The sequence below is a fragment of the Trichomycterus rosablanca genome, chromosome 19 (genome assembly GCF_030014385.1).
Source record: "Trichomycterus rosablanca isolate fTriRos1 chromosome 19, fTriRos1.hap1, whole genome shotgun sequence".
NCBI lineage: Eukaryota > Metazoa > Chordata > Actinopteri > Siluriformes > Trichomycteridae > Trichomycterus > Trichomycterus rosablanca.
Genome location: NC_086006.1, coordinates 24,438,564 through 24,510,652, shown reverse-complemented (window position 1 = coordinate 24,510,652; position 72,089 = coordinate 24,438,564). Strand labels below are relative to the sequence as shown.

Below are 72,089 nucleotides of genomic sequence, written 5' to 3'. Positions count from 1 at the left end.
TACTGAGAAGATAATCGTATAAGAAAATCTGAAATAAGTGTTTTTAGAAAGGGGCTAATTGACCTAAAATCACCCCCGACTGTCCTTTAGTGTTAGTTGTCCTATGGAATTAGACTTCATTAGACTTTGCAGTGTGTCCAGTATTTCCATCTTGTGTTTTGTGTGAGTTTAATGTCAGCAGAAACTGTTTCACTCCCCTTTTTCAAATAGAGAAACATAATGGCTTTGCAAAACAGCGTGTGCTTACTTACTTGGACTGTAGTATAGAAATTTAGAAACAAAGTTGTCAGCTACAGTCAAACCAACTGTTCTGCTTTGCTTCTACAAACACATGACTGACCCAGCAGTGTAGGTCACATGAATGATCATGTTTAGTTGTAGGCATGTGATTGGCTGCAACTCATGCTGTGGATCACATGACTGGCCTTGGGGGCTTAACCTTAGAGCAGGAGAGGCTGGTTGTGTTAAAACAGAGAACTTTTATCCTGAATATTACTTCACATTTACGTACAAACAGATGCTTTTTTTATCCAAAGTGAATTAGAATTGCCACAGTAATTTAAGCAGCTTGTTTAAAGGTCCAACAGCAGCAAGTGGGCACTTTTACAGTTACACTTTTGGCATTAAGCAAACATTTTGTTCTGAAACGAACTTGCTCAGGCACCTGACAGTTGCAACTTGGCGGTGGTGGGGCTTGAATTGGAGCGTGACCTCCCAATTACTAGTCTAGCACCTTAACCACTGAGCTACAACATAATTTACAACATGGTTTTTCATAGAAGGTATTAAGTTTGCCTCAGGTATTATTTGGAATGGAACGGCTGTCAGTTGTTGTAACCACCACTTCTGCGTCTGTTTCCATGATTCATGATTCAAGTGCACATGTTTTTTTTTCTGGTTCCCTTCTCTAAAGTTCCACAATCAGTCCACAACAGCTGATGTGAAAAGCTTGGAATTACACAAAGTGGAATGTTTATTTATCATTTTACATTATGATATGTTGAGGGGGGCATTTTTATGAATATTGGACGTATTCCCTCAATAAAATAGTGATTACAGCCTTGGCTCAACGTATTTGTGCACAAAAAATGTCCTGTCACACATAAATGCTACTATAGTTCCTGCAGCTCCACCATGTGGAGAAAATTGGGCATGTATTTAAAAGGATTTTGGGTGAAAACTAAAATGGTAAACGGAGACATCGAAATGTATACGTATATACACCGATCAGCCATAACATTAAAACCACCTCCTTGTCTCTACACTCAGTGTCCATTTTATCAGCTCTACTTACCATTTAGAAGCACTTTGTAGTTCTACAATTACTGACTGTAGTCCATCTGTTTCTCTGCATACTTTGTTAACCCCCTTTCACCCTGTTCTTCAATGGTCAGGACCCCCACAGGACCACTACAGAGCAGGTATTATTTAGGTGGTGGATCATTCTCAGCACTGCAGTGACACTCAGTAATTGTAGAACTACAACGTGCTTCTATATGGTAAGTGGAGCTGATAAAATGGACAGTGAGTGTAGAAAAAAGGAGGTGGTTTTAATGTTATGGCTGATCGGTGTATGTACAAATACAGATACATATACACTATACCTGACCATAAATTTGTTGGCTGTCCCGTTCCAAATCCATAAATAATATGAGCTTGAAACAGCTGAACTCAGTATAAACTGTACGTACACATACTATTGCATATGCACGTTTGATTTTCTGCTGAACTTCAACCTTTAAAATAAAGCTTTCTGTGATCTGTTCTATTTACATGCAGCCAGGAGTTACGGGAGACGCCGAGGTAAACTTTACTTCCTGTGCACCGCTCATGCTACTGCACTAAAGTATTGTGACATTTGCAGAACAAGGGCTTCTGCTCATTCAGCTTCATTTAATTCATCATTGATTTTCGTTAAAATGACGTCACATAACAGCTTGTTTTGCATGACATGGAGTCAAGGTGCTGACCACTGAGTAAGTGATTAATCTGCTGTTCTTTATTTGCTCCTGCAGGACGCTCCTCACTCTTTCCTATTGATGACGGTCTCCTCGATGATGGGCACGGTAACCAGGGTGTCCTAGGTTCAGGATACCCGCATCAGAACGGCGACCGCATAGAGAGGTTCTCTCGCAAAGTGTTTGTGGGTGGCCTACCACCGGATATAGATGAAGGTAGGATGATGATGGATGAATTCTTAAGTATTCTAATCAAAGATTTAATTAATAGTTGTAATTTATGCAGACTTCAGAAATCACACACATTTTAAAGTGTTGGTCAGTTTAATTTAGGCTAATTCAACTATTGTGAAGCTGAGTAATGGGCAGGAGCTGCTATGATACAAGCTATTTTCTAAAAACAAAAAAAGCTGCTATGAATAAGCCAGAGAAAACTGGACCAGTGACTTTCCTCAGACTGCATTATTTTCCTAATAAATTCTGCTTCTGTTGGTTTATTCTGCTACATTGCGCTGCTGAATTTCTTAGAAATTCAGAATACAAGCTGTAATTCATATAAATTTTTTCTGCTATTTTCCATGTAAAGAATACATCATTTTTAAATACTAAAGCTACTTTTGTTACTGTCTCCTCTATACTAATTACAAATCATTTTGAAGCTGCCAAAAATGTGTATAATAAATTTAATATGTATTCTTATTCGTCTTCTTCTTTTTATTTTTATGTTATTGCACAGTCAGCATCTAACAGTTGACATGTATATTTTTCTTTACCTTCTTCTTTTTAGATGAGATCACATCCAGTTTCCGGCGCTTTGGTCATCTGGTGGTTGATTGGCCACACAAGGCAGAGAGCAAATCCTACTTTCCTCCTAAAGGTATTCAAAACTATAATTTAAACAGGCTGCTGTTTTAATTGATGTATTAATTATTATAAAAAATAAGTTATGTAAGTTATGTAGCCTGTGTTGATTTATATTTAAACAAATGTACTTTTGTGATAGGCTCACAAATACAGCAATCTGGAAAATAATAAAATACTTAATATACAGCCACCATAAAATGCAAAGAAAAATCAGCATTGTACATTTTCCAGATCCACTTGTTACAGTAGACGCAACTAATGAATACAGTAGTTTATATGAACAGGTAAAAACAAAACAGATTGGCGAAACCAGCATAAATATAAAAGCAAAACACAAAAGGAAACGTTGCTCTGACTTTATGTTAGAAAATGCACACTAGTATTCAGTAATTATGCTGCAAACTGGCTACATCCACGTATGCATATAGCTGTCACAATGGCATTAATTAATTGCCATAATAATTCAGAACCTCATTTCATCATTTTAGACTTTGTCATAACACAGCTGCTTATATTTATTTTTCTTTCCATCTCTAAGGTTATGCTTTCCTGCTGTTCCAAGACGAGAGCTCAGTGCAGGCTCTGATCGAAGCCTGTCTGGAGGAGGACGGCAAACTTTATTTGTGTGTCTCCAGCCCCACCATCAAAGACAAACCAGTGAGTTCACTGAACATCCACGTTTAGTAACACACACACACACACACACATACACTTAACAGTGTTTACTTTACTTTGAGAAATGGTCACCTCGACTCGTGGACACTGTACAGCATTGCTCAAAATAATTAGGTTATGAAAGTGATTTCCCCACAAACAGACCAAGCTGGTCTTGAGGGACTTACTGTTGGTTCATGAGGATGAAGAGGACTGCATTTACAGAAACCTGAGGTGAGCAGTTACGTAGCAGGATGTGTAACGGCTTATTATCCTGGAATATGGAAGCATTGTCAAGATGCACAACAGATTTCACCACCGTCTGTTTTACCACCGCTTCATCCTGGTCAGGGTTGCGGTGCGTCTGATTTATTCGATGATAGGCAAGACAGGTCTTTAGTCCATCACAGAGCAGACACAAACTCAGGGCAATTTTAGTAGCTCTAATTAGCCTGACTGCATGTCTTTGGACTTGTGGGAGGAAACTGGAGTACCCGGAGAAAACCAGAAAACATGCAAACACCATACAGAAAGGACCCTGGCTGCCTGGCCAGGGAATCAAACCCAGGCCCTTCTTGCTGTGAGGCAATTCCAATGTAACTTCAGATTTACATTAACATTTTTGGCATTTAGCAGACGCCTTTTTCCAAAGCGACGTACATTATAGTTACAGTATACAGTCTGAGCAATTGAGGGTTGAGGGCCTTGCTTACGGGCCCAACAACAGCAACCTGGCAGTGGTGGGGCTTGAACCAGTGACCCTCTGATTACTAGTCATGTACCTTAACCACTAGGCTACAGGTTGTTCAGATCAGCTGATGTTTGGTTATTTTTCAGGTTCAGATTCGCCCGTGGAACCTGGGCGACAGTGATTTCGTGATGGATGGCTCGCAGCCTCTCGACCCCCGCAAGACCATTTTTGTAGGGGGAGTGCCTCGACCTCTGAGAGCAGGTATCAGTTTATATCCAACGTGCTCATACACAGATGTCTACATACTTTTTTCAAACAGTTACACATGGCTAACGTGTGTTTTGTTTTCTAGTGGAGTTGGCTATGATCATGGATCGTCTGTACGGTGGCGTATGTTACGCTGGGATCGATACTGACCCTGAGCTGAAATACCCTAAAGGGGCGGGTCGAGTGGCTTTCTCCAATCAGCAGAGCTACATCGCTGCCATCAGCGCCCGATTTGTTCAGCTGCAGCACGGAGACATTGACAAACGGGTACAGTTCCATCTCTGTGTGTCTATCTGTCTATGTTTATAAAAAGAGGAATAAAGCTGGATGTAAATCTTAAATATTGTTGCACAGATCTTGAAAAAATTATTAATAATTTGTTTAAAAATCTACAAGGCTCTGACCTTATTTGGATTTTCAGAAATCATGTTTTAAAAAGCTACACCTGCCAACCAGGCCTCTTACTCCTATTCCTCTTACTAGTGACTAATGTTTACTTTTTTAAGGCTTCATAATAGTTCAGCGTTTGTTTCTTTGCAAACATGTGCTGGCATCAGATGAATTCCGTCTGAAGGTGACAGTTTGGGTTTTCTTTCTCACCTCGGCTGAAAAGAAATGTTCTATAATGGGTGCAGCCTATTTTTGTGAATGCTTCCTTTATACCCAACCAAGAGAAGCACCAGCTGTTATTTATGTACCTGTTTGTCTGTGGAAAGTTTCAAAACAGGTGTTTCAAATCATTCCGGTCTGAAATTGCCCCGTCTGACTATTTTTATATACTGTTTATGCATTTGTCCCTTTTTTCTCCCAATCGAGTCATATCCAATTACCCTGGTTATATCTCTCCTCCACTACTGCAGACACTGGCCCTGACTGAAGAGGGCTGTGCCTAACACGCATATCCTTCGACAGGTGTGCAGTTGCCAATCACTTCTTTTTACCCGGATATCAGTATCGTGTAGGTAGAGTCACTCACTGAACTCTATTATCCCTCATACCTGTGCAGGTGCCATCAACCAGCCAGCAGAGGCCGTAAATGCAGCAGTGATGAGGAATCCCATTGGTCCTCCTACCCAGCAGACATTAGCCAATCATATTGGCCAATAGCAGAGCTGAGATCCAAACTCATGAGCTTGAGATCTCAGGAATTTCAGGCATCAAATTAGGTTCAACTTTACCTCAGTACCAAAATAATCACAAATTCCTACAGACACGTTCCAAATTCTTGTGAAAAGCCTTCCAAGAAGAGTAGAGGCGGTTCTAGCCATAAGGGAAGTGGGGGAAGCAAATCTATTTTCAATTGGAATGTACAACAAGCTCATGGTCAGGTGTCCAGACACTTTTGGCTGAATCATGTCTCATCAGTACATTGTCACGTCTCTAACATCACATTAGTGTTTAGGGGAAAGTGACTCTCCTGTTTAATCGACTAGCTAATATTAGTTCATGCTAAAATAAAAATGTATCTGATGCAGGTGGAGGTGAAACCATACGTGCTTGATGACCAGCTCTGTGATGAGTGCCAGGGGGCACGCTGCGGCAGCAAGTTCGCGCCCTTCTTCTGCGCCAACGTCACATGCTTACAGTACTACTGCGAGTTCTGCTGGGCGAACATCCACTCGCGCGCAGGCCGTGAGTTCCACAAGCCTCTGGTCAAGGAAGGAGCCGACCGGCCACGACAGATCCACTTCCGCTGGAACTGAACGGCACGGAGGCCTGCTTTGGAAGTGAGCTATCAGTATAAAGCACCTAACAGTATATAGAGATCTATTAATATATTTATGTTCTGTAGCAGCTGGAAACACTACACGGCTCGTTTCCTTTCACCAAATCACTTCTGCTTCCACATCTCAGGCTTTTTGTGGTGCTGTCGTGTTTTTTAGGGTTTATTTTCAGATTATTTTTATATGTCAGATTTAATGAGTTGATAAGAGAATGTTAGTATGAAGGGCCAGCTGTCTGCCTGTCCGCCTGTTCGTCTCTGCTGCTGCTAAACGCTACCTTGTGGGCAAAGTGCGCAATTATCTCTGGTAAAAGACTTGATAGTGGACCTATATGTGCCCGAATTGCTGGTTTTCCTGCTTTAAAACACTTGATTCAGCTGATTGAGTGTAGTGGTGTGTTACAGCAGGAAAATTACCCAACCCTGCTGGACTGTCTGCTATAGACCTTTAACCAAAGGTAGCAAAATGACAGGAGGCATGAAAATAATCCATAACAATTATTCCCTTTATTATATTTATGATTTTAAAGGGGATAATTGTTGAGCAATGAAATTAACACAATGTTAATCAGCCAAGACATGTTTGGTGTCCCTTTTTTCTAAAGGGTAATGAGTAATGGAGTCTATTTTACCCAAAATTATTGCTGTAAATGAACCTGCTCACAAACGTATCAATCAGCATTAAAATCTGAAATAATGGCACACAGATGTGGTTGTGTTTTAGGATTTTAGTAAGCATGACCTATTGTTATCTCCAGATTATCGTCACAGTGTAGCTGAGGATCTTTTTTTCTCAAATGTATTCAAAATATATTGCTCAGAATACATTTACATTTTCGGCATTTAGCAGACGCTTTTATCCAAAGCGACTTACAGTACACAGTTTAAGCAACTAAGGGTTAAGAGCCTTGCTCAAGGGCCCAACAGTGGCAACCTGGCAGTGGTGGGGTTTGAACCAGCGAATATCTGCTTACTAGTCTAGTACCTTAACCACTAGGCTACAACTGCCAATATTACTGTTCTTAAAGCTAATTAACAAATATTTGGGCATAAATTTGTTAAAATAACAAAGTCTGAGCAACATTTGTTTCGTAGCTCCGTTACTGAACTAAGGATGTGCACCAAACATGCCTCAGCTGATCAGCTACATTTCCAGACAGTGGAAAATTGTTTTCCATGAAATTATATATATACTTCAAAATTACTCCTTAAAAATGTAAGAAAGAAGGATCCTAAAATTAGGTAGCAATACTTTTGCTCTCTGATGTCGACCTGCTTAAAGACTAATACCTCAAATTTGTTGCAAATTAATCACAAGCTATATTAAACTCATTGCTGCTATAATTAAATCACTAGATGTAATAGTGCGATAACGAACTAAATGAATCGTTACAAATTACAATCGAAATGCTTTGTGGTGTGTATCATCACAGTGCGGAGAAAGAGATGTGAAGTTCTGTGTTCGTGTGTGTTGTTGCATGCAGTAGGGTTATAGACACACTCAGACACACACACACACACACACACACACAAACAAAATATGTTTTAATAATTGGCAGTACATTACCTAGCATAAAAAACAAAAAAGTAATATCCGAAACAATAAGCATTAAATATGTCATTAGAAATGTGTTCAAACTAAAAACCTTTGCATGCATTAATGTGGTGAACATTATTAGTTTAATATTAGCATTAGCATTAGAAGCTGTGTACTTCATGTGCTTGTGTGTCTCGTGTCTGTGTAGTGTGTATTCTCCAGCATTTAACTTTAGATTCCATTTAGATAGAGAGACGTCTTAACATTTTGTTTCCTCCTTCGAAGCCTGCTAAGAGATGCAAGCTAAAAACAATGAAATATAAAGCAAGAAAATCCAAATGCTAGTGGTTTATAGAAACTCCTTAGCTGAATTAATACTAATGTTAATCGTCACTGGGAAAACGTTGTACTTCATGTAATTGGGGAAATTGACTGCTTTATGTGAAGAGTGACTACAAAAAAGATAGGCTAGTAAAGCATGTAGCATTCTAGCACTGTACATAATACACACACAACAAACCCTAACTAAACAATCCAAACTCCAGCTAGATAAGGAGTAGAAAATGTTGCTAATTTTATACTTTATTTAAAACCTATTTATATTTAACTAAGTATTTATATAAAACAAAGCCTAGCTAAACAATACCTGTAGCTAGGTAGTGGACATAATGTTGCTAACTGTACAATTTACTTACAAAATGTTTTGATTGTCACAACAGTCGTTTCAAAGCAGCACTGTGCATAAAAAGCACAACAAAGCCTAGCTAAACGCTACCTAGCAATGTACAAAATCAACAAAGCTTAGCACAGGGATGCTAAACAACATGACCGTGAGTTATGTGGAGCAAATACAATAACTGATTTCATACTTAATTTCATAAAATAATGATTTAAATGTTAAATGTGTAAGCCAATATAATAAAGCTGTTAGTTCTCAGTGTTAAACGTAGTCTATTGCAGTGTTTGGGTGCAAGATCTCATCATAATCAAAACTAGTACTGAGTGAAATCTAGAAAAATAATACAAATCACTGATGTCCTTTTCAGTAGTTCTGCAGCTGTGCAAGTGTGTGAAGATTTAGTTCTATATCATTAAAATTAACATTTGCAGTGATTTACTTTCATCACATGACCGCTGGATTCAAAAGAATCAGTGGGTGTAGATTATATATTATAGATATCAGTAAAAATGGACCTAAAAGCAGGAGAGTTTTAAACATGTAACCCATTTACCTTTATTTTTACCTTAAACACTTTGCGGTGATAGTTCTCTTTGTCATGACGTTGTGTCATGAGTGTGTTTACGTGTACACTAATACTAATAGTCACATCTAATATAAATTTAAATCAAGATTTAAGCTGTTAGGGGATTCTTAACATTTGAATCATTTTTCAGTGTATGTACACTGATAATCGACTACCTTTGTATGTCAGCTTTGCATGACAGACATCCATGTGTGCACTCTTCATTAAGAACACCTCATAAATAAATACTGAACATTAAAAATAAAACAATCTGACTTAGTAGCAGCTTATAACCTTGAGTCAAAAAAATGAATACTGTATTGTGTTGACTGAGCACTGCATAGTACTATACTGATTATAATAGTATGACAGTTAGTATACTACCAGCAGTGATGTAACTATGGATCATACTTATAAGAAAAGCAGCATAAATCTGTTGTAAGTGGCTTTACAGATAAAATATTCTACCACTTCGCATATTAAAAATGTAATTAAACTAAAGTAGATTTACTAGTTGAACTGATGCTTCTAAGAACTAAGTACTGGGTAACAACAAGAGCTGAAGTTTCCAGTTATCAGATTACAAAAGTGCATGGAAACCAGTTTCTAACCAAAATCTGATATTTTGCAGTGATCCAGTTATTTGTGCATGTAAACACTGATTGTAGTGAGGTGTGAATGTAGACAGTGTTAGGGACAATCTCTTTGAAAGCAATGGCTGTTGTGACGTTAAGCCAGAGTTTTGGTACTGTAATCATTATACATTTGCATTTGTTTGCATTTGTCATCTGACCTACCTTTACCGGTTAGCTTGGTAGAGACTAATTGGTTTGCTTGCTAGCCTCTGTGTCTGTGTAACTGTAACATAAGTGAAATTTTCAGTGCCCTGTCGTGCTGTCCTGGGTATTGTTGATTCAATCATTTACATCTGCTGTTAACTTGTTGATTATGATTTATTTTTATCTAACTATTTATTAATAATATTAATAATCACATGCACTGTTGTAATCAACGCCCATAAAAGATGTTATTTGACTAAATTAGCCCATTTTACACTTGAATCCTGGGATCCCCAAAATCTTTACATTGTATTTCTACACATGAATGAAATGTTTTAGAGATCTGAGTTTGTTTACCAGCCTGTCTTCTGTCTAATACCATCATATTTTTTGGAGTGATTTGTGCTAGCAAACAAGTGCATACAAGAATGCATTATTGATTTAAAGCTGCAGTATGTAACCTGTCACTGAACATAAACACTGGCTTTAAAGTGTCAGTACATGAAGTACATCACCTTTGACTCACCCTGGAAACCTGAAATATAAAATCTAAATATATAAAATCAGGGTTTTTTTTATGTGTCACTGAATCATACCCAGTAATGTAATGTAATGTGTTGACTTCTGTTTGCACATGAGCCACCGCTCTGAATTTTATTAGGTCTTAATGTGGTAAACTGCCACATTAAACTTCCTGGGATTGCTAGTTGGGACTTGTGTTTATAGTTTACTTTTGAGTAAATTCCCAGGTAAACATACATATGTTAAAGGGGCTGTTAATATTCTGCTGTAAATTCTCCTTTTGTTAAGTTTTATATTTGTCTCACAGATTTTTTATTCTTTATAACTTTATTATAGCAAATTATTTAATAAACGTATTTAATACAGTAGTGGAACATAAATGTACTTACAATAACTTGAATGTGAATGATGGGTAAATGCTAAAAAACATGGTTGTCCTCCCCAGTGAGTGATAACAGTAGGGCAAAAGTAAAACCTGTTAATAACATCTGTATTAATCCCTTTAACACTGTTATAGCTGGAGTTTGTGCTCGGTACTGTGTCCTTTCTCTCTCTGTAAAACACTGTTGCTTTGTAAACTGATTGTTTCTGTCTTTTGTATGAAGTCATATTTATTTCTATTTTTGTAGATTGGATTGTATTTTTCTATTTTTTCATTTCCCCAGTTATTTATAATCCAGCAGGGTGGTGGTGGAAAGATCTTAGAGAGCGAAATCAAACCACACGAGCAGTTCTGTGTACAGTGATAACAGAGTAATATATAGTTGCTTTGAAAGTTTGAACATAATGAATTAATATATTACATGAATGCTGTTTTATTTAATATGTTTTTTTTTATTGTTATTTTACATATGAAAAACACTTGAGCCTCTCTTTCCCCATTCACAGAAACTTGAACACACTTTAAAAAGCTAACTAACCTCGGATCTGTGTCGTGTCGTGCAATACTGTTTCTAACGTTTGTATAAGAGAATAGTGAGAATTACAGTGTATACCTTTTTAATGCAGATTTATTTTTGTCATTGCCTATTTTGCAGATTTTCGATTCACTTTGTCATTTTTTTTACAGTCAGAAAAGATGAACCCCGTTTTTTCATTGTGACTATTTTTAAACCCAAATCTCTTTGTACTGATGTAAATGATTGTAGTTTATTTTGATAGCGTTTCGCTAAAAAACTAACAAAAAAAAAAGTAAAACAAAAAGAAAAAAAGTAAAATTTTTCATGGATTTATGTTTAATTTCATTTTCTTTTATTCATTTGTATTTCACTTTAATAGTGGTGAAAAATCTTGGAATAATTTTATCATATGTCATAAATATTATTTTGTATTTTTATGTGGAAATATCTAATATAAATCTCTAATTTTATTATGCTAATTGCTAAGATGTTATTCATTTAAATTATTTTTCAAGCTAAGATCTTTGTAATATTGTTAATGTTACTAGTTTCTTAATCAGAGTTTGTGTACAGATTTGCTCGAGTGATTTCTGAAGTGTTTGGACTGTAATTATTACTAAATGGGTCTTTGATATGCAAAAAATTATGTTGATTTTTTTTTTTAATTTGTTTTTTGTATTTAAATGGGGTGTTAATTAAAATATTCAGTTCCTATTTCAGCTTAAATAAAGAGCATTTCTGTTTAAAAAACATCTGGGACTTTCAGTGTTTTTATTTTTTATTTCAGCGTTTGGTAATTGAGCTTTTAGAGTTAAATCAGTATTCAGATGGTTAATTCAGAATATAGAGAAAGAATCCAATATTTAAGCAATTCAGTGTTTAGAGAGTTAAATCACTAGAGAGTTCATTTGGTATTTCATTATTTTAGTATCTTATTCAATAATTTTATTAATTTAGTATTCAGTTAGTTAAATCAGTAGAGTTAATTTGGTATTTAGTTCATTCAGTATTTAAAGGGTTATTCAATATTTTGTTAATTCAGTATTTGAAGGGTTAAGGGGGTTGATTCAATATTTTGTTTATTCAGTTTTTAGTTTAGTACTTAATTCAGTGTTTGATTTAGTGTTTTGTCAATTTGGTATTTATACTTTCATTTTAGTATTTAATGGGTTAATTTAGTATTTTCTTGATTCAGTATTTAAATGGTTAATTTAGTTTTAAAAGCATGACTTTTTACAGGTTTTATTTAGTAATTTGTTCATTCACTATTTAAAACGTTAATTTAGTATTTCAAGGGTTAATTCAGTATTTATAGGATTAACTTTGTATTTTGTTCATTCAGTATTTAAAGGATTAGTTTTGTATTTACAGGGTTAATTCTGTATTTAAAGATTTAATTTAGTGTTAAAGGGGTTAATTAGTATTTAGTTAATTTAGTGTTTAAATGATTCATTTAATATTTAAAGCATTACGTTAGTATTTAGGTTTACTTAAGTATTCAGTAATTTGTTAATTCACTATTTAAAGCATTAATTTAGTATTTCGAGGGTTATTTCAGTATTTATAGTTTTAATTTAATGTTTTGTTAATTCACTATTTAAATCGTTAATTTAATATTTCGAGGGTTATTTCAGTATTAAAAGTTTTAATTTAATGTTTTGTTAATTCAGTATTTAAATGGTTTATTTAGTATTTAAAGTGATAGATGATTTTGTAGGCGGGCTTTGAGAAGAGGTTTCTGATTGTTTAGACATGACTGCTCATCACCTACCTGCTCTTCCTGAATAAACACCTAAATCAAAACTGAAACTAAGAGAGGAAATGAACAGGTAGTGCTCACCTGTTCATTAAATAAAACCTGGTGAGTAAGTAACAGTTAAAATTTAAATATAAGAGATATAAAAGATAAATATGTTAATGAAATGTAACATTACATGCTAACCTGTCGTTTGAAAAGGGGTGTTTTAACGATGAATCATAAAGTAAAATGATGTGGAGTAAAATGATGTGGACTAGTATGCCACAACAGTCTTGGTATCATTGAAACGATTGTTTTTTGTTTAAAAACACACATTTGAGATCTCATGTAGATGTAATTCATGTCAGATTTTATTTCTGATGTTGGGATCACAAATTCTTGTTGTTATTGCATTTTACAAACTGTCCCAACTTATTCAGGAAATTAGTTAAACAGACTAACTAATACCTTGTTGTAAGTGTATTTAACATGAACAAATGTTGCAGATGAGTGATTGAAAATAGACAGAATGAATGAAGACTCAGAGGAGGATGTGATTACTGAAGTGACTTTATCTCCAACCTACAAACATAAGAACAGAGATAGATTGCCAAAACCTGAACGTTTTAACAGAGCAGAAGGGTAAGTGCAGGTGTTTATACAGATTCAGGCTCTCTTATATATACTGTAGTTTAAATGTTATTTTGTGTTCAAGAATTATTATTATATTTACTTCCATCCAGTGCTGATGTGGTCATGCAGCAGACCAGAGCTGGCTCACCTGTCCCCAGCAGTGTGTCCATGAAGAGTGACTGGTCCATGAACCACCCAATACAATTTAAGAAAGATACTGCCCCTGATCAGTGGTATGTAATAACAATCCTTCTCTTTTTGTATCTTACCGGCTGTGTTTCTGAACCTTGTGCTCTTCACTTTCACACACTAATTATTGTTTCGCATTATACATTATCCAAAAGTATGTGAACAGCTGACCATGAGGTCAGAACATCCCATTACAAAACCAATAACATACAGTGACTATGACATTCTTCACTATTCTGGGAAGGCTAACTACAAAATTCTGTAGTATGTCTATGGGAATTTGTGTGAAAAATATTATTTAATGCATCATGACTTATGACTTTATTTATGGATGAGGACTTATAATGTATTATTATATTTACTTCCATCCAGTGTTGATGTGGTCATGCTGCAAGACAGAGCTGACTCACCTGTCCCCAGTGCTGTGTCCATGAAGAGTGACTGGTCCATGAACCACCCAATACAATTTGAGCAGAAAGAAACTGCCCCTGATCAGTGGTATGTAATAACAATCCTTCTCTTTTTGTATCTTACCGGCTGTGTTTCTGAACCTCGTGCTCTTTGCCTTTATGCACTGTAATTATTGTTTTGCATTATACGGTCAGAAGTATGTGAACAACTAGCCATGAGGTCAGAACATCCCATTACAAAACCAATAACATACAGTGACTATAACACTCTTCACTATTCTGGGAAGGCTAACTACAGAGTTCTGTAGTATGTCTATGGGAATTTGTGTGAAACATCTTAGAATAATTTTTGTATACCATAAATATTATTTTATGCATTATGACATGACTTTATTTATGGATTATGACTAATAATGAATTATTATATTTACTTCCATCCAGTGCTGATGTGGTTATGCAGCAGGACAGAGCTGGCTCACCTGTCCCCAGCTGTGTGTCCATGAAGAGTGACCCAGAGTGTCCATGAACCCCCCAGTTAAATTTAAGCAGAAAGATACTGCCCCTGATCAATGGTATGTAATAACAATCCTTCTCTTTTTGTATCTTACTGGCTGTGTTTCCGAACTTTGTGCTCTTCACTTTTACACACTTTAATAATTTTTTTTGCATCATATATTATTTGCTAAATGCCAAAAATGTAAATGTATTTTATATTTTTATGTGGAAATATCTAATATAAGTTTCTAATTTTAGTATGATAATTGCTAAGATGTTATGCATTTAAATTATTGTTAACAGAGCCGAGTGTTCGAGAGTGCGGGTGTCTACACAGATTCAGGCTCCTATATATTCTGTAGTCTAAATTCTATTTTGTATTCGAGAGTTTTTTTGTATCATTAAATCCTAATAACTGCACACCCAGGACCTCTGTGAGCTGTGGGCGTAAACTGACTGACACAATGGTGCAACCCTTGCCTAACATGACTTCATTAGGGCAAGGAAGTGTAAGAAATTACACAAAACTTTTTTGTCAGTGAAGCTAACATCAAAAGTTTTTACTTCCAAAGACTATACTTGTCATGTCCACTCTTTTACTGAAGACAGACTGAAATTCACATTTGTGCAAAAAGATGAAACTGTTTTTTAAATAACATATTACAATTAAATTGTTTCTTTTTTCATTACAGACTAGCATTTTGTAGAATCAGTAAATATGGCTGTTCAGCACTGGCTTCTGCTCTGAGATCAAACCCTGCACACCTGACAGAGCTGAACCTGACCTATAATCAAATTGGAAACAAGGGTCTTTCTGAGTTCTTGCCATTACTTCCTAACAGCTTGATCACAACTCTGAGGTACTTCATGAGATATACTTTTAGCTTATTTGCAATGTATGTAAGTTTATGATGTTGGATGAAAGCAGTAATTATGTATTTATTACAGTCTTGCAGGTTGTGCTATCACAAAGGAAGGATGTGTTTTGCTCACCTCGGTTATTAGCTCCATGCCATGCCCCCTTAAAAATTTGGATCTTAGTGAAAACAGCCTAGGAGACTTGGGAGCAGGTGTCTTTCCTGAATTACTGAGTAATGAAAATTGTAAAATTAAATCTCTGAGGTAAGGAACATGGCTACAGTTACTATTACTTTATGTAATTAAGATGTAAACTTGGTGTAAGACACATGCTACTGTAAAAATATTAATAAAACAGTCTGAACAAGTTATAAATCCACTATTTTGGTTGTCAAACCATGTTGTCAATAAGCCAAGACAGCTTTGCTTTTCAAAGATTGCTCATTCAACACCTTGAGTGCAGATGTTTTTGTTATTGTTAGTTGACTGCAGTGGTAATGGCAGTGTGATTTGGTGCTGGGGGTTATTTGCTGGCTTCTCAGGTCAAGTTTAGAGTGCCTGAAGAAAACATCCAGGCGACATGTTAGAGAGGGAGCTCCAGTTCCATGTTGCATTTTGGATCCTCAGAGACATGTATATGGCGTCAAAATAGGGCCAAAACTATTGAGGACCGAAAAGCAGATTTTGAGAACCCAAAAAGCAGATTTATAAATAGTCCGTTTTTTGCTTTTTGCTGCCAACCTCCTTTCCAGAAACTGGAGTTGTACATTTTGTTCAGTGATTAGAGCTATTATAATGCTACAGAGCAGCAACAACAATCAAAAGGGTCAAAACTGGTGTTTTTTTTCTTTACTTCCAGGCTTGCAAAATGTTACATAACTTGGAAAGGCTGTAACATGTTACATCATTCATCCACTGCAAAGTGCTGGTGTCTCAGATCACTTGATCTTAGTGACAACGACCTGCAGGATTCAGGATTGAAGCAGCTTGCTTTTGAATTGGACAAACCACAATGCAAACTAGACACAAGGTTTATTCAATATTTCTTATTTAATCACATGACATTTTGAATCAATATTTAACATGTTCATTACAGTAGATATCATGAGAGATGTCTTCTTTCTGTAGGCTCTCTTCCTGTGGATTCACTGAGAAAGGATTCTTAGCTTTGGCTTCAACTCTGAGGAAAAACCCAACATGTTTGAGAGAGCTGGATCTGAGTAAGAATTTCCCTGGCAATGCAGCAATACAACAGTTGTTTGGAGCTCTACAGCAGCCCACCTGTACTCTTCTAACTTTGTGGTAAGTACAGTTTATTTTATAATACAACTGTTAGAAACATAAGGCTCCATTTAAGACATTTTCTTGAATCATTTATACTTTAACATTCAACTCATAATTGTTAAATTTAAGAAAAATGCTAAACAGAAGTTTAACACAACGGCCATTATTTCCAAAACCAATTTAAAAGGTGGACTTGTTGAACCAAGTATTCCCAAGACCATGTGGTTACATCATCGTAGAATCATGCCAGTATTAATGTAGTGCTATCTTAGGGATCGGAGGTCATGACTATTCAGTATTGGTTTTTAGGCTTGCCTTTTACTCTAGTGTGTGTTATTCTCAATGAAAAAACACTGCTGTTAATAAATCACTGCTTTAAATTTGTATTTGCGTTTTAACTTCTGTCCAAATTTTGAATTGGGTTTGTGAATTGCAGTTCACAAGGTTATATCGAACACAGTCATGGACAATTTAGTGTCTCCAATTCACTTTACTTGCATGTTTTTGAACTGTGGGTGGAAAACGGAGCTCCCAGAGGAAACCCACGCAGACACGGGGAGAACATGCAAACTCCACTCAGAAAGGACCGGGACCGCCCACCTGGGGATCGAACCCAGGACCTTCTTGCTGTGAGGCGACAGTGCTACCCACTTAGCCACTGTGCCGCCCTATATTGTTTTTAGATAACTCACAGTAATCTGCCCACAATAGTAGGGCAGTGATAGCCTAGGGGTCAAGGTACTGGACTAGTAAGCAGAAGATTGCTGGTTCAAACCCCACCACTGCCAAGTTCCCACTGTTGGGCCCTTGAAAAAGGCCCTTAACCCTCATTTGCTTAGACTGTACACTGATTTGGATAAAAGCATCTGCTAAATGCCAAACATGTAAATAAACTGTTTGTGTTAGAAAGAAGCGTTGCAGAAATAATTGAAATCTCAAGACTGTCATAACATGCCTGCAACATCATATAACACCATTTTAATTTATTTGAAAGCGTGGTTTCTTCAGAACACTATACATAGTTTAGACTTTCAAAATATGTTGCCAAATTATTTAAAAAAAGTAATAGATGATTAAACGTAAATTTGTTTAATACAGTTTGGAGAACTGCGGCTTTAACTCAGAAGTTTGCCCCTCCTTGAGCAAAACTCTGAGGCAACAGTCGAGTCTGAGAGAGCTGAGTCTAAGCTACAATGACCTTGGGGATGAGGGAGTAAGACTGCTCTGCAATGGAGTACAAAGTGGGTGTTGTACCCTGAAGAAGCTAAGGTACCACTGCATACAGCTCAGCTAATATCAGGAGGGTAATCAGTTGACAAATGCTACACTATATGGTCGAAAGTGTGTAGAGCCACATCCATTGATAACATGTGAATACAACTGCATTACATGAATCACATTTAAATTTAAACAGGATGGGAAAACACTTGGGAAAAGCTTGTTTTCTTTGTTTTAGTATGACTGCGCACTGTGCACCCAAACATACTGTATAACACTGAGAAATTATAACTGGTGTGAAGGAAGTGCAGTGACCTGAACAGGTCCTCTTGTTCAACTTTAGTATCTGAGCTTACAGTGTGTATGCTTTTGGAATGGGATGTCTTACAAGCTCATGATGAGGTGTCCACATACTTTTGGCTATTTAGTGTTGAACTGATCAGTTATACTGTTTTAGATGGTTGTATTTCTTTATACTTCTGATAGCTGAGTTATATTCTACATTACAGGTTGGCTAACTGCTTTCTAACAGACCTCAGTTGTGAGACCTTGGTTTCTACAATGAGCCTGAACCCTACAGACCTGGAGCTGGACCTGAGATATAATAGCTTTAGTGAAAGTGCTGTCAACTTTCTGCAATCCATGCCAAACATGAGCTTTATACTGTGATTAGAATTACAAGCCAGAGCCTTCACATTTCAGTTCTTGGCTCAAGTGCTCTGCATATTTTTGTTATGTTGGCTGATAATATAATGATAAGCTGGGAAAGTTAGAACACATTTTGAAGTGTTTTTAATGCTGTATCACCTGAGGCTTGGCACGATTGGCTGTTGTTCATAGGGTTAGGGACAAGCCGGATCATGAGTCCTCATAACTGGTGCAATTACGACCCCTGCTGGCTGATTGATGGCATGTGCACAGGGCTGAGGAATAATGCTGATCAGGGTGTGGCTCTGTGCACAGTGCTGATCGATATATATATGAACTCGACTCGTGCAGGTGAAAAATGCAGTCTGTACTGAGTATGTGTCGGAGGGGGGGAGGCTGGAAAAAATAGAAAATAAAAAAAATGATGTACTACACTGTATAATGAACTAAACTGTGAAAACACTACATGCTGAGGGTTAACCTAATAATGTATATTTTAATTGAAATAGTTCTTAAATAAAGGATTTTATTTAATTGTTGTTGTGCTTAGCTTTGGTATGAAAATGGTACCGAAATTCCTTAGATTTAACTGGCGTTGGTGACTTGCAAAATTTTGGTATGATGTTGTACCACTCTCAGATAAATAAAATGCTAGCGCCCAGGTGGCGCAGCGGGATAACCCGCTGGCACACCAGCGCTGAGATTCTAAACTCCTCGGTCCAAAACTAGGCACTCTAAACTCTGGTCGAAACTCCATTAGAAAGAACCAGTCGGCTAGCTAATTGGCAGTGCCTGCAGCAGACACTGATTGGCCACCGTGTCTGCTGAGGGGGCGGGATGACCGGACTATGTGGGTGGGGTCTTTAAACGCTGTGTAAGGACCTTGGTTAGCAGATAGAGGCGTCTGTACAGAGTGCATAGGCGAAAAAGAAGGGGTCCGCTAGGACTGCGCACGTGTCGGAGGAGGCGTGAGCAGCAACATACCCTCCTCTAATGCAATCAGGGATCCCCCAGCAGCGGAAGACAGATTGACTACACTAAATCAGGAGAAAATGGGAGAAAATGCATAAATAAATAGAAAAAAATGCTATGGATTTATGTCTTCCTGATCTAAGGAAGTGAAAAAAGGGCAAAAGAAAAAGGGGGGACACACATAGTAAGGAGGGGTCAAAACATCATCTAAATGAAGACTTGCTAAAACGTTCTGAGAGTCTGGAGCAGAAGGAGAGGGAGAAGGATAAGAGCATTATACTCCACAGATGCAGCAGCTGATAGAGCTCAGGAGACGCTGCTTTTTCATTGTGGGATGCACAAACCACCATTCCATGTAAACAGATGTTGCAGAACATTGTGGAGAAGAAGAAAGCTCGTACTCAAGATTGAGATGTTAAAATGTTGATAACAACTTAGAAAAGCTGGAGGATTTGAACAGAACAAACAGGATTGGACTACGTTTTGCAGTCTAACTGGACACGGTATTTTCTATTCAGTAACGTGTTGTACTGCAACATTTAACCCTATGTTATTTGTTAAAGGAATCTTTCTATAAATCTGTTCAGAAATCTATTTTATTTTAAACATCAAGTATTGTTGTTTTTAATTATAGAATTACAGTATTTAACAATTGAATTAAGGAATACATTTTAACAAATACAGTTTTTATGATTGATTGATGGTTTTGACAGTGGTGGATATTTATGTTCTTCAGAGGTTATATTATTTATGAGTTAAGAGTTTTGTTTTTTTTAGACCTGGGCAAAGACACCACTGTACCGTGTAACTAAATTGTTTGTACAGATGATCTCGGAACATTTGCTTTCCACCAGCTGTTTTGCTTTCTAAGATGAATACAGAGTTCTTTCCTACCACTGCTGAGACCCGGTTTGAATCTCAGTGGTCTACAAAGCCATGATCAACTGCATATGTGGTGATATGAAAACAGCAAAGATAATAGATACACAATCAAAAAGCAGTAAAGAGCACTGTAATCATCTCTGTTCCTGCACCCATCATGTTTGGAGAAGGGGGGGGGTCCAAAAATACTTTACCTACAGTGAAGTATTGAAGCTTGGAGCATCATGACATGCGGCTGCTTTTTTGCAAGCAGCACTGAAGCATTGACCATCAAACATGATTAGTGTAAATACACCAGGACATAAAAGAGGAGAAATCTGCCAAAAATCTTCATGTTTCAATATGGCATCACACATTTGTGGTAGGTCCGGCTTCCGAAATCTATAAGTATACAGCAATTATATGTATAAAGACACTGTGTGTACATTTGATGTGAATTTATGCAACAGAAGTTCATCAAAGGAAACCAAAAGACATTCCTCACTGTAACTTTCTCCAATGGATGTTCTGCATTCCCCTCCAGCTTTGAAATTCTTTGCATTCTGGACCACAGCTGCTGCACATCATCATGCTTATTCCCAATAACAAATACTGTTTGTTAGTGAGTAATTTACTGGGTCCAGATATAACATTCTGTTCTGTTTGGCAAGGTATCATAGCTGTGTAAGTCTGTTTTAGTTAGAATGGATGCAGGACAGATTTGCACTGATAGACCCACAATGCAAGCTTGTACAACACAGTCATTACTTTAGCCTCACTGTGTTGTTTTAACAATTGAATCAACAATTCTTTGTGTTAGATGAAGGTATGAATTATTAGAGCTGTTGGATTACAATTACTGTTGTTTCATATAACAGCTTGAGGTTACAACCTTAAGCACTACTAGATTATCTTCTGGAAATCAACCATTGCTACTAATCTTTTCCACAGAGACTAGGTAGTCTTGCATGATCAGTTCTCCAGTAACTGCTTCATTCTGGTCAGTAGTCCTGTAAAACCTTCTGATAGTTTACTTTAGTTTATCAGGTAGTTAACGGTAGTTACTCATTACACAAGGTTCATCAGTTCACAAGTTGTAACGTCAAACGTTTAAGTCATGGACAATTTTGTATCTCCAGTTCACCTCACTTGCACATTTTTGGACTGTGGGAGGAAATCGGAGCACCCGGAGGAAACCCATGCAGACACAGGGAGAACATGCAAACTCCACACAGAAATTTCCTTGTTAAAAATATAAGCAAACAAAGAAATTCATGACATTGAACTTGAAGTGACCTAAAGGCAGGACATGGCATATGAAATAGAATGATCATGTTTATGTTTACGAGCCCACATGCTTTCAGAAACATGCATCTGTAAGATCCCGACAGTAAGGGAATCCCTGACAATTACCCCCTACTCTCAGTGGGTGTGTGCATTTCATAAGACATGTTCCAGTACACATCATTCTAAATAATAAACCAGACATCTGGTCCTGATGCATGCTGCCAAGTGCCAAGTATGATGCACTGCGTCCCAGTGGAGTTTAACTTCCTGTTAAAGCCTGAGAAAAAATATGGAGAACTAACAGGGAAAAGGGAGTCATGGCTGGAATTGTTTACAATCTGGGTTTGAACTTATAAATGATCTCAAAACAGACCTGCTGATCAAAGACTGGATCAATCAATCATGACATACACTGCTTAGAGAAAGGTATTGGGACACCCCTTCTAAATGTATGTGTTTTAGCTGCAACGATTACTAACAAGTGTAATAAATCAATTATATAAAGGAAATTACATGCTTTCAACTTTAATGCAACAGTTTAGGAAGGGTTCCTTCCTGTTCCAGCATGACTGTGTTCCTGTGCACAAAGCAACTTCTATAAAGACATAAAGAAAAGCTCAGTTTAAAGTGAAGAAACTCCAGTGTCCTGCACAGAGACCCTGACCTCAGCCCCACTGAACAGCTCTGGAATGAACTGGAACATCAACTGAGGCTTTGTTGACCAACATCAGTGCTCGGCCATACAAAAGCTCTTTTGGCTAAATAGGCAGAAGTTTTGTATGAAGAGAAAAGTGGCTATTGTTTTAGCTGAAAAGATTACATGTGTAATTCGTTTTTAAAATGGAATGTCTAACAAGCTCATGGTCATGGTCAGGTGCACAGAAACGTTTGACCATATAGTGCATGACTTACTATTAAGGTCAAAACCTACTATTGTAACTAAGTGATTAAAACACTTCTTTGTCCAGAAAAATACATTCACTAGTAAAGTTTTTACAAGCTTATTGCTGGTTTTCTGACCATCTGTTATTACTGACCTTCAACTTATAATAAAGTTCTAAAATGCCATTTAATTGTTCTCATGGTTTCCAAACTGCTCAGTTATTACAAATAAACAGGTCTGAAAAACAGGGGTCTATGCTGATGTAAAGTTTGTGTGCTTTTGTACAATGTCAGAATTTTCCAGAAGCTTTTAATTTATGGTTTTCTGGTGGTTCTTGGGTTACATTCTTGGTTACATCAGGACAAATTTCCTTTCAGAGTAGTGACAGTTTGGTTTTGTTTTTGACCTTGGTAGAGAAACACCAATCTGACAATCAGAAATACTGCACATGCTGAATGTTAACATTCACAGATTATTTTTGTGCTAGAACTATTTACTGTTTCCTTGACTGTCTCTTCCATTCTTTGCCAGGTTTGAAGATGCGGGTGATAGTGGGCATCGTCTGTCTGTGCCAATGTGTAATCGGTCAGCTGTTGGAAGCCAAGGCAAAGTCACCTCGATTAATTTGCAGCGTTCCGGGTTTACCAGGTGCGGCAGGGAAGCCAGGACCACCTGGACCGCCAGGGTCCGATGGCCATATTGGAATACCAGGAAGAGATGGCAGGGACGGTCGGAAAGGAGATAAAGAAGAAAAAGGGGAAGCTGGTACGGACCGGGTTTTGCTGAAGTTTTACACTCTGCATACACAAAATAAAATCTATCAAAGGAATCAATTATTTGACAGTCAACTCTGGCATAAATTAATTCTTGAGCATTGTTTTGTATACTTACTTCAGATCTGCTAGCACAGGGCAACAACTTGGAAAGAAACAGGGTTTATAGTGACTCAGCTTGGATTTTAAAATCTTCTGAGTGCTGCAGTTGGAAAAGTGCAATTCCAAAAAAATTATACTGGCCTGTTATTTGAGCCATCTATGGGAACATGAAAATGGTGTCCACCCTTTTAAATACAGTGTAAGAGCAAAGTGCCAAACTTTGGACATTAACATGGTGCCAGTTCTCCCAGAGCTTCTATAATAGTTGGAAGATAAACATTTAGACAAATTTAAACAAATATGTATATATACAGTGTATCACAAAAGTGAGTACACCCCTCACATTTATGCAGAAATTTAAGTATATCTTTTCATGGGACAACACTGACAAAATGACACTTTGACACAATGAAAAGTAGTCTGTGTGCAGCTTATATAACAGTGTAAATTTATTCTTCCCTCAAAATAACTCAATATACAGCCATTAATGTCTAAACCACCGGCAACAAAAGTGAGTACACCCCTTAGTGAAAGTTCCTGAAGTGTCAATATTTTGTGTGGCCACCATTATTTCCCAGAACTGCCTTAACTCTCCTGGGCATGGAGTTTACCAGAGCTTCACAGGTTGCCACTGGAATGCTTTTCCACTCCTCCATGACGACATCACGGAGCTGGCGGATATTCGAGACTTTGCGCTCCTCCACCTTCCGCTTGAGGATGCCCCAAAGATGTTCTATTGGGTTTAGGTCTGGAGACATGCTTGGCCAGTCCATCACCTTTACCCTCAGCCTCTTCAATAAAGCAGTGGTCGTCTTAGAGGTGTGTTTGGGGTCATTATCATGCTGGAACACTGCCCTGCGACCCAGTTTCCGGAGGAAGGGGATCATGCTCTGCTTCAGTATTTCACAGTACATATTGGAGTTCATGTGTCCCTCAATGAAATGTAACTCCCCAACACCTGCTGCACTCATGCAGCCCCAGACCATGGCATTCCCACCACCATGCTTGACTGTAGGCATGACACACTTATCTTTGTACTCCTCACCTGATTGCCGCCACACATGCTTGAGACCATCTGAACCAAACAAATTAATCTTGGTCTCATCAGACCATAGGACATAATTCCAGTAATCCATGTCCTTTGTTGACATGTCTTCAGCAAACTGTTTGCGGGCTTTCTTGTGTAGAGACTTCAGAAGAGGCTTCCTTCTGGGGTGACAGCCATGCAGACCAATTTGATGTAGTGTGCGGCGTATGGTCTGAGCACTGACAGGCTGACCCCCCACCTTTTCAATCTCTGCAGCAATGCTGACAGCACTCCTGCGCCTATCTTTCAAAGACAGCAGTTGGATGTGACGCTGAGCACGCGCACTCAGCTTCTTTGGACGACCAACGCGAGGTCTGTTCTGAGTGGACCCTGCTCTTTTAAAACGCTGGATGATCTTGGCCACTGTGCTGCAGCTCAGTTTCAGGGTGTTGGCAATCTTCTTGTAGCCTTGGCCATCTTCATGTAGCGCAACAATTCGTCTTTTAAGATCCTCAGAGAGTTCTTTGCCATGAGGTGCCATGTTGGAACTTTCAGTGACCAGTATGAGAGAGTGTGAGAGCTGTACTACTAAATTGAACACACCTGCTCCCTATGCACACCTGAGACCTAGCAACCCTAACAAATCACATGACATTTTGGAGGGAAAATGACAAGCAGTGCTCAATTTGGACATTTAGGGGTGTAGTCTCTTAGGGGTGTACTCACTTTTGTTGCCGGTGGTTTAGACATTAATGGCTGTATATTGAGTTATTTTGAGGGAAGAATAAATTTACACTGTTATATAAGCTGCACACAGACTACTTTTCATTGTGTCAAAGTGTCATTTTGTCAGTGTTGTCCCATGAAAAGATATACTTAAATATCTGCAGAAATGTGAGGGGTGTACTCACTTTTGTGATACACTGTATATATATATATATATATATATATATATATATATATACAGTGTATCACAAAAGTGAGTACACTCCTCACATTTCTGCAAATATTTTATTATATCTTTTCATGGGACAACACTATAGAAATAAAACTTGGATATAACTTAGAGTAGTCAGTGTACAACTTGTATAGCAATGTAGATTTACTGTCTTCTGAAAATAACTCAACACATAGTCATTAATGTCTAAATGGCTGGCAACATAAGTGAGTACACCCCACAGTGAACATGTCCAAATTGTGCCCAAAGTGTCAATATTTTGTGTGACCACCATTATTATCCAGCACTGCCTTAACCCTCCTGGGCATGGAATTCACCAGAGCTGCACAGGTTGCTACTGGAATCCTCTTCCACTCCTCCGTGATGACATCACGGAGCTGGTGGATGTTAGACACCTTGAACTCCTCCACCTTCCACTTGAGGATGTGCCACAGGTGCTCAATTGGGTTTAGTCCATCACCTTTACCTTCAGCTTCCTCAGCAAGGCAGTTGTCGTCTTGGAGGTTGTGTTTGGGGTCGTTATCCTGTTGGAAAACTGCCATGAGGCCCAGGGCGCCGCCACACATGCTGGACACCATCTGAGCCAAACAAGTTTATCTTGGTCTCGTCAGACCACAGGGCATTCCAGTAATCCATGTTCTTGGACTGCTTGTCTTCAGCAAACTGTTTGCTGGCTTTCTTGTGCGTCAGCTTCCTTCTGGGATGACGACCATGCAGACCGAGTTGATGCAGTGTGCGGCGTATGGTCTGAGCACTGACAGGCTGACCTCCCACGTCTTCAACCTCTGCAGCAATGCTGGCAGCACTCATGTGTCTATTTTTTAAAGCCAACCTCTGGATATGACGCCGAACACGTGGACTCAACTTCTTTGGTCGACCCTGGCGAAGCCTGTTCCGAGTGGAACCTGTCCTGGAAAACCGCTGTATGACCTTGGCCACCATGCTGTAGCTCAGTTTCAGGGTGTTAGCAATCTTTTTATAGCCCAGGCCATCTTTGTGGAGAGCAACAATTCTATTTCTCACATCCTCAGAGAGTTCTTTGCCATGAGGTGCCATGTTGAATATCCAGTGGCCAGTATGAGAGAATTGTACCAAAAACACCAAATTTAACAGCCCTGCTCCCCATTTACACCTGGGACCTTGACACATGACACCAGGGAGGGACAACGACACATTTAGGCACAATTTGGACATGTTCACTGTGGGGTGTACTCACTTATGTTGCCAGCTATTTAGACATTAATGGCTGTGTGTTGAGTTATTTTCAGAAGACAGTAAATCTACACTGCTATACAAGCTGTACACTGACTACTCTAAGTTATATCCAAGTTTCATGTCTATAGTGTTGTCCCATGAAAAGATATAATGAAATATTTGCAGAAATGTGAGGGGTGTACTCACTTTCGTGATACACTGTATGTGTATAAATATCTGTATATATTATTTGACTGAAGACTGGGAGCCTCATTATGTTGTCTGTCTGTCTGTCTCAGGTGTCAAAGGAAGAGTGGGACCAACGGGTAAAATCGGCAGTCGTGGAGAAAGGGGCCTCACAGGTAAACAAGGCCCAGAAGGCAACTCTGGAGACCCTGGACCACAGGGACTACCAGGACTTTCTGGAGAACGAGGAACAAAGGGCCAGCGTGGGCCACAAGGAGTGCCAGGCAAGTGCCTCTGTGGCAGTCTGATGCCAAAGTCAGCCTTCTCCGTAGCCATTACCAGCAGCTACCCTGCGGAGCAAGCACCAATCAAGTTCAACAAGGTCCTCTTTGACGAGGGCGGCCACTACAACCCCCAGACGGGCAAATTTGTCTGTGCGTACCCTGGCATCTATTACTTTTCTTATGACATCACAATAGCCAATAAGCACTTAGCTATCGGTTTAGTGCAGAACGGGCAGTTCCGCATTAAGACGTTTGATGCAAACACTGGAAACCATGACGTGGCGTCTGGATCAACGGTGATGTTTCTTAATCCGGAGGATGAAGTATGGCTGGAGATCTTCTTTAAGGACCAGAATGGCCTGTTCTCTGATCCCAGCTGGGCAGACAGTCTTTTTTCAGGGTTTCTGCTCTACGCTGATACTAATTATATGGATATACTGTCAGAGGACTATGCTTAGGATTGCTGGTGTATATTTAAATATTTAAAAATAAAGTCAACAAGGTAAAACATCTAGTCTTATCCTGTCCAAACTTTTTGGCAAGAGAGGTTTGTGTTTTTTTGCACTTGGTTTGATTTTAGTTTACTTAATCCCTGTATTTTTGTGGTAAACACTTTGAGTTCAGCAAACTAAATACAGTAGCAAATATAAATGTGTGTTAGGGTCCAGATTAGGGATCAGGAACAATACTGTTGTTTGTTTAAATCATTCAGTGTTTCTTTGATTCAGTGGGCTTAAACTTCTATCCCAGATGGAAACTGGTTTTAATTTTAAATACAGTTTTTTGTATTTCTCTGTACCTAAATAAAAGAGCCACATATGTTCTAGCAGCTTCTGATTTACAGCCCATCTGTCGTTGGTATCTCTTGGATTTAATCTGCATAATTTATTTTAGATTTGACAGTTTGAGTTTTCTTTCCACCCTTGGCAAAAGATCCCTTTTTCACATGGCAACAGCTGTAGTCAATCACAATCACTGATGAGGATTTAGAAGGATTAGTAAGTAAATGTTTTGACAGTACAACAGTTTTCTTAATCAACTGTAAAAAATTAAATACATAATGAAATGTGTAACTGGAACAGGAAGAGGCCTTCCTAAACATGGTAAACATCTAATATATTTATATAATTGATTGTATACACCTGTTAGCAATCAGTGTACTTTTAATTATGGGGGTGTCTACATAAGTTTTGTCTTATAATGTATATTGGTTCTATTCTTACTCTCCTGTTCCTGTTAGAATTCCTGGAATATTAAAATGTTAGGAATGTTGAGCCAAAAACAAGCTTAACTATTGTTATTATTAGCAAAATATGCAGAGCAGAATTTCCTCCCTTTCAAATTTTAGTTCAATAAAAACATTCTCCACCAGAAGATGCATTTTGCTCATTCAAAAAGTAATTAGTGTTAAGAGTATGTGTGTTTGTGTGTGCCTGTGTGTGCGTCTTCCTTAAAAAAGAGAATGTTTAAGGTTAGCAAACTGTCTTCAAAGGAAGAAACACTAAAACAAACTTTGACGTGCAAAAAGTTCTATTGAATAACTTTCATTAATGGGGTGCTTGGGTGGTCTATTAAGCCTACACTAGTACCATCACTTCTGAGATCCGGGTTCTAATCCATGTGGTGATATCGGCCAGTCGAGTGTCTACACAGATGTGATTGGGGGATGGAGAAGCCATGTGAAGAGCTGATGGTTTGTCCAGGGTATCCAGGGTAAAAAATATCAAATTTATCTTTACTTTGGTAGCATAGAGGCATAATCTGATAATCTGATGTTATATTCTGGTGTAGAGCGTAACGTGTCATTGGGGACTACAGATCTGTGGGGTTTTTTTTACCTTATTGAACAACACATACTGTATATTACATAAGATTACATCAAATCACAGAAGAAACAATAATTACACAATGAAAATTACATAAAAATTAACCAAAAATTGCTTGAGGTATTAAAAGTCATAGAAACAAATTATAACTAAAAAATAAAAACAGCTAAGGCAGGAATTTATAAATAATACAGTTTAATGATTTTTATAAACGTTTTAAGCAGTGTTAAGGTACTTTTTGCCTTCACATTTTTACAGAGTTTTAATGTATTAATGTAAGATATACAGAATGCCTTAAAAGTGGTCTATTATTCATAAATTTACAACAATAAATGTGATATTTGGATAATATTACATTTTCAGCATTTACCAGACACTTTTATCCAAAGCGACTTACAGTACTGTGACATTATACTGTCTAAGCAATTGAGGGTTAAGGGCCTTGCTCAAGGGCCCAACAGCAGCAACCTGGCAGAGGTGGGTCTTGAACCAGTGACCTTTTGATTACTAGTCCAGTACCTTAACCACTAGGCTACAACTGCCCAAGAGAAGAGAAGAGAAGAGAAGAGAAGAGAAGAGAAGAGAAGGTTGACAACATAAATCCATCGGAATTGAATATATCACTTTTAATCATCCCAAATAGAATAAATTCAACTTTTAATTTAAAGAGGACTACAGATGTACAGACCAGAGCGGTAGAGAGAACAGAGTGGCGACACTCCCATAGGGAACCGTTGGAAAGGGGGCGGGACATATTTTCTGTGCAGCTTCCGGGTTGTGGAGCTCTGTATAGTTCCAAACATCCCATAGAGCCCCATTCATTTCCACTACTTATCAAGCATTTTTAGCTGTTTGTTGCTTTGTTTTAAAAAAAATAATGAATTTGATGTCATTAATATACGTAATACTGTTATTATTTAGCATTTGCTCAGCACTAAATGTTACATGTTTATCTTAATTAATAGGTATAACTGAATTTAGCTTAGTCAGCTAAGCTAAATTATTGACACTAGAGTCTTTTCACCTAAAATTGATTAATTAAAAGTTGATTAATCAAGAGTCTTGTTACAGAAATGATAATAAAACATCAGAGCCATAATAAATCATTATACTTTTACTTTCATTCTTAAGTACATTTGAAGGTAAATTTAGTTTAGTACTTTAGTGGAGGTAAAGAGTATTTTTACTTTTACTACTACTTTTACTGGAGTAATATGTTACCTTGGATATCTCTACTTCAACTCAACTACATGGTTTGTGTACCTTGTCCACCACTTACATTAGACAAAATGAACTAGTGCATATTAATTATGAATTAATTCATGTATTACATGTAATAATAAATAATAATACATTTTATTTATATAGCGCTTTTCAAGATACTCAAAGACGCTTTACATAAGACAAATAATCAAAACAAATACGTACATACACCATACAAATCATAGTACAAAATCAAAATAGTACATCAACATCAAGAATAATTAAGATAAAAACAAAGAGAGCAGCATAAGACAGTTCATTAAAAATTAGCTAAATTATGAGAGAGAACAACAAATATAGAACAATTTCTTAAAATTAGACAGAAACAGGACAGATTTACATGCAATCAGGAAACTGAAAACTTTACAAGTTTTAGGATCTAGGACTTCACATTTCTGTCGTGATCTAAGTATAAAAACTATTAAAAAGAATAGCAAAAATAAAAGCATTTATTTCGTGTTGTTACAAGTTAAATGCCATATTGAATAGATGAGTTTTGAGAAGTGACTTGAATTTGGACAGGTCAGGACAATCTCGTAGGTGTTTGGGGAGAGCATTCCATAAAGATGGAGCAGCTATGGAAAAGGCCCTGTCACCCCAGGTCCGGTGCTTGGTCCTAGAGGGTATGGACAGTAGGTTAGCCTCAGAAGAGCGAAGGCTACGGGAGGGAATGTGCTGATGGAGCAGGTCGGTGAGGTAGGATGGGGCCTGATTATGGAGAGCTTTGTGAGTGAATAGAAGAATTTTGAATTGAATGCGTTGAGCAACGGGAAGCCAATGAAGTTTTTGTAGAACAGGTGTAATATGATCACGGGAGCGAGTATGAGTAAGGAGGCGAGCAGCTGAATTCTGGATATACTGAAGTTTTTTTAGGATTTTGTTAGATGTACCATAAAGGATACTATTGCAATAATCAATTCTGGATGTAATAAAAGCATGAATCAAGGTTTCGGCGGCAGAAAAGGAGAGTGATGGACGTAGACGTGCTATGTTTTTATGTAGGAATAAATTATTACTTACTCATGAAATAAGACATGAATTAATGCTATTTCATGTACCTGCACTATAATGTTAAAGGTATTGGTACGGTAGTGTGTTTATGAATCTGTTCATTCAGTGCAGGTAAACCTTATGAATCCAGCCACATGGCTTAGTGTTTAACCAAAATGATTATTATTATGAATCCTCAGGAAAGTGAAGGGAGATTAGTTTATGTAAAAAACAAAACATAAAAAACTGTCTAATCTCTGTACTGTATATTGTCTCTACTACTTAATGATATCGCATTATGTAATGTATGCTAATATAATGTACTGTGTGTTAACAAGAACGACCTATTAAGTCATTATAAACATCAATCTTCCACTTCATATACCAAATTGATATTAAAGCAGATGCAGTAAATGTAAACGCAGTTGAAAATACCCAGAAATTGTACAAATGTTTATTATTTAGCGTTTAATATTTCACTCACTGCTGCCTGTCCCATATGAGAACATGACAGCGCCGGGTTTGTTTGGAACTATTGGAGGGTTACATGAACCACGTGACCGCGTAGCGGCGAGATCAAGGAGTGTCGCAACTCTCTCTATCTACGGCTCTGGTACAGACGATACATGTACATGTACAGTACACTAATAAATCGATCCAATCACAGCGCATAGAGTCACTAGCTGGCACTACATCTGACCAATCAGGAGCCAGATCCTCTCTCGGCTAGCAGAGGTTGGTTGCGCTGTTGTTTTCATGGTTTGGTTGCAGTGTAGTTTTCACCGTTACCAGGCAGCGGAGAGATTATAATGGCGGTGAGGAAGATTCAACTCTTTATAAACTTTATATTTAATATAGCTAAAACGGTCATTTAGATAAAGTAAATAGTGCTTCACTTGTATATGGTGTTGTTTTGTAAAAGCGAGAGTTTATGTACGCAGCTGTTGTGTAGCCGTTATTAATGTGTTAGTTGCTATATAGTCGTGAATGAACCGTTAGCTTAGCTCAGAGTCTCTCACTCAGCCAGGATAAACATCCGTCCTCTTATTACCCGGACACGTCATTCTCATGGGCATGTTGACTTTTACTTTTTACACTTTTGTTTTTACAGTTACCATACATGGTGTATGCGTTTTTCTCTTGCTTTGCTTTACTTAACATGATGCAGACAGTAAGGTACAGAGCTTAAACACAAATATACACCGACCAGCCATAACATTAAAACCACCTCCTTGTTTCTACACGCACTGTCCATTTTATCAGCTCCACTTACCATATAGAAGCACTTTGTAGTTCTACAATTACTGACTGTTGTCCATATGTTTCTCTACATACCTTTTTAGCCTGCTTTCACCCTGTTCTTCAATGGTCAGGACCACCACAGAGCAGGTATTATTTAGATGGTGGATGATTCTCAGCACTGCAGTGACACTGACATGGTGGTGGTGTGTTAGTGTGTGTTGTGCTGGTATGAGTGGATCAGACACAGCAATGCTGATGGAGTTTTTAAACACCTCACTGTCACTGCTGGACTGAGAATAGTCCACCAACCAAAAATATCTAGCCAACAGCACCCCGTGGGCAGCGTCCTGTGACCACTGATGAAGGTCTAGAAGATGACCGACTCAAACAGCAGCAATAGATGAGCGATCGTCTCTGACTTTACATCTACAAGGTGGAGCAACTAGGTAGGAGTGTCTAATAGAGTGGACAGTGAGTGGACATGGTATTTAAAAACTCCAGCAGCGCTGCTGTGTCTGATCCACTCATACCAGAGTAACATAACACACACTAACACACCACCACCATGTCAGTGTCACTGCAGTGCTGAGAATGATCCACCACCTAAATAATACCTGCTCTGTGGTGGTCCTGTGGGGGTCCTGACCATTGAAGAACAGGGTGAAAGCAGGCTAAATAAGTATGTAGAGAAACAGATGGACTACAGTCAGTAATTGTAGAACTACAAAGTGCTTCTATATGGTAAGTGGAGCTGATAAAATGGACAGTGAGTGTAGAAATAAGAAGGTGGTTTTAACGTTATGGCTTAAAAAATAGCCCGGAACACTTACCCAAAGTGGACTCCACAAGCCACCTATTAGTGACCAGAAGTATTCAGAGAGAAGAGACAGACGTTCCAGATTTAAAATAAAATAAATAAAGACAAAAATAAACAGAAGCTGTAGCTTGGATCTCAACATCACACACACTGGCACTTGCGCTCATAAACCCACCAAGAAACGTAGAGCAAGGCAGGAATACCCTGGACACAGTTCCATCACAGAGCTTTGGCCCCCTCTTCCCCAGACTTAGGCATAACAGTGTAGCCGGCTGGCGGATAACACAGCTAAGACTCAAACCCAGATCTTCGTGGTGGTGGGCTAGCGTAGTAGAGCTGTTTTTTTTAATTTTTTTTTATGAAAGGCTGTTTTTACTAATGTTATACAATTGTGTTTTACAATCTGACATGTTTGTGTTCTGTATTCAGCACACGTTGTTTGTTGGCAGTTGAAGTAAACAATCTGGACCTTATATTCTCATCTTTATCCTCATGCCTTACCTCACATGCGCTACACTGGATGAATACTTTCCTTATAGTGGTCATCACTGGATAAACCCATCATGTCTACGTCCAGGTGAGTATTACAGGCATCATGTCATGCTTTCTGAAATCAACTTGTATAGTGCTTTTAAAGCTGCAGTGTATGTACCACTTTGTCATTCATCCTGCTCACAGCTGTGGCTTTAGCGCCACACAGCTAGGTGGGGAAAACAACCTGAATGGGGCTTTTGGATTACTTGCTTTAGATTGATCACTCATCTAGGATTTTAGTTGAAGTACTTTAATCATAATGTTAATGTTAGAATAAAAAAATCAAATTTTTTGGTGCCAGTGTCACCACTGTGCTTTTACAACCACCCAACTAACACATGTCAGTATACATGTCACATGTATACCTTAAAATTAAATATTTATTGGTTCAATAATTATTAATTAATGAAGTTAATAAAATTTCTAGCTATCCACTTCACATATGTTCTTTTTTAGTGATCTCAGAGAGAAGCTGCGGAAGAAGAGGAGGGCACTTCAGGACTCTTTAGTAAAAGTAAAAGATGATACCCAGGTCTGTGTTATGCCAGTCATTTGTAATTTGTAGTTTATCAAAACTTTAAAATGAGTCACTTCTACTGAATTTGTACATCTCTTCAATATCCTTGAAGAAAAAAGCCCTTATAAAAACAGACTATACGGCCACTGATGTAAAGTTGCTCCTGTTATTGTGGCAATAACAAGCTCCACTTTTTGTGGAGGGTTTTGTCCAAGACTTTGTAGGTCTGGCACCGGTGTTGGAAGAGAAGGGCTGTCTTGCAATTAAAGTTTCAGTTCATTCTGAATGTGTTTAATGGGATAAGTATCACGTCTCTGTACAGACCACTGAAGTTCCTGCTCACCCAAATCATCCAACAATGTTTTATAGGCCTTACTTTGTGCACTGGGAGTCACGCTAGAACAGAACAGGACATTCCCCAAACTATTGGCAACTAGTCAAAGGCATCCAATACATTTTACATGATTCGTTTTATGCACCTTGTAGCAATTGGTATGACTGTAATACCAGGATGTCATATTTAGAAGGGGTGTCCATGTAGTTTCTACATGTAAGTAAGTTAGCTTATATGTTTTTACCAGAATGTGTTCTGGTATTGGTTGGGTTTGTACCCTGTTAACAGTTAAAGGCATTTCTTCTGAGATACAGTGGTGCAGAACATGACTCGACTCGCCCACTCCGGTGCTGGGAAAGCATGAGGACACTAACACACAAACACACTGGTAACACAGACCCATGTACTGTGTGCTCTACCTGTTAGGCTTTGGTTCCTTCCGACTCTGATGGGACTAAGAAGCATGATCACACCATGGTGGAGGTTGGTTCTCTTCACCTCAGCTTGTCCTTTCCTATCCTAGAATCCGCTCTGCTCTCTTCTAGAATGTAGAATCTTCTCCTTGAATCTTTCTTATTGTGCTCGTTTTTATTTTAAACATTTCCTTTGATCGTGTTTAAGGACAATTCCTCTGTTTTTGTTTGTTATAGGTGTTCTAACACGTTCATTCATGTTTAATGGTCTAGAACATTTGTTCTGTTTTCTGGTAATCCAAAACTCATGATCTTACACGTGTGCTTCTTTTTCACAGAAGTCTTGTCTCAATTGGGATTCTTTTGTGTGTGCTACTAATAGATTTGTGCTACTTTTCCTTTCATATTTTCCCCTATACCCCCCTCTCCCCTATCTTAGCATTTTTCAAGCTGCATGTGAATTGTTTGACATTTAAGCAATCTGGGTTAATATTTTTTCTTTATTATTGAAATACAAAAAAGTAGTAGATTCATCTTGGTTTGGGGATCGTGGAACACAAGGTAGAATTAAACACCAAAATTAATTCTGGTAATAGACTTGGATTTGATAACAGTGTTTATGCATAAATGGCCCAATGCACTGCTAGCTTTAAGCTTTCATTAATTACTAGCAAGATTTATATTGTAGCTCCAGTGCAAAAGTAGAGAAGCAAGTTTAGACACCAAAAGTCTGGATGATGGACTACGATTTAGTTAGGTGGAAATTCTGATAATATTGTCTTTGGCTAGACTACTGCTTAAAAAAAAATGTAGTTTCATCACTGCTCAGCTCTTGGATTAAATGCTTGGATTAAATTCTGCCTCACTTATCAGTTGCTTTTAAAATATTTGTCTGCTAGATAAGTAAACATGAAATGTCTGGGATTGGCCTGGACATTGGCACTTAGCCCTGCAACCGTAGAAGCTATAGTAGATGCAGCTGTTTTTTTACTAATGTACTAGCATGTATCTGTAAGCACTGTATGTTGTTAAAGTCGTCATCATATGTTTGAGTCTCACTAAATGATAATGTTACTACATCAGGAACTGTCCTGCAGAGAGGAGGACCCAGGTGAAACCCTCCGCCAATCACTCAAAACCCAGAGAATGAAGAAGAAAAAGAAGGTAAAACGATTATAATTGAGTGTTTTTAATGAGTCAACCCATCTAATATGTTGTTATTAGTTCTGACCCTTTGATACATGGACTGTGGTATCTGGTACCAAGACATTACTAGCAGGTCCTACTACCTACGTATGTTTTGAGGTGGATCATCTCTTCCTTGGGTAAATAATGCACATGTGCCCAGCTGTTCACATGATCTTGGAGAAAACAGCATTTATCAGACCGGTTGACATACACAGCTGTTACAAGCACATTTTTTGGGAGATGGTCCTGAACTTTGGGAGATCTTCATTACAGTTTGAGGTATTGTACATTCTGAGATGCTTTTCTTCTCTACTGTGTTTTCTCAAGCAGAACTGCCGCTCACCAGACATTCATATTTTGTGCAGCATTTTGTAAACTCTGCTGTGAAGCAGATTGTCACTTACTCAAAGCAGTCCATTAACTGAAGCTATTAATTAGGAACTGACTTTATGTGCTGTGTTGCTGTCACATGACTGGTAGGTGTACAGGTGTCTCTAATAAAGTGGCAGTGAGTGAATATTTGGTAGAACAGTCTTAATAAATATGTTTTATTGTTTGTTGCTGACCTCTGTGTTTGTCCCTCTGTGTATCAGCTGTTAAAAGAGATGTCTGGCGAGGCTCCTCCAGAAGACGAGGTGATGGAGAAGGTAGAGACAGTCGTGCAGGTGCTTCAGGAAGAGCATTTAGAGGATGTGCACGCAGAGGGGGGACGCTCAGTTCGATTTAAGACAGGTAAAATAATCTCAGTAACAGTCAAGATCAGAATCGGGTCTTGTTGGTTTATACTGTTACAGGGTGGCACAGTGGCTCGGTGTGTCCTGGGTTCGATTTTCAGATGGAGCGGTCTGGGTCCTCTCTGTGTGGAGTTTGCATGTTCTCCCCTGGTCTGTGTGGGTTTCCTCTGGGTTTCCTCCCACAGTCCAAAGACATGCAAGTGAGGTGAATTGGAGACACTAAATTGTCCATGACTGTGTTTGATATTAAACTTGAACTGATGAATCTTGTGTAACCAGTAACTACCGTTCCTGTCATGAATGTAACCAAAGTGTAAAACATGATCCTAATAATCTTGATAAACAAACAAACAAACTTTGATACCATGGTAACATGTATTGTTGTGCTGGCCGATTAAGCAGGTGATCCTATAGCTGGTAAGTGTATTAACGACTGTGTGCTTCATCAGTATTTAACTCTAAGTGCTATCTCTCTGATTCAGATCGTCCTCCTCTCCCTGGACTGTCCAGTCTCTCTGAGAGCTCGGTGAGACAGCGCATGAGAGAGAAGCTCAAAGAGGCCAGGGTAAGCAAAGGAAATGAAGCAATGTTAAACTCTTTCCTGGGCCAAAAATGTGCTGATAGTTTGTTTATAAAAAGTTTGTGAGAAAATGAGAAGAAAGTGATTTCAAAACATCTACTTGAGTGCATTATTGTAGTGTATTTAAGGTTTTGTTTAAATTAACCCCAGGCTGTAAACAGGTGGTGAAAAACAGTGATATAACTGAACTGAATTTAGCAGCGTCTGCTTTCAGATTATAGAAACATTACTTATAATAAAAGGAATGTGTAAATCTTGTCGTACTTTTGTTCGCTCAGATGTTCTCCAGCTGTGCTGTAATCAGAGTTTTTGGGGGAGTGCATTTAGACTCACAGTTAGGCCTTTACTTCCTCATCCTCTTAAACTTACCAAACATCAAACAGGACGTTTGCTTGATTTCAGTAAAGCGCTTTCGTCAGCCATGTTTGGCATAAAGTATGTGGACAGCCCTTTTTATTACACATTTCAGCTTTTTAAATATAAAATAACTTAAACAACATTAACTATGCTTTGACATTGTGAAGACAAAGTTCTCACCTCAACCCTGTTAATCGTCTTTGAAATGGATTGGAATGCTAACTGTGAGCCGTCCATCAGTACTAAATGGACATAAATTCCCACACTCTTGTGTGTTTGTTTGTTTATTAGGATTGTAACATCATGTTTTACATTTTGGTTACATTCATGACAGGAACGGTAGTTACTCATTACACAAGATTCATCAGTTCACCAGGTTATACCGAACACAGTCATGGACAATTTAGTGTCTTTAATTCACCTCACTTGCACGTCTTTGGACTGTGGGAGGAAACCGGAGCTCCTGGGGAAAACCCACGCGGACACGGGGAGAACATGCAAACTCCACACAGAAAGGACCCGGACCGCCCCACCTGGGGATCGAACCCAGGACCTTCGTGCTGTGAGGCGACAGTGCTACCCACTTAGCCACCGTGCCGCCCCACACTCTTGTGTGAACCCTTCCCAGAAAAGTGAAGTTTGTTATAGCTGATAAGAGTGGGGGTTTGGGGATAACTTTGGTTCATTCAGGTGTCCTCATACTTTTGGCTCTGTAGTGTATAAAGGCAAAATCAGGATCAGTATTTCAGCAGTGAGCATATCTAAAAGCATGTTTTATTATTTGCTCTCTTTCCTGTCAGTCCAAAGCTGCCAGTCTGTTGGAGCAGGAGCCACCCGGTCGTCTGCCCAGTCTCCGGGATAAAGTTACAGTTCCTCAGTTTGATCAAGAGGTATGTCTGCTTTCTTCTGGCTATTTCTTTTACATCACTGCTTTAACATCTTAGCCATGCTATGATATTTTTACCTTTCAGCCAGACACTGATATCAGTCAGGACGACTCTTCCTTTGCTGCGAGGGTAAAGTTCCGGGATGCAGCAAGACATACCATTATTGACAAAAAGGTAGGAAAGTGTTCTGTTTTATTAATGGTGTGATACTAACATGATACTCAAACACGTTAAGCTTAAAGCTAACAGATAAATGCCACAGTGTAGTGTGACGTCTGTCAAATCAGTTACATTCTGCAGATAAACAGTAAATGTGCTTTAAATTTGAAACACGTTTATTTTTTTTTTATGTAATCTAAGACCTAAATGAACTTGACACCATTGTGTCCATATCAATCAGCTGGAAAATATAACGAAATATCCCAGAGTGCCTTTTCACTGATAAACAGTAAAACTCGTAGATCATGTCACACTGATTCTTGATTCTTGGAAAATGAGTCAGAGAAAAAGTTTGTATGATACAGACGCAGTCCAGTTTTCTCTGGATATTTCTCTTAAATGGTTCAAACTTTTGCACCATATGTATTTGTACAGTAACTATATGTAAACACTTTTAAAACATGTATATTAACCAGCTTTACAATCAGTACCAGCTTGAAGTCAGGGCTCTATGCAGGTCACTGGAGTTTCTTTAAACCAAGCTTTTTTTGTTTTTATAGAGATTGAGGCATAGTCGGGTTGGAACAGGAAAGTAATTTTACTAAACTGATGCTGCAAAGCTGGAAGCATATAACGTCTTTTATAGAATGATTTTTTTTACACCTGTTAGCAATTGTTGTGGCTAAAACACATGAATCTAATAATTAGAAGTGGCGTTCCAATGCATATAGTGTCACAGTGAACAATGTGATGCTGCTGTAGTGCACTTGATATTAATTAGAATGAGTTTTGAGACAGCCTAGACTGAAGCGTAACTGAAACCCATTTAAATCACGCAATTCCACTGTGTTCTGTGTTCTATACACTGTAAATTTAAAATAGAATCTAAACCTAAATCTGTATTTGTATGGAGTATAAGTTACTGTGTCCAACATTGGGGTAATACGAGCACTAATTTGCTTAGTTACCATCCCATTGGGTCAGTATCTTACTGTTGTGTGATTCCAGTTGCCCAGTCTATTTGTATCAGTACTAACACTAAATAAAAAGGATTCAGATTTTCCTATGTGTTTATTCCCAGTAGCAAATATGAAACACAGATGCATCTGGTTTCAATTAATTTTTTCTACACAACATTTGATATGAACACAGAGCCTACCAAGGATAGCTTTTAGTTTTCTGGGATACAAACTTTTTTTTTATTTAACAGGCAGACAGTGGGTTGCCCACTGCTGAGGAGGCTTTCAACTTTTTTACTTTCAACTTTGACCCTGAACCTGAAGAAATGGAAGACAAAGTTGAAAAGAAAAGGCTGAAGAGAGGAGAAAGGAAAGAGGAGGAAGAGGAGGGAAGGGAGGCGGAAGAAGAAGAGGAAGAATCACAGAAGGAAGAAGAACGTGAAGCAGAGGAGGAGCCTAGAGAGAGGGTACAACCAGAGCCGTAGATAGAGAGAGTTGCGACACTCCTTGATCTCGCCGCTACGCGGTCACGTGGTTCATGTAACCCTCCAATAGTTCCAAACAAACCCGGCGCTGTCATGTTCTCATATGGGACAGGCAGCAGTGAGTGAAATATTAAACAGTAAATAATAAACATTTGTACAATTTCTGGGTATTTTCAACTGCGTTTACATTTACTGCATCTGCTTTAATATCAATTTGGTATATGAAGTGGAAGATTGATGTTTATAATGACTTGTTAATAGGTCGTTCTTGTTAACACACAGTACATTATATTAGCATACATTACATAATGCGATATCATTAAGTAGTAGAGACAATATACAGTACAGAGATTAGACAGTTTTTTATGTTTTGTTTTTTACATAAACTAATCTCCCTTCACTTTCCTGAGGATTCATAATAATAATCATTTTGGTTAAACACTAAGCCATGTGGCTGGATTCATAAGGTTTACCTGCACTGAATGAACAGATTCATAAACACACTACCGTACCAATACCTTTAACATTATAGTGCAGGTACATGAAATAGCATTAATTCATGTCTTATTTCATGAGTAAGTAATAATTTATTCCTACATGTAATACATGAATTAATTCATAATTAATATGCACTAGTTCATTTTGTCTAATGTAAGTGGTGGACAAGGTACACAAACCATGTAGTTGAGTTGAAGTAGAGATATCCAAGGTAACATATTACTCCAGTAAAAGTAGTAGTAAAAGTAAAAATACTCTTTACCTCCACTAAAGTACTAAACTAAATTTACCTTCAAATGTACTTAAGAATGAAAGTAAAAGTATAATGATTTATTATGGCTCTGATGTTTTATTATCATTTCTGTAACAAGACTCTTGATTAATCAACTTTTAATTAATCAATTTTAGGTGAAAAGACTCGTGTCAATAATTTAGCTTAGCTGACTAAGCTAAATTCAGTTATACCTATTAATTAAGATAAACATGTAACATTTAGTGCTGAGCAAATGCTAAATAATAACAGTATTACGTATATTAATGACATCAAATTCATTATTTTTTTTAAAACAAAGCAACAAACAGCTAAAAATGCTTGATAAGTAGTGGAAATGAATGGGGCTCTATGGGATGTTTGGAACTATACAGAGCTCCACAACCCGGAAGCTGCACAGAAAATATGTCCCGCCCCCTTTCCAACGGTTCCCTATGGGAGTGTCGCCACTCTGTTCTCTCTACCGCTCTGGGTACAACCATCTACACCATTTACACACAATAGACTAAATACACTAATGAACCTGCCTCTGTTTTGCATTTTTCTTAATTTGAATTGAATCACTTATACAATTGGAATTTTGGAAAATGTACACAAATTTCTTAGTATATTAGCAAGTGAGCACATTTTTGACAGTGACCATATCAATTCCTTCATACAAAAGGTCCTTTCAGATGTAGCACATGATCAGGTGGATCTTTTTACTTATCAGTGCATTTGCAGCCATTGTGGCCATAACAAATACTAAGAACCTAAAAAGAACTTTTAACTCAAATTATTAGGGCAGATGTAGCCTAGCAGCTAAGGTACTGGACTAGTAAGCAGAAGGTTGCTGGTTCAGACTCCACCACTGCCAGGTGGGCCGTTGAGCAAGGCCCTTAACCCTTAGACTGTATAATATAAGTCGCTCTGGATAAAAGCATCTGCTTAATGCTGAAAATGATATGATTTGTAAGGGAAAATATTGTAATAATGGAAGAGATCACAAAAGAAAAAATACTATAGTGAAAAAAAGCATACAGTGAAAAAAACAATAAACATTACAAACTGGTGTACTGGAAACCTCTGCTAAACCAGTGCAGATGTACATATTGGCATATACTCTATACTGGCATGCCAGATCATTTAAATGAGATATATGTAGAACAACACGGTGCATTGATGTGTCTCAGGATGAAGATGCTCCTCTGGTCAGAGATGAAGAGGAGGATCTCTTCATCATTGATCAGGACTTTCTGGAAGTGAAGAAGGCGGAGTATGTGGAGTACAACAGGCGCATGCAAAGAGAGAGAGAAATTTTCTTCACCCCCAGTGTGACACCAGGTGAGGTTCAGATCTTTCATACAGAAGAATTAAAGCACAACAGGGTGTGTTTTAGAGGGAAATAATTCATAAGTACTTCACATAAGTACTTTTGTGTGTCAACATGCTAACAACAATCAAGTCTCTAGTTTAATGATGCACCATGGCAGAAATACATTTGATACAAAAATACTTTTTGTTTATTACAGTAGTGTTTTTGTACCAAATACATAACGGAACAAAAAATATTTATTATTATTTTATAATAACCGTTGTGTGTGCATCACTTAAAATCTGTATACCTGTGATGCTATGCCATGATGTTACACCAGCCGTGCTGTGCAGCTCATACTGCTGTAAATCAACCCAGTTTTTTACTCCCCAGATTTATTTTCCTCAGACAGCTCATGGTAAGAGAAGACTGTGTGTGTTTGTGTGTGTACATTACAGTACCTGCTTCCAGTAAGCTTCCAGAGAATGTGCAGCCTCGATACCTGGAGGAAGAAGGGCTGTATGTTGGGGAGAGGCCGTACGTCTCACTGTACAATCAGAACATCCTGGAGAACCGCATTCTGAAGCAGGATCAGGTAACGATGATAAATGACGCTGGTATCACATCTGTGGTGGTGAACGGTTATGTGGACGCCTAACCTTGAGCTTGTTTGACTCCTCATTCTAAAACCATGTGTATTAATATGAAGTTTGCAGCTTTGACCACCTCCACTGTTTTGGGAAAGTGAATTGAGTTGTTTCTGTCATGTTATTGCTAACAGGTGTATAAAATGATAAGGTAAATTATATTGACACTGAGGCAACAGTTTGGGGAAAGGTTCTTTTTCTTTTAGCTTGATAATGCCCCAGAGCACAGACCAAAGCTATAAAGATGTGGTTTGACTAGTTGTGTGCCAAGGAGCTCCAGTTGCCTGCACAAAGCTCTGGCCTCAACCCAGCTGAGCACTTTTAGGATGAATTTAACTTGGATTGCCAGTAAGGCCTTAAAATAGCCTCTCTTTTAGCTCTCTATTGACCGAATATGCACAAACTCCCATAGAAACAGTCTAAAGTCTTGTAGAAAGGCGTCCTAGAAGAGCAGGTAAAAGCTACAAAGAATAAAAAGTTTTGGAATGGGATGTCAAACAAGCTAATGGTTCAGTGTCCCAATACTCATTATACTTACTTAAATATTCTGTAACAAAAACAGTTAGATGCCATTGTTTCTTTGCTCAGGGTAAGAAGTGGTTTGGAGATGATGGGCGGATTATTGCTCTTCCTAACCCTATTAAAGAGTCCTCTTCGAGACCACCACTTTTCCATCTGGAGGAAGAGTTGGAGCCAGCACTGCAGACTTTTTACAGGAAGGTACTTTGGTTATTATATCTTTTTAAGATTTAAATATGAGAATGACATTTTCTTAGAGTGTAATCTAGTGTTTCTACAAAAGTGTTCATTTTTACTGACCTTTATCTATGAGGGTGAAGCTTTAACAAGCCAGAACAATTCTATAAAAGACACACAGGAATATACCAATACTGGTAGTATTGTTTTACATAATATCCAGCAAAAATCTTAAATATATCTCAAATGTTATTATATAATCCCCAGGCTTAATTTAGCAGCACAAGAAATAGCAACATAATCAGCTCCATATAAAGGTTTTTGTTAGGAGGTGCAAACTAATCTTATGACAGCCGTGAAATCTTACTGCCATACTGGCAGATGTCGCCATGTGAATAAGGTGTCTCATAAGTGTGAGTGGTGACATCTGCAGGTAGTGCAGTGAAGTTGCATGTTTTACCAAATAATTTTGCAGCTTAAGAGTCTGTTTACTAAGAGGGGGACTGTGTATCACAGGTCATCACACACCTCAAAGCAGCTAGAAGTAGCCATTCCACCTACTGGCATGTTTTTGAGAGCTGTGGGGAATGCTCTACCTTGCATTATAGTTATTTTCAGCTCCTGTGCTTGGTTAGGTGGTTGTTTTTATTCACAAGCAAACTGAACAGTCAGACTCTGGCACATAGTGATAAACTTCCAGTAATTAGATCCTGGTTTGCATGTTCTTGCTTAAAGGTGAGCTTATTGCTGAGTATAAAAATAAAACAATATAAAACAAGAAGATGTAATATCAAGTCTGCTCCAAGTCTCCTCAAGCTCATTTATTTTTGTGCACACGTGCAAACTGTTGCTAGGTGACGGCCGATAATATTTGTGTTAGTGAGATCTGTAAGAGCTAAAAGTGGATCCAGATGGAGGATGATGTTATGTCGGGGAATAATCTGCTTTGGAAGTGGATTTCAGACAGTTCAGAGTGTTAATGTTATAAGTCCAGGACACAAAGCTGAGCCAACGACTGAAGCTGAAGGTGTTTTTTACCACGTTAAGATCCATCATGTTGTGTAATCACCGGCTGCAGATATCACATGTTCTTAAATAAGCAAATAAACTTGAAAGCCACATTTAGAAATCAAAGAGCCACACAAGCTGGTGTGTTATCGGCTGGTTGGGCATCTGCATATACAAACATGATTGGATATGTCTGAGAGGGGGATGGTCGAAGCCCCATGATGAATTGGCTTCCTGTCTGGGGTGTGTTACTTCACTGTGCCCAGTGATTCTGGGGAAACCGGACCCACCATACACCTTGGCTAGAATACAGAGGTTATATAACTTGAAAGTGAATGAATGATAACTCACATTAGCTCACCATCAGTGAGATCCTGGTTCGAATCTCGGATTTAAATCTCAGTAATGCTATTGGCCGGCCAGGCGTCTACATCAACATGATTGGCTGTGTCTGAGGGGTGAGATTGCCTCCTTGTCCAGATTATTCCTGTTTTGCACCCAGTGCTAAACATTCATTTCTTTGTGTGTTTTAGCAACTCGTCTCTTAAATATTTATTTGCGCAGGCACTGAAGTCCAAGTACATCAACCGCTACATTGTTGGAGTCGAAAACTCAGACGGAGACTACCAGCTGGACGTGGATGTCGCTGGGCTTATATTTTCCCATCATCCTCTGTTCAGCAGGGAGCATGTACTGGGGGCCCGTCTGACCCAGCTGTACGACCAATACCTGAGCAGAAAGCACAAAAACCTCACGTGCCTCCTCACTGATAAGGTAACTCATGTATTTCTACTCAAGATGGAACTCTAGGGTTCATGTTTTAATAAGTCAGATAAAATGAATGTTTGATCTCTGTTTGAAGAACTGGTCAGGTTGAACCATGTTTGTTGGTTTTCTAGCACAGGCTATGTTCTCCAAACGTACTTCTTTATTTAGATTTAGCCAGATGAGCCAGTCTTTGTTTTTTTGAGGCTTTTACTTTGTTTCATTTAGTCAGAAGATGCTTTTTTTCTCAAGATTTTCAAGATTTTCTGAAAACCCACAATAAATAAAGGTGTATGTATATATATATATATATATATATATATATATATATATATATATACTGTATATTTATATATATATTCTTGCTCAAAGAACTCAGTGTTCTACTAATTCAGTCAAAGAAAAGAACAGTTGCAAAACATAACATGCACATTCCTTCAAATGTGAGTAATTTTTAACTATGAGAACATGAAGTCATTTCTCTACAGAACCTGCTATAACACTTTTCTCTGACTAAATCTAGTTGAATGGTTTAAGGAACACCATTCAGAATATGCTGGAACTGCATAATGGCGAGGGCATCAGTCTTGTGACTCAACAAAGAGTAGCAGAGTACAAACAGGAAGTGAGGTAAGCTATCTTAACCATTGATTGTTGTGTATGCTTGATGATATGCTTTAAACTTTAGGTCCTGTTTCAGCATGGGTGTTCTCTTAGGCACAAGTAAGGTCCATATCCATGGTTTGAAGCATTTGGTGTGATGGAACCTTAGTGTTCTGCCGAGTCCTGAACTCAACCCCATTTCATTTAAATTCATTTAAATGTTGACTGTAACCTGGGCCTTGTCACCCAACATTAGCTTCTAACCTCACAGATTCTCTTTAAATTGAATAGGCACAAAATCTTGTAAAACATCTTTGCAAAAAGTAGAATGATAATGCATATGATTCTAGTATGGACTGTGCAACAAGCTCATGGTTAGGCATCTATTTTTGGCCATATGTTATGTAAAAAAAATTGGTGTGACGTGTTTGTCTGTTCATTGTTAGTGTATCAATTCTGAGTAGGTCTAAAATCAGTGGAGAAAAAGAAAGGAGTGTGTGTTATCTTTTTTTCTCAGACACACTCGTCAGCTTCGAGATTTGGAGCGAGAGAGAGACAGAACTTTGTTAAAGAGCATCATCAAAGTATGGAAAGAGCTGAAAGCACTGCGGGAATTCCAGAGGTTCACCAACACACCGTACAAACTCTATATCAGGAAGTACGTCCAGCTGAACACAAGTGCACTAATACTATACAGGAAACATTAACAACACTGAACAGCAACTTCACTCACAATCACAAATGTTCACATATTCTGATTAAATCACTTATCACACTTGTCACTGAGGAACATAAACAAACACCATTCAGCCCAGAACAATCCACATCACAGTCACAGCACAGTCTAATGCCCTTCTATTAATATCAGTCAATTAACACAACCAACACCACCCAACGTTCTTCAACAAACAGCGAAAGATCAGTTTCTACTCTTCCAATCCAGAACTCTGCAGCAAACAACACATTTTTCTGCCTGTATGGCAATGAATTACACATTATATTTTGATTTGTAGATTTTTTTTGAAACATGAAACATTTCTTTAGAGAAGCAGTGGATCGAGCTCTGGACGAACGTGAACATGAGAATGACATCCTGGCAGAGGTGGCAGAGTTGCGGATGGAGATGATGGAAGACTTTGAGAGGAGGATGAGTGAGTACAGGAAACACCTGGAGAAGTGGAAATCCTGGAGAAGAAAGCAGGTATTATTTTTTGTTCCAGAGTGAGCCTGAGTGTTTGCAGGTTTTTATATCAACCAGCCAGGAGCTTTACCTGATATAACTAATCAGTATTTTAAAGAGCAATATTAATAAACAAGTGGAATTAGGTAAAACTAGTGCATCTGTGGTATGAACAGTGAGTACTTCTGTCTAATAATGAGTATAAATATAATAAAGAAAGAGCTAAATTGTCTTCAAAGTTTTGTCTATCTGTTTCTGCTCAAATCAGAAGGCTGTAAAAAAGAAGAAAAAGCAACAGCCTCAGGATGATAATGAAGATGAGGAAGAGTGCAGTGAGGAAGAGTTAGAAGCGGAACCAGTAAAGCCAGAGCCCCCAGAGAAACCAGACTTGGCCAGTCTGGAGCAGCAGGTACGAGAGAAAGCTGCCAGGATTCGCAGGAAACCCGGGGACTCGGTTTTGATTCCGGAACTTACTGTCTCCGGTCCAGTCACTCCCAATGAGCAATGTCCACGGTGAGTTCAGAGATATCTTACACACACACACACACACACACACACACACACACACACACACACACACACACACACACACACACACACACATCTGGTTCTATCTCTGATAATTTAGCTACATTAAAGCCTGTGGAAGTTGCAGTGAGAGTATTTTGTCAGGGATGTTTCAGATGTGCACTGTGTACTGCACATCTGTACTGCACATCTGTAATGATTGATTACTAAAGCTTAGTCTACTCATAAGCATATTGGAAGCAGATACATTGTTCTAAACCATTTAGTGCAAAATGGTACAAATTAGTTAATGAATTAATGAAATACTAGTTAGTGTAATAATATGCAGTTTGGGACAGAGTCTTTGGTTTAAGGAGTGACTATGTGATGCAGTGTTAATCAGTAGTATTACACAACTTCACCCCAGTATATGTGTTTTCCTTTACTTACTACTGTGACTCAAATTAATTTGTGTATGAGGCCGCATAGTTGCAGACCAGTCAAAGTGCCCATGCAAACTCCTGTCCACCATCGATAGCACCGACAATGGGCACAGAGGCATCGGAACTGGACATCAGAGCAGTGGAAGAAGGTCGACTGGTCCGATGAATCCTGTTTTGTCCAACATAATGTGCGGAAAGGGTTCTTTTCTAAACAGATGCCCCGAATTTGAAAGTATATCAATTATTTTATAGACCTGTTAGCAATGGGGGTTGTCCACATACTTCTGGCCTCATTAATTGTTAGTACATATTATAAAAAAATATATTGAAAGCATCAAAAGAGGCAAATATTTTCACAGCTGTGCCCCACGTGTTCTTCATATCTTGGATCTCACTGTGTTCCCAGTGGTGAATTAGCGCGGAGGGAAGATGTGGCCAAGCGTTTACTCTTCATCAAAGTTTTGTACAACGATAAAGAAGTTTCCAGAACAGACAGTCGCCTGCTCAGCATGGACTTCAGAGTTCACTTCGGCCAGATGTTCAACCTGAAGATCATCAACTGGCCCGAAAGCATCAAACTGCAGGTAGAGTGTGTCTGAGGTTTTTGATGGGATTTGATGAGCGAGGGTGGGATCTGACTGAATGCACTTGGTCTCAGGTATACGAAAGTGCCGGTTCATTCTGCGATTTGCTGGCTGAGGTGTGCGCACCAGTTCCAGAACCTTCTGCGCTAACAGGAAGTGCTTCATATGAAGAAATGGAGTTCAGCAGCAACCAGAGAGTCAGCTTTAATCATGAGGGTGTCGGCAGTGGTAAGCACACACACACACACACACACACACACACACAACCATAAACACTTGGAACTTGATGTTTAAATGAAATCATTTTGTCTGTGATGCTTTAGACGTGCCCATTTCTTTCACGGCTGACGGCAGTAACAGGCAGACCTTGCTGACCTCTGGAAAACTGTCCTGCTGTGTATCATGGGCCGTGGGGGAGGACGACATGCCCCTCGCTCCCCCCTTTGGCCAGTCTGGAGTGGGCTTACATAGGTAAGAGGCTAAAATTACTCACTGTAAACACCATCACACACACACACACACACAAACAAACTACTACCCCCGGCGAGCGTGTAGTATAATAAGTGATATAATATGACATCCAGCTCTTTTTGCAAATGCACACCGAAAACCTGAATGAAAAAACAAATAAATGGTTAAAAGGGCAAATAGATGAGGCAGCACAGTTTAGTTTATTGGTTAAAATGAAATGAGTAATGTGAGATGATTATTTGATCTGTGGTTTGGATGCTTTAAGCTAAGCAGTATTTTCACAACACAATTTACTTTCCAATTCCGCAAACAACAGGGATCTTTGATTTTTATTTCATTTTCATGTTTACCTTTACTTTGTCCTGATCAGGTTGCACTGATGGCATTGCAGTAACAAACCCCAGGCAGAACTCCAATCCACCCAAGTACTTTAAATATTATAATACCACTGGTGTTGTATCACCAGTACTGGTCATCTTCTTAACATAAAACTTTATGACCACACATGACAGGACATAACATCTGGCATGCAATGTTCATTCAGGTTTTTTTTTTTCCTGTTACTTAAAGTAAACACAGTAGGGCAGCACACTGGCTAAGTGGGTAGCACTGTCACCTCACAGCAAGAAGGTCCTGGGTTCGATCCCCAGGTGGGGCGGTCCGGGTCCTTTCTGTGTGGAGTTTGCATGTTCTCCCCGTGTCCGCGTGGGTTTCCTCCGGTTCTCCGGTTGTGTCTTCGGTGAATTGGAAACACTAAATTGTCCATGACTGTGTTTGATATAACCTTGTGGACTGATGAACCATGTGTAATGAGTAACTACCGTTCCTGTCATGAATGTAAGTGCATCTACAGATGTAAACACATCTCTCTCTCTTTCTCTCTCTCTCTCTCTTTCTCTCTCTCTCTCTTTCACCTTTACTCTCGCTAGTGGACTGAAGCAGCTGGATGCTATAGCATGTATTGGAGCGTCTGGCCTGAATGATATGAAGAAGCTGGGAAAATGGGCAGCCGAGTCTCGCCTCGACCCAAATGACCCCAACAATGCCTCCATAATGCAGCTGCTCTCAGTGAGTAAAGCCACACAGTAAGCGCTTCATATAAGCTAATAAAAGAAAACTTGACTGTATTTACCAAACAAAAGTGCAATCTGTAAGTACATGCATTCACGCAAATATCTGAGAAACTGTGTCAGAAAGCAGTTAGACTTCACTTCCAGCATAGACTATCTCACCTCTATTCTGCCTTAGGTGGCGAGTGGAGGGGAGATGGCAGTACCTGACTATTTCCGACTGGAGCAGCTGCAGGAGGAGTTTAATTTTCTGTCCGATGAGGCACTGGAGCGCTCCCGCCGCTTTCGCCTGCTCAGGCTGAGGAGTCAGGAGGTTCCAGAGTTTCGACATTTAAAATCTGTTCCCTCCTCCGAGCGCGAGATCTCGGAGAAAGTGTTTGAGGTTGGGCGCTCCGCTGGGTTTTGTTCAGTTACAGATTGATTTGTGTTATGTTACAGTGTGTAGGATTTGATGGTTGGTCTGTTTGAATGTGTGTGCATATTTTAGGATTATGAGCAAAGGCTAAAGGAAGGAGAAGAGGTCGACACAAAGGAGCACATAGATGCACACAGAGCGCTGGTGGCCAAGTACTTACAGAAAGTGAGTGAGTCTGTATGTAGATGGATCAGCAGTACAGCAATTCTACACATCCATGGTTTTCTCATATGAAGGTTTTCATTCATAATGCCCCTGTCCTTCTGTGTTTACGAGCGCATCCATTTAAATAAAACCACAAGGTGGCACCTTGTACACACCATACTAATATCCAATTCTACCAGAATCTTAGTCTAAAATGTTTGATTTTGCAGTTATGGCTTGATGTACAGCAAAATTATTTGAACACCTGACCATGAGCTGGTTGGACATCCCATTTTAAAAACATTTGGTATCAAAACAGAGTGACCTCTATGTGACAACAAGAGTCACTTTTCACAAGATTTTGAAGTATTTTTGTGGGAATTTGTGTCCATTTGGTCAAAAGAGCAATTGCTTGACTGGGCACTAATGTTGGTCAAGAAAGCCTTAATTAATGTTCCAGTTTTTCCAAAGCGGTTCAGTAAGGCTGAGGTCAGGGCTCTGTGCTGGACACAAACTGAGCTTTTCATGTCTTTATAGAGCTTGCTTTGAGCACAGGGACACAGTAATGATGAAAATTAAAGGGGCCTTCTCTAAAAAGTGGAAGCATATAATTTGCTTTATATAATTGATTTATTACACTTGTTGGCAACTGCTGTGACTATAATACTCAATAGTAGTAGAACCTACACAAAGCTCTGACCTAACCCCTATAATACACTCCAGTTCAGACTGCAGAACTCACAAATGCTCACTGAAAGGGCACATCATCAACCACATACAGTCCAAATATGTGGAAATATTTTCCAGATGAATGTAGGTTTTGAAACAGGATGTCCGACAATCTTATGGTCAGGTGTCCACATACTGTTGAGCCTATAGTGTGAATTAAACTTTTCTGGTGTTGAGATAGTCGGTGGGTGTACCTTTGCTCAACCTTGGCACAGTTTATTTCCACAATGACTTCCCCGTTGAGTTTTTCACTTGCTGTTCCAATTTGCTTTATTTTCAGGAAATACATTAAGTGGAACACATATTTTAAACAGTACTTTCTTAGAATGATGGTTAAACTTCACCCCTAACACTGTTTTCCTTTTAGGTTCGAGAGTCTGTAATTAATCGCTTCCTTATAGCGAAACATCATTATATCCTGTCCGATGTAATAGTGGAAGAGGAAGTGCCGAGCATCGGGTAAATACAATTTCTTTCTTACAGTCCACCACTAGGGTTGTCAAAGTTATTTATCACAGTATTCAGTTGGTTCACCAGTTGGGCCACCAACTTTTCTATTTGAAAACATTATATCATCTAGCCCTATTCACCACCAATTTATTAGTTATGAACTGTCAAAGTGAAAAAGAAATAAGAATTATTCATGTTATTTTTCAGTTGGTTATATATTTATTTGATAATATTCTTTTTTACTGCCTTTTGTTTCTGCTTTGTGTTGTTGTGTATGTAGAGGTCCGACCAAAGGGTACGTGCTCTGGAGTTTTCAGTTTTTTCTGTTTGTCCCCTTTGTTTACTCATTCTTTCTCCCTGAATAGTCCTAATATCAAACTCTATTTAGTGCACCCAGTTATTCTCTCAGTGCCCAATTTGTTAGAAACTGCAACCTTTTAACTAAATTCTGACTATTTTATTACACATACCATATACAGTTGATGTTAAATGGTTTGCTTTATGCAACTGGATTTGAGTTTTTTTTCCTTAACTTATTCTGCAAAGAACACACCACAATGTACATTGCTGAATGAGGAACCCAAAAATGAAAGAAAATGTAAAATTAATGCCCAAAATCTCACCCTATGAGCTAGCGTCTCACCAGCCTGGCAAGCATGACTGACCATTAGTGAAACTGGCTGGGTGAAGTTCAGTGATTATGCTGATCTGATGCTGTTCTGACCTATTTTTATTTGCTCCCAGTCACATGAACATTGTGGGTGATGCTAAGTCAGAGTTTATTTCCCGCAACAACGACAAAACTGCAGACTAGTCCGAATCACACAGCAGCCTTTTTGTTTGTTCAGGATTCTGGGCCTTAACCTCTTTAAGCTGGCCGAGCCCAAACGGCCTTTAAAGCCACGAAGAAAAGAGAGGAAGAAAGTGACCGCTCAGAACCTCCGTGACGGAGACATTAAACTCCTGCTGAACATCATCAGAGGATACGACATCCCCGTCCGCAAACCTTACACCAGGTAGCTCAGCTAAAGTTTTTTTTAACCAGATGTTTTTTGCTAATAAATGGATTAAATTTAGTTTTTTTTTTTTATTTCCAGTAAACCTGCAGCAGCGTCTAAGAGCACACGCCCATACACTGAAGCATTTGCAGCAGTTCAGTCCTCTCAGACAGCACTGCAGGGTGGTGAGTGGCCTCAGGGCCAGGTAAGCCACCTTTACTTGAACCTTCCATACATGAGCCACTGTTGTGACCCCTGAATACAGGAGCAGCAATTTTTCAATGGTCAAGAATTGGTCTGATCTAGCTTGATTAGACCAGTGTTTCTCAACCTTTTTTCAGTCACGGCCCTTAAAAAGTATTCAAAATCTCAAGTCACCCCAGTCTAAAATGTATTTTAAAAACTTACACTCTGCATCCCTCGGACTGCTAACACACAAAAACACTACAGATAAGAGACATACTGTGGTTGCAATTCATTAAGTTTCAGAAAAATCCTCACTTGTGCAGAGATGTACCCGTGTTTGTTTCTGCTTTAAAACATACGCGTCATGAACCAATCAGATTTAACATCATTAAACAAGTTTATAGTTTATTTCTCAATTATTTGTCATTTTACCACTAGCACTGCTCATTGTCTGCATGTTCTCTCTGTAGCTCGGTTACGGCTCTCAAACTCAAACTCAAAAGAAGCTTTACTGGCATGACAAATAAGGACATTCGTATTGCCAAAGCAAGTTACAGAGAAATAATAAAAAGAACAATAAAAAAGAACAAATATATACAAAACAGTTACATGTGCAAAAATATAAAATAGAATAAAATATTAATAAAAGCAGTGCAAAATAATAACAATAAAAATTATAATATTTACATTAATGAGGTAATGCGCTCTCTCTCTGTAGGTGTGCGTGTGTGTGTCGTTTGCTCTCTCCGCTATACTGAAAGTGATTTTCGGCAATAAACATCTCTTATTATGAGTGATTAATTCCCTCTACTGATAGAAGCGGAATGGTTGAATTACAGCCAATAAGAAGAACTAAGTACTGCACAGAAATATAAATATATATTATAACGGCTCCCAGAGGCGCGACTCGGTTCCTTTTGTTCATTTTAAAGAGCCGTTCAATAGAATCGGATCGTTCGCGAACGACTCATCACTATAGGCAACCCGCGTTGACGTTGTAGCATGGGGAAAGGGGCGTGTGAGACCAAATTTAATGTTTGAGTCAGCTAATGGTCTACATTTTCATGATAAGTTGACTTTTTTTGTATTTTATTATTTTATTTTTAATTTATTTCATAATATCAGTAACATGAGAATATTTTTGACGGCACCCCTGACGAAGCCAGACGGCACCCCGGTTGAGAAAGGCTGGATTAGACAGTTAGACATTGAACCCTGATGTCTAATAAGGGTTTTATGAGCTACAAATGTTCAGAGAACAAAATAAAGCAGGAATGTTAAAACCCATCAGGTCCCATCACCTAACAGGGTTGGACGTCCCTTTTAAGGTTTTTTTCTTGTAATATTTAGGCAGTTGCTACTGTTGCCTGTGCCCTTAATTATTAAGGAGGGTTTGGTCCAGGGATCTGTCAAGTTGCTTTAAGACTGTAGTATGTTCACTGTAAAAAACATTTGACTTGACTTTTACTTGATGTGGGCTGTAAACCTGAAAAAGCGAGAAAGCAACATCCCTACTGCCAAAGAACCCCATTTTTACTGTTCACAGGTATAATGATTATCTATGATATTATAAGACTATGCTTAAGGTGTATCCACTAGTGCCAAAATTTTACCCCATGCACCTTTAATCTGTTTTTGTTTAACAAATACTTAACTAAATTATGAGTTTTAAAAACCTTTTTCTGTATGTGCTTTTAGCCTTTGATCCGGCCCTTTGTGGAGGTTTCTTTTCAGCGCACGGTGCTGCAGACCTCAACAGCTGAGGGACCAAACCCCTGCTGGAATGAAGAGCTGGTGCTGCCATTCAGGTGAGTTTATGACCTCAGAATCTCTTCTTACCGTGGTATTTAGTGCCTATAGCAGTGCCTTCCAGTGCATATATCACTTTAAATCAACCCACTATATACCGACTATATAAAAATGTACTGCTGCAAATACAAAAACATTCTTGTGTAAATTGCTCCTGGCTTCATTATAAAAGCTGTTGCCATTAATCAGAAAGATTTAACTCAACAAGTGTCGATCATTCTGAAGGTAAAGGAAATTCAGCTATCAAATTAATAATTAGGAAAGTGAGACAGAGAGTGCAGTAAATAAATAAAAAAATGACCTGAAAGGAGCCAGAGGAACAGAGAACCATCTATGATAAACTGCACTGCAGTAATCTTTTAAAATGTGTGCATTATTATTTATAAATATCATTTCAAAAAATATTATTAATAATAATATTACCATTGCTAATAATATATTTACCTTTTTAGGAAAAATCTATTGGTTTTTGCTTTATTTTTGATTATTTAAAAATTATATTGACAAATATAGTTTGACTTTGGTCTCCGTATCTCTTTAATAATAGCATCAGTGGTAAAACGATCATATTGATAAAGCCCTAGTGTACGTAAGTGTGTTAGTAGTGTAGAAACAGCAGTGGTTCTTAATATGGTATTTGCAGCTGTTTTTTGTTGCTATTTGGATTTTTCCTCAGTATTGGGAACTGAATGTAAAAGAGAACGCTGTATGTTTGATTCTCACACATAGAAGTGTAAGAAGAAGTGTAAGCATATTTACAGGAATCTGTGAGTTTCGCTTTATGAATGAATATACGTTTTGTGTCCTGTGTGTTCCTCAGTGCTCCGAATGGAGATTATAGCACCTCGAGCCTGCAGGCTGTATGTGACGAAGTCTTCATCAGCGTCTTCGATGAGGTTCTCTATGAGATGGTGGAGGTGAGAGACGCACAGCAGGCCAGATATTATCAGATTAAACCTTGGTGTTCGGTGAAACCAGTCAGACAAGTAAAACAGCCCATGTGGAATGTTTAAATATTTGTCTAGTTTATTGAAATCCGTTTTGTCTTCTGCGTATCTGTGTGATTAAACTCACTTGTGTCAGCAGTGATGGCTCATCAGTTAAATTACTAAACTCTTGTTGGATGGTTTTGGGTTCAGGCCACACTGCTGCCACTTTCGAGCCTTTTCATGTTAGTCACCCTGGATAAAACTGTTGATGCAATTTTAGGTCATCAGTGTTAAAAACTAGGCAGGAATGTAAGGTTGTGTAAATTTGTCAGGCAGTGAACTCTGCACAGTATTGATTCTAATTAAAGCAAAAGATTTCACTTCATATTTTAGATCTTACTCTGTTTTCTCTGTTTCCCTTTTAGGATGAGAGAGAAAGAGGAAGCAGCATTTACACTCGCATAGAGAGACACTGGCTAGGCTCCATCAAGATTCCATTTAGCACCATTTATCTGCAGTCACGGGTACGTCGTAAAAATGCTCGCGGTTCGCCGCTCAGGTGGCGCAGCGGTAAAAAGAAACGCGCTGCAACCAGGGCTGGATTCTGAGAGCGTGGTATCGAATCCAGCCTTGCTTTACCGGTTCGAAGCTGAGTGGCTATATGAGCAACGATTGGCCGGTTGCTCATGTGGGGGGTGGGACAAAGAACCGGATGTGGGTCTCTCTCTGTCAGAATGCGATTGCGTTCTCTGCCGGCTGATTGGAGGCGCTTACACAGAGATGGGAGAGGGTGCCCTTAGGGTGTGTCTCTCCGCATGCAACGCTAGGTGGCGCCAAACTCGTCAATGTGTGGGTGGCAAAGATGCATCTGGCTGCTGCTCGTGTTTCGGAGGGGATACGGGTTAGCTTCAATCACCTCCGTCAGGGCAGGGTTCGGCATAGACAGAGAGGAAGCACGATGCTAATTGAACAATTGGATGCGCTAGAAGGGGAGAAAAACCGCGAAAAAAAAATGCTCGCGGTTCGATGGTCGTGATCTTGGAGATTATACTGTACAACACTCACTTATGATGACTGACTGATTAAATGGATCATTCATTAAATCTAAACATTTAATGGTATAATACCTGCAGGATACCTGTTTCTATTAAACACATACTGACAATGTACTAAATACTCACAGGAATGATAATCTGTAGCAATACCAAAGACTATAACAACATGTTTAACCAAGCTTAAATGAAAACAATCCTTCATTTCTTGAAAAAAAATTGGTATAAAAGAGCACATTTAAAGATTAACTTAATAACAGCTCTTGACGAAGATGATATTATACATTAGAATTATTCACCCTTTCTGCTGTGAATATAACCATGGTGTAAAACAACTAAATAAGTAAAATCAATTAATTTTAATGGTATTAACCTACCAAATGTTGATTAACTTGGACATGGCGTCCAATTTTGCTTCTTTAGTTTGTACTGGAGCTGTGAAGTGAACTCTATGCTCAAAATTCTAACTGGTACACAGCTGATGTTATCCAAGAACAAGCAAACAGGCTTTACATGTTATTTGTTCCAGGTATTTGGAGACCTAAATACTTCAGGGTGCAGGCAAACTGGAAAAATTATCTGCCATAGTCAACAAGCTAAAGTCAGTGGGCATTAAAGAACTTTCTGGACCAACAAATTAATAATTAATATAATTTGATGTGTCTGATGTTTGACTAAATTATCCCTCACGTTAGACATGAATTTTACCTCAATTCTTAACAGTAAGGTAAAGTGTAAGCTGCTGTGATTTGTTCACATTTAGTTGGCAGATAATATAAATAGGCTGTTTTAGAACTGAGGGTTGAGGCATGTCAGAATGCCTTCAATATTTGGAGATTGGAATCTAACCGTCCGGTCATCGTTCTTTGTTTGACTGATAGATTGACGGGACGTTTAAAGTGGCCACACCGCCGGTGCTGCTAGGCTACAGTAAGGAGCGGAGCTTGGGCACCGAGGGTGGCTATGATGCAGTCAGGAGTCTAAGTGAGGGCACCTTCCTTACACTCTTCATCACTATCGAGCCCCAGCTGGTACCTGGAGACCCTGTTAGAGAGAAGGTACAACTCACATGTGGCATCCATCTTTTCTCAGTTTGTTCTTTTGCTTCCTTTGATCTATTTTTCTCATTCTTTTGGCCTTTTGAAGTCTCAAAGATACATTCCATTGTTTTGGTGTTTTGTGTTTCTTTATTCTGCTGCTTTCTCATGATACTGTATATAAAGGACCTAAAGGTAACAGAAACCTTTTCTACTTAACACTTTTCAAATCTTTATTTTAGGCTTTCATATTAGAAATCATCATATACAGGGACTAAAAATTTATGCAACCACTTTTGATTTTTAAAATATGTTTTAATTGAATTCCTGGTCAGGGTTGTGGTGGGTACACTGGGTGCAAGGTGGAAATACCCTGGACAGGACCTCAATCCATTGCAGGGCTTCAGCATCCTTCCCTACACATAGTCGATCATGACTTTGTAGATGCCCAGCTGGCTGATACATACGTGGGGTGGCATAATAGACCACTGCGCCACCCAAACGGCTAAAGGAAGATCCAGTCGCCCACAGATCCAAAAAGATTCAGTGCAACACTGTAGAGCATCAGACTAAACCCTAGTTAAGAGCAGGGAAAGCCTGAAACTTTGCAAATTAGCATCTAAAGCATCTAGAAGTTCTAAACCACGTCAGCAATTCTGTGTAAATATACTTAAAAACAAGGTAACTCTATGTGCAACATAGTCTGAGGAAATAAAAGCATCCCTACTATCTCATTACTGTATTTCACTTAAGTAGAGTTCAGTTTCCTCTGGATCATTGGCTTTTATTTACAGACAAAGTGCAGTTCTAGAAACAACTGTTGAATGTTGAATCATCTCTAACTAAGCTGTTTTTATCTTTATCAAGTTTGACAGCCAGGAGACGGAGCAGCTGCTTTTGGCTTGTGAGAGCTTTGAGAAAGATGCAGGTCGCCGCTTTCCTGCTCGACCCTGTCTCACCACTGTTGTGGATATGAATGGCAAAAGAGTCTTCATAACCCGTTTTATACGAGCCCTTACACCTCCACAGGAGCTGCTGGATGTCTTCCCTAATAATCCACAGGAAGCCACGGTCAGCTTACACTTTAAATCACATCACAAGTAACAGAGGGCTGGTTATTCTGCTTTCTATTGTTAAAGGTCTCATATCCTGTAAAGATTAGTGCATTTTTTTTGCTGGTAACGGTTACACAAGTTTTGTCCTGTCGTGAAACACAGTATAGGCAAAAGTATTGGGACAACTGACCTAAGAGCTTGCTTTGAGCTCAGAGGCATAATAATGCTGAAAGAGAAAGGGGAATTCCCCACACTGTTGTCCCTATGTTTAAGGCAGTCATTTACCTTATATAGTTTTTATTCACCTGTTATCCATAGATGTGGCTGAAACATCTCAATTCAATCATTGGAAGTGGTGTCCATTTACTTTTGTCCATATAGTTTATCTATGTTTGTTACAGGAAATTTGTAATCTTGGAATTGTGACGGTATGTTGTTTCTTTCCAGGAACTGATTGCTCGATACGTTTCTCTGATTCCCTTCCTGCCAGACAGCGTGTCTTTTGCAGGCATCTGTGATTTATGGAGTACCTGCGATGTGAGTGTCCCTCAGCACTTTCAGGCCGCTCTTCATGTAGGATTCTGTTATCTCATTCAGGATAAATCATGTCAAATCTGAAACATTTCTGATCACGTTTGCAGCAATTTCTGACACTGTTAGCTGGTGATGAGGAGGAACACGCTGTTCTACTCTGCAACTACTTCTTATCCATGGGGAAAAAGGCCTGGCTTATCATAGGAACCGCCATCCCGGAGGTAACTTCTGTTTTGCAGCAGGTTATAATTTAAACCTTTCTACGGAACTGAATATGACTAAATGACTTTTTAATATATGGTATAATCTGCCTTCATAGCCACTTGGTCCTAACACCTGAAATTGTGTTCACATAAAAAGTTATAACTGTAAAATACCATCAGTCTGACGTATAGAAATAACATGCAGTGTAATGTTGAGGAATACTGGTATGAAATGCATTTGTATGCTAATATACACCGACTAGGCATAACATTAAAGTGAAAAACACTGATTATCGCTTCATCACGGCACTTGTTAGTGGGTGGGATATATTAGGCAGCAATTAGGTGAACAATTTATCCTCAAAGTTGATGTTAGAAGCAGGAAAAATGGCAGAGCATAAGGATTTGAGCGAGTTTGACAAGGGCCAAATTAGGAAGGTGGTTATAATGTTATGCCGGATCAGTGTATGTTAATAAATGTACTGTATTGAGAGTGAACAGAATAAATAAGAATGGAAATCTGATTTTGTGTGTCTCTGTGTTTCACTGAAGGGCCAAACAGCATACGTTTTGAGCCAAGAACAAAACCGCTTCCTGATCTGGAATCCCAGTACGGGTCAGTACTATGGACAGTATGACACTTTCTGCCCCCTACAGAGTGTTGGATGCCTGGTTAATGCAGACAATGTAAGTACACACAAACACACACAGATGTGCATTTTAGATTTATGTCCAGCAGTTTAAGCTGATGTTGAAATGATAACAGAAAGCACCAAAAGACAACATGAGCACCTCTATTTGCCCTTCTTAAATAACTCGCAGCCTTAAACAAATATCCTTGTTTTTTTCACTGGAGACATGGTGTTGCACAGCTGGTATTTTAATAGTAAATCATAATCAACTTTTATATTTTATTATTTACGATTATGATGAAAAGAAGATGGTCCCATCACTCTAGTACAATCTTAACAGCTCAGACAAACCGAGTGAACTCCCTTTCTTTATAGCTAGCATCTCATGATACACTAAGTTGGGATAGAAAATAGGATTTGCTGTAGTAGTTCATCTTTTAACCACTTGATTTGAAATTCTGATCTATGCACCTTTTCATATTGCTTTTTGCTTTTATCATTTTGGCAGGTATGGTTTAACATCCAGACGTACGCTTCTCCAATGAGGATGAGCTTTGACGTCACCAAACCAAAGTGGTGGAAGCCTTTTTTCTCCAGAACGTTTCGTGATCCCGGTCTGTCCAGCGTACAGGTAAAGGAAGCAATAGGGCTGCTTTCTAAGGTGATAGTCACAGCTCTCCTCGGTCAGGAGTGGAGGTCTTTAGCAGTAGAGAAAGCTAAATGTAATTGGGTGATTGGATACAACTAGATTGGGAAGAAAATTGTGGGGAAAATGCAAAAAAAAAAAAAAACCTTTCTGGCATCAGTATGTGTAAAAACAGAGAATAAAATGCTGACAATTTTTTTCTGAAGAAGACTAATGATTGCTACTGAGTTCTCAGACATTTAATGGTCAGACACTCTTCTTTTCATGCTGGCTGAAAGTTTCCAACATTTGTTTACCCTGAAACACATCTTTTAATAATTGCTGTCTTCAAACAGAAACAGTCCACGCTGTCCAATGGAGACCTGAACAATAGCACAGCAAATAAGCCAAAACCTTTTTCTGTCATTAGTGTTTTCAAAGCATTTTGCATTATTTTTTGTGCAATCTGATACAATTCTGCTTACAAATGCACAGTTTCATAAAAAAATTTAATGTTTTTGTTTGTGTGCTTTTAAAGCCAGAGGAGCTGATATACAGGCGCACTGACAAAGTAGCGGCTGCTGAATTACAGGACAGGTAGGCATCCATTAGGATAATGTTTACCCATAATGCTCTTTCACTCTGACATTGTTTATTCATGTCACTGCTTTTTTTGTAGTATGTGTAAATAAATTCAATGTGCAACCTGATTCAACTGACAATCCCGATGATCTACTAACTAGTTTTAGTGCTGCACGCCTGCAGTGACCAGGGATCCATGGTATTCCTGCCCTGTGTACAATGCTTCTGGAATAGGCTCCGGACCCACCATGACTTTGATCAGGATAAAGTGATCACATGAATCAGTCTGCTCCACTGTGTGATTCTGCAGGATAGAGAAGGTGCTGAGGGAGAAGATCATGGAGTGGCGACCGCGGAACCCAACCCGCTGGAACCGCTACTGCACATCTACATTACGTCACTTCCTGCCCAAGCTCGAACTGAGCGGAGGCCGTGAGGTTGCTGAGGAGCATCGACTCGAGCTGCAAAGCCTGCTGGGAGATTACAGGGTAAGCACTAGTTTACCATGTTGTTATTTTTGATTTACATACACATCAGGCCAGAGGTAGGGCAGTTGTAGCCTAGTGGTTAAGGTACTGGACTAGAAACCAAAAGGGTACTGGTTCAAGCCCCACCACTGCCAGGTTGCCACTGTTGGGCCCTTAAGCAAGGCCCTTAACCCTCAATTGCTTAGAATATATACGGTCACTGTATTGTAAGTCACTTTGGATAAAAGCATCTGCTAAATGCTGAAAATGTAAATGTAATGTAAATGTGTGATGGATTGGCTCCCTGTCCAGGGTATTTCTGTTTTCTGGCCAGTGTTTCTGGGTGAACCGGACCCACAGCTACCCTGACCAAGATAAAACAGTTGCTGGAAAAATAAGTAAACACAATTATAGGGACATTAAGACATTGTATTCATGCATTTCAGCCACATCAATTGCCAACAGGGGTAAAAACTTTGCAGTCGAAGAAAGATAAAGAAAAGCTCGGTTTAAAGAAACTTCAGTGACCTGCACAGAGCCCTGACCTCAGCCCCACTAAACAGCTTTGGAATGAGGCTTTCTCGACGAACATTAGTGCCTAGCCACACAAGCACTCTTTTGACTAAGTGGGGACAAATTCCCACAGACGTACTTCAAAGTCTTGTGAGAAGCCTTTTCAGAAGAGTGGCTCTTGTTATAGCTGAAAAGATCACACAGAGGTCGCTCTATGTTAATACCATTTGTATTTAAAATTGAATGACCATAATGCTCATGGTCAGGGGTCCTAATACTTTTGGCCATAAGACTGCTAAGACCGTACAAGTGTTGTACACTAAAGAGGAACCATTGTAAACATTTACCTATTTCATCTGCTCCTCTGTACATTTTCAGATCTCCGGCTTCCCTCTGCACTTCCCGTTCTCTGAGATCAGACCGATCGTGGAGGCCGTGTACAGCACCGGCGTCCATAAGGTGGAGGCTCCCAATGTGGAGTTTGCGCTGGCTGTGTACGTTCATCCCTATCCCAGTAACGTCCTCTCTGTGTGGGTCTACATGGCCTCGCTGGTTCGCACACACTAGTGTTCATGTCACTGTTTAGCCTCAGAGTTTTTTAAATGTAGATATTTTTATTCTGAGAGTTGTTTGGTTTAATGTAGTATATGTATATATGTATATATGTATATAGTTATACTCACTGGCCACTTTATTAGAAATACCTGCTAACCAGACAGGCAGGGAGGGATGCGAGCTTCGGTTATGTTTACCATAAACTTTATTAGTAAGTGATCTTAATTATTTTAAACAAAATACTACAAGAAACTAAAAACATCTAGTGAGTGGCAACTCTGCGGGTGAAAAGGTCTTATTTAATGAGAAAAGTCAGATAGTACTGACCAAACTGACAAACATCTGAGACTGCAGTCGGCTTACTGTAAAGAAATAGTTCAAAGTTTAAAGCACATTTCCTGCTCAGATTACTCGCAGCTTCCGCTCTGCACATCAGCTGTAGTTTCATGTGTTGTGCATTCTTTCATGTTTTTCTCTTTAGTCTATGAAGGATATTTATTTTAGAAAACCTTTGTCCACCTGTCAGCTCAAACCAGTGTGGTCACTCTTCTCTGACCTCTCTGAGATATTTCCTCCTGCAGAGCTGCTGCTGACTGGATGGTTCTTTCTTTTTTGCATTATTTACTGTTAATTCCAGAGACTCATGTGAAAATTCTGAGGGATCAGCGATTTCTGAGGCAATGCAAGGCAAACGACCATGGTCACGTTTCCTCATTCTGATGTGAACTGAAGCTCTTGACCCGTGTCTGTATAATTTCATGTACTGCACTGCTGTCTGTTTTTGTATTAAAATATTTTCAGTAATCATGATGGATGTATGGAATCATGTATAGAATGGTTTTATGATACAGGACACTTTATTATATACACTCACTAAGCACTTCACTATATTAATACTGAGTCATTCTTTATGATTGTCACACAGTTTCTGTAGATTTTTCAGGCTCTCTGTGACACTGTCAATCTTCCATTCTTACACATACCAAAGACGTTTATTAAATTCAGATTTGGTGACTGGGAAGGCCAGTGGTACCAGTTCCAGAAGACTTTTTCTTTCACATGCTGCATTATTGTGCTGGAAGTAGTTATTAGAAGATAGAATTGTGGTCATGAAAAGATGAACATGGCAAGAGTACTTAAATAGTGGCGTTCAAATGATGATTGATTGGCATTAACTGTGTCCACACCTCCACCAGTCTGGACTGTTGGCACCAGTCAGGTTGTGTTCATGGATTCACACTGTTTTGACCCTCTGTGTGACCCAGAAGAAATTAAGACTTGTTAGACCAGGACATTTTTCCAGTCTATAACTGTATAGCGTTGATAAACCTGTGCCTTCAGCCACAGTTTTTTTGTTGCTGATCAGCCTCAAGGTTCTTCTTGCCCATTCTGATGCTTTTCTGCTCTCTATAATTGTACAGAGTCGTTATATTAACTTTCAAAACATGTATGTATAAAGAAAAAGGCTAATATTTTTCTAAGACACGGTATGTTTTCATGTTTTTTAACTTCACACTTCCTACCTGTGTGGTTTGTATGACATTTTCAAAAAGGTTTAAAGCTTCACTTTGAAGAGCTGAATTTTTTCCTACATCATGTGGGAGTTTTTTTGTTACGGTAACTGTATAAACAATCAAGAGTTTGTGGTTAAACAGAAAAAAGATAGTTTTGATCTTTATTCATTGGATTTACAGTAATATGTGGGTTTCCATATATAAATGGAAATGTCACAGTCAGCATCACTCGGTATTATCTGTAATTTGTATTTTTGATTTTGTACTACATATAAATAGTTTATGGTGCTAAGCATGTATACTAATATGACTTTGCTGTTCATGAGAACGGGTGTGTGTTTGTTACTTGTGCAACAGTGATGTGTGTACGGATTAGAGAGGAAGTCTTTTTATAACCTACAAACCTACATTCATACCACATACCTTCTACAGTCAGAGGCACAATTATTGCAACTCTTGCTGAAGATGAGTTAAAAAAAATACAAATATTTTTGGTTCGTTTGTTTAATCAATTTTAAAGCAAGAAAATTAATTAATTTGTTACAAACTCGTGTGTCAGTTATTGAAGACCCTGCTTTTAATATTGTGTGCAACCTTCATCTTCTACTAATGCTTAATGAGAATGAAGAATCCAGATCCTCATGCCTTCTAGTTTCTCTCATTTTAATGGTATTTAGGTCAGATGACTGGGATGCCCACCACAAAGCTTTATTATTTAAAGGGTGACCGTATACAACCCTAAATCAGAAAAAGTTGGGACGGTATGGAAGATACAAATAAAAAAAATTATCCAGACTTACATAGTGCTTCCATAATGAACATTACCTTACTCAAGTTTAAGTGGACAACAGTCAAAGAATACAAATCTGGTGAAAACCCTGTGTGAAATGAATAAGAGCGTTAGTAAGTACAAGTCAGCTTAAGTGTTTAGTAAAGAGGTGATGAAGGTTTTTAATAATCTTTTAAAGACAGTGAGAGACTCAGATGTTCGTACAGACATACGAAGCTCATTCCACCACTTGGGTGCATGTTTATATACAGTACATCCATTCCTGCAATTTAGGCCTGTGACACATTTCATAAAAAAACTTTTCCAGGACAGTAAAGCATTAACCACTTTGTAATGTTGCCAGTCCTGGGTTCTGATCTCAGAGGTGTTATTGGCCGGCCAGTTATATACATGACATGATCGGTTATGTTTGGGGCTTAATTAATTGATTGATTAATTGGCACTCTGTCCGGGACATTCCTGCTTTGCACCCAGTATTTCAAAATTGAACTGGACTCACTGCATAAAGTAGTTAATTAAATTTAATTAAACTGAAGAAAATAACATTTGCAAATGGAAAGGAAAAACTTAGGATTCATTCACAGAGCTGTAGGATTGGCCTAAATGCATATTTTTGAATAAAACATAGACGATAGATCCCAGTGGATTAATACCCAATCCTAAACACTACTTGACAATTACTTGAATGTGTTCATTAATATGTACTAAACAACTAATGATTCAGAATTAAGAGTCTTACCAAATCCCTAAATGCCAAAAGTTACACAGTAGACCTTTAAACTGTTACAGTGAATTTATCGGTTCTGTAATTTCCTTAGTATCTTTAGTTGAAGTTGCTCTGCCTTTAAACATTTTCTGCCAAAATTCTGCAATGATGAACACCGAATTAAAGCAGCAGTGGGAAAATGCTAACAGCTGGCAGACGTACAATGCGTAGTCAAGATGATGTGTGACATCACAATCTGTAAAAAATGGGATCTGATGATAAGTGAACGTCTTGAGAAAAATCACCAGGTTGTAAGGAGCCCAGCCGACAAAGAAGACGGCAACAAGACAAAAAATGAGTCTTATAGTCCGGTGTCTTTTGTTCCTCCGAGATTTAAAAACGGTTTGCAGGATTCTTATGTAGCAGAAACTCATGACCATGAAGGCACAGATGAAAAAAACGTTCTGTTTATATGTAACGGCTTGATAAGCTTCAGTGCTCTCGAGCTCACAGTAAAGTTTTCCTTGATCAGACATGACAGAGCTTTGGATTAAAGCTGGTAAAGCTGCTGAGATGCTCACCACCCAGGTAGCGATGAGGATCAAGTTAATGTGCTGTCCTCTCTCCCAGTCTGATAGTGGGTGCACCACCGCCATGTAGCGCTGAACGGTCATCAGCACAAGAAACATGATGCTGCTGTAAAATCCAGCCGAGAAGATAAAGCTGACAGCTTTACAGGCCACGTGTCCCAGCGTCCAGCCCCAGATGTAATAACAAGCCCAAAACGGGAGTCCAAGAGTGAACAACAGGTCCGACAGAGCCAAGTTCAGGATGAAGATGTTGGTCAGTGATTTGAGCGTCTCGTAGCGCGAAACGATAACAAGAACCAGAACATTTCCGACCAGGCTGAGGATGACCACAATGCTGTAGAATATTGGGACTGCAATGGATCCAATTCTGGCCACATATTCCTTTTCACACAAATCATTTATAATATTGTCGATATCATCATAATATTCATAGTAATTGAGGTAATCATGATCAGAGTCAAGTCAAGTCAAGTCAAGTCAACTTTATTTATATAGCGCTTTTTACAATATACATTGTCTCAAAGCAACTTTACAAAATCCAGGACCAACAGATACAAAAACCCCTGTTGAGCAAGCCGAGGGCGACTGTGGCAAGGAAAAACTCCCTGAAAATTACAGGAAGAAACCTTGAGAGGAACCAGACACAGCAGGGCCCATCCTTCTTGGGTGAGCAGGGCCCATACTTCTTCAGAGTAAGTCTGATTTTGTGTAAAGTTTTCTGAAAAGACAGAAAAGAGAATTAATGTATTAATTAAGAAAAGTATGTATTAATTCTACCATTTCATGCAACATTTTCGTTCATTAATACAAAGTTGTTCTAAAGAAAATTTTATACTGATGTCTATCATAAATATACTCTATAATTGATTTTCTTTGGTTCTTTGAAGGTTGGTTAGCTTTAAAGTTTTAAGAGAATATAGTTTTAAGAAAAAATAATAAGGAATTTATCTACATCAGTTAAATCTAAGTAGTTAAAAATAACATATGTACCCATTTTTCTTTAATTCCTGTTTCTCTTCCAGTCAGACCATCCAAATCTTCATCATCCAATAGGCTGCTCTTCAAAAAACTAAAAATGTTCTCGTAACCTTCCGAATGGGAAAGGTTATAACTTCAAGTAACACTTGTCAGCATTACTTTTATGCATTTCAGCTGATTTACATTGTCAAAGTTCGGGGGCGCTCAGGTGATGCTGCGGTAAGGTACGCCTTACCAACTACATGCTGACTCCTCTGTTCAAACTCGACGTTCCCACCGATCGACTGGGCGCCATATAGCGGGCATAATTGGCAGTGCCTGCAGGGAGGGATGACCGGACTATGTGGGTTGAGTCTTTAAACACTGTGTAAGGACCTTGATAAGCAAATATAGAGGTGCCTGTGCAGAATGCATGGGTGAAAAAAGGGTTCCGCTAAAGGGCTGCGTGCCTCCTGGGAGGAGGCGTAAGCAGCAAAATATACTCACCTCGACTGCAATCAGGGATCCCCCAGCAGCGGAAGACAAATTGAACAAACTCTACTGTGAGAAAATGGGAGAAAGTGCATAAAAAATAAATAGAAAAAAAAGAAAGTTTGTAAGAAAAATGATCTGTCCATCTGTCCGTGGGATTAATTAAAAGAAAGTATGAGAAATAAAAACACATTTAAAAAGTTAATTTTCACCCAGATCACACAGCTGTGTGTCAGTAATCTCCTCTACTGTTGCAGTATTAGTACATGGATCCCAGTGACTGATTGACAGCAGTTCGTGACGGAGACGGACCCGTGTTGCTTGGCCTTTGAAAAATTTTCTGCAGAATCACCTTTAAATGATTGCGAAATTTTACTCCAACAAACACGTAAAACACCGGATTGAGGCAGCAGTGGGAAAAGGCTAACAGCTGGCAGACGTACAATGCGTAGTCAAGATGATGTGTGACATCACAATCTGTAAAAAATGGGATCTGATGATAAGTGAACGTCTTGAGAAAAATCACCAGGTTGTAAGGAGCCCAGCCGACAAAGAAGACGGCAACAAGACAAAAAATGAGTCTTATAGTCCGGTGTCTTTTGTTAGTCCGAGATTTAAAAACTGTCTGCAGAATTTTTATGTAGCAGAAACTCATGACCATGAAGGCACAGATGAAAAAAACGTTCTGTTCATATGTAACGGCTAGATAAGCTTCAGTGCTCTCGAGCTCACAGTAAAGTTTTCCTTGATCAGACATGACGGAGCTTAGGATTAAAGCTGGTAAAGCTGCTGAGATGCTCACCACCCAGGTAGCGATGAGGATCAAGGCGACATGTTCTCCTTTCTCCCATCCTGATAGAGGGTGCACCACCGCCATGTAGCGCTGAATGGTCATCAGCACAAGAAACATGATGCTGCTGTAAAATCCAGCCGAGAAGATGAAGCTGACGGCTTTACAGGCCACTTCTCCCAGCGTCCAGCCCCAGATGTAATAACAACCCCAAAACGGGAGTCCAAGAGTGAACAACAGGTCCGACAGAGCCAAGTTCAGGATGAAGATGTTGGTCAGTGATTTGAGCGTCTCGTAGAGTGAAATGATAACAAGAACCAGAACATTTCCGACCAGGCTGAGGATGACCACAATGCTGTAGAATATTGGGACGGCAATGGATCCAATTCTGGCCACATATTCCTTTTCACACAAATCATCTTTAACGTTATCAGGATCAAGATAATCTGTGTTAAATTCTGGCACTGTAATGTTGTCTGGATGGGAAAAAAAGAGACTAGTCAAATGCGTACTGTTAAAACTAAAAGTTTACATACATTTTTAAAGAACATTTAGGCTCTGTCATGACAATATAAGGATTTTAACCATCCAGACCAAGCATAAGGTGACCACTGGGAATTTCCACCTGATTTTGGCAAAGAGACCACTTCTTCTTCTTTTTTTTTTAATTTTCTATTTTTCCCACTTTTTGCCCCCAATTTTCTCCCCTAATCTAGTCGTGTCCAATTACCCTCATTGCATCCTCTATACTGATTCGACCCTTTATCGCTGACTGAGGACGCCTCTCAACTGACATACGCCCCCTCCGGCACGTACAGTCAGTACAGACTGCATTTTTTACCTGCACAAGTCGAGTTCATACACCGACGGGCACTGTGAACGGAGGGATACACCCCCATCAGCATTATTCCTCAGCCCTGTGCAGGCGCCATCAGTCAGCCAGCAGGGGCCGAAGTTGCACCAGTTATGGGGACCTATGATCCGACTTTTTACCCCAGCCCTATGAACAACAGCCAACCGTTGTTCATGCAGCCGCCCAGCCCAGCCGGAAGGCAGAACTGAGATTCGATACGATGTATTTGAAACCCCAACTCTGGTGTGCTGGCGTACTTTACCCCTGAGCCACCTTTCTTTTTAAATGGTGCTGCCAAACTTGCTTTATTAATATGGACACAGAAAAGTTACATGAAACAAAGTTAAATGATGTTATAAAACTTTTTGTGGCCAGCAGTCTTATTTATTAGAAAATTACATTATTAAAAAAAAACACAAAAACTACTTTGTAAAAATGGCATAACATACAGAACATGTTCTTAAAGAAACGTTTTACTTTATCTGTATTCTTATTTTTTTTTTTTTTTTGTCTCTGCAATCCCTCACGCATCTAAATATTTAATATTTTTACATACCCATTTTGGTTCCGATTGTTTGCTCTAGTTTGGGTCAAAGACCATCCAAAACGTCAATCATTTAATCCTGTTAAGTGTAAGTAACTGAAGCTCCTTTTAAACTGCTATAATTTTTTCAAGTTGGATCAGCAGAGTAACATAAGTAATCAGATAAAAATATAAGTCTAAATGACTGTGTGCCACCGAACTGAATGTAAAACGTCTCTGGTGGGGTTTACATCTGTAAAAGATGTTCCTCCCCTAAACCTCATCAGTGTGAAACAGGAAGTGATTGTGAGAAGCAATAATGTTTTTGTTATTTAATTTACTTCCAGTGTATTTATTTTTTCTTTTACTTTGGTTTTAAGCATGATCAAATAAGTTTTTTTTTTTAAAGTAAATCGTGAAAAATGTATTGAGACTCCACATATTTAAATATATATTTGCATTTTTCCCCAATTTTCCTTCCAATCTAGTCGTATCCAATTACCCGATTGCATTACACTTCCTCTCTACTGATGTTGATCACCACTCCTGCTTGAGAAGACCTTTGATTTACACACACTCCCTCCAACACGTGAGCCACACCCTCAACACATTATCCCCGAGGGCGCCATCAATCAGCCAGCAGAGGTCATACTTGCATCAGTTATGAGGAAACTCCTCCGGCACCCCCTTTGAACAAAAGCCAATCATCGTTCGCGTAGAGCTGAGATTCGAACCGCCGAGGTGGAGATGTCAGCTCTGGTGTGCAAGCGTGTTTTACCGCTGCGCCACCTGAGCACCTTTTAGTTGTATATTTTGTTGCAAATTCGTAGCTTCTCTGGTAAATAACTATTTGCCTTAATTTCAGTCCATTCCTCTTAATGAATTGTCTTTAATTCCTAAAGGTTATGAGGATCTCTATGGTGGACCTGAACATCTATTGGTAAGATGTAGCACATCTGTAGCTGTAATAAGCTTAATTAACATGTGGTTTTTACAATGTGTACTGTTTATAGATGTCATACTCTTGTGCACATTTTGCGGTAGCTTCTAACTTACTTCTGTTTATAATATTTTACCTGTTACAAATACCAGGGGGGCGCTGCTCGGCTGCGCACTGCATGTCAGTATGCTCCGTTTGTTTGTGTTTGTTTTTTATGTTTTTGTGGTACTAAATGAGGGGAGGGGTAATTAAGGAGATTTAATCGCCCACCGCTCCCCTCAATCGTCTTCACAAAACTGCGCTCTATGAGCAACAAAGTAGATACTATAAGGGCATACAGCAGGTACTGTAATGAATTCCGCGAAGGGTCTTTTTTATGCTTCACTGAAAGCTGGTTACAGCCGACGATGTCTGACTCGCTCTATGAAATTTCTGGGTTCACACTCGTTCGAGCAGACAGAGACGCAGACTCGGGGAAGACGCGGGGAGGAGGCATCTGCGTGTACATAAATGATCTTTGGTGCAGGCAGCACTTAGTGAAATACTGTACCAGATATGG

General features: G+C 38.8%; 5 protein-coding genes across 7 annotated transcripts in view; 3 read left to right on the top strand and 2 right to left on the bottom strand.

Moving 5' to 3' along the window:
* The window catches only part of cpeb2 (cytoplasmic polyadenylation element binding protein 2), a 14,400-nt gene extending 7,617 nt beyond the window's left edge, over positions 1-6,783 (top strand). Inside the window, exons 4-10 of the mRNA XM_063014981.1 lie at positions 1,780-1,803; positions 2,016-2,174; positions 2,746-2,835; positions 3,361-3,479; positions 4,314-4,428; positions 4,520-4,701; positions 5,910-6,783. Coding sequence (XP_062871051.1) covers positions 1,780-1,803; positions 2,016-2,174; positions 2,746-2,835; positions 3,361-3,479; positions 4,314-4,428; positions 4,520-4,701; positions 5,910-6,137 — 917 coding nt within the window. The 3' untranslated portion in view covers positions 6,138-6,783. The remainder of the gene's footprint in view (positions 1-1,779; positions 1,804-2,015; positions 2,175-2,745; positions 2,836-3,360; positions 3,480-4,313; positions 4,429-4,519; positions 4,702-5,909) is intronic.
* An 11,171-nt stretch (positions 6,784-17,954) lies between these two features.
* Positions 17,955-27,967, top strand: LOC134333596 (complement C1q tumor necrosis factor-related protein 7). 3 transcript variants are annotated; one of them, XM_063015650.1, is made up of 3 exons: positions 17,955-18,014; positions 23,146-23,379; positions 26,968-27,967. In XM_063015650.1, the coding sequence occupies exons 2-3, from the start codon at positions 23,154-23,156 to the stop codon at positions 27,594-27,596; spliced, it is 855 nt and encodes a 284-aa protein (XP_062871720.1). In that variant the 5' UTR covers positions 17,955-18,014; positions 23,146-23,153; the 3' UTR covers positions 27,597-27,967. The 3 variants fall into 3 exon arrangements, with proteins under 3 accessions (XP_062871720.1, XP_062871719.1, XP_062871718.1); XM_063015649.1 differs by lacking the exon at positions 17,955-18,014 and adding an exon at positions 19,868-20,086; XM_063015648.1 differs by lacking the exon at positions 17,955-18,014 and adding an exon at positions 20,774-20,826.
* A 3,980-nt stretch (positions 27,968-31,947) lies between these two features.
* cc2d2a (coiled-coil and C2 domain containing 2A) lies at positions 31,948-64,185 on the top strand. The gene is made up of 39 exons (XM_063015652.1): positions 31,948-32,032; positions 33,706-33,853; positions 34,267-34,342; positions 35,088-35,144; positions 36,158-36,238; positions 36,856-36,994; positions 37,479-37,561; positions 38,734-38,823; positions 38,905-38,994; positions 40,190-40,405; positions 42,365-42,515; positions 42,945-43,081; positions 43,722-43,853; positions 45,402-45,611; positions 46,126-46,232; positions 46,723-46,863; positions 47,250-47,406; positions 47,654-47,898; positions 48,742-48,919; positions 48,994-49,147; positions 49,243-49,390; positions 50,320-50,458; positions 50,639-50,842; positions 50,948-51,040; positions 52,116-52,207; positions 53,047-53,214; positions 53,296-53,401; positions 55,081-55,190; positions 56,012-56,108; positions 56,546-56,644; positions 58,054-58,230; positions 59,077-59,280; positions 59,712-59,801; positions 59,906-60,019; positions 60,554-60,688; positions 61,142-61,264; positions 61,797-61,855; positions 62,151-62,328; positions 63,199-64,185. The coding sequence occupies exons 2-39, from the start codon at positions 33,840-33,842 to the stop codon at positions 63,385-63,387; spliced, it is 4,983 nt and encodes a 1,660-aa protein (XP_062871722.1). The 5' UTR covers positions 31,948-32,032; positions 33,706-33,839; the 3' UTR covers positions 63,388-64,185.
* Positions 64,186-66,462: 2,277 nt separating this feature from the next.
* LOC134333921 (chemokine XC receptor 1-like) lies at positions 66,463-67,437 on the bottom strand (the record flags this gene model as incomplete). Its single annotated transcript, XM_063016086.1, has 1 exon — positions 66,463-67,437. A coding segment is annotated over one exon (975 nt), but the record flags the coding sequence as incomplete, so codon positions are not given.
* Positions 67,438-68,683: 1,246 nt separating this feature from the next.
* Positions 68,684-70,627, bottom strand: LOC134333920 (chemokine XC receptor 1-like). Its single transcript, XM_063016085.1, has 2 exons — positions 70,624-70,627; positions 68,684-69,690 (listed from the first exon to the last, which is right to left on the bottom strand). The coding sequence occupies exons 1-2, from the start codon at positions 70,625-70,627 to the stop codon at positions 68,684-68,686; spliced, it is 1,011 nt and encodes a 336-aa protein (XP_062872155.1).
* Positions 70,628-72,089: the final 1,462 nt, after the last annotated feature.

Excerpts from the sequence above, each read along its gene's own strand:
- LOC134333596 (XM_063015648.1), top strand. Across the intron at positions 23,380-26,967 it reads AGAAGAAAAAGGGGAAGCTG|GTGTCAAAGGAAGAGTGGGA; the intron begins GTACGGACCGGG and ends TGTCTGTCTCAG.
- cc2d2a (XM_063015652.1), top strand. Across the intron at positions 53,402-55,080 it reads GTGAGTGGCCTCAGGGCCAG|CCTTTGATCCGGCCCTTTGT; the intron begins GTAAGCCACCTT and ends ATGTGCTTTTAG. Across the intron at positions 56,109-56,545 it reads TTCTCTATGAGATGGTGGAG|GATGAGAGAGAAAGAGGAAG; the intron begins GTGAGAGACGCA and ends TTTCCCTTTTAG.